Source organism: Beta vulgaris, chromosome 7, assembly GCF_026745355.1.
Source record: "Beta vulgaris subsp. vulgaris cultivar EL10 chromosome 7, EL10.2, whole genome shotgun sequence".
Lineage (NCBI taxonomy): Eukaryota > Viridiplantae > Streptophyta > Magnoliopsida > Caryophyllales > Amaranthaceae > Beta > Beta vulgaris.
The window spans coordinates 8,026,348-8,086,347 of record NC_079208.1 but is presented as its reverse complement, the minus strand read 5'-3'; the positions used below and the strand labels follow the sequence as shown (position 1 = coordinate 8,086,347).

Below are 60,000 nucleotides of genomic sequence, written 5' to 3'. Positions count from 1 at the left end.
GCGTTACTCACATGTCGTTTAGACGCCATTCATATGTTGTCCGGACGTTACTTTCCAAGTGTCACAATGTTACTAATTTGTCATCGGGATATCGTTTGTCTAACATCACCAGGCCCGTCCTTGGGGTTGGACAGGAGAGGAGCTTGCTCAGGGCCCAAGGAAAGCAAGCCCAAATTCTTTAATAGGTTTTATTTTTTTAAAAAAAGATGAAAACTTCCAGTTGTAAAAGACGCTCGTGAGTCGTGTGTCTACAACAGTGATTCCCTATCTTCTTCTTCAACCTTCCTTTATTAATTATTGAATTCCATAGTCCTCAAATCTATCAATAATCGTTCCATTTCCTCCAATTTCCAAATCAAATTGTGGAATATTTTTAAAATTAAATTAGATTCTTGAACTAAATTCCTTCTTTTCAGCTTTTTATATTCTGAAAATATCAACATCTTTAATATTTTCGTTCCCAATTTTCATCCTCAGTCAATCTCTCAATTGTCAAATTGATCTTCACGATTGAATATGATTTCCCCCATAAACAACTATTTAGTATTAAAATTTCTAATGGGCTTAATATTACATATAATTAAAGATCCTTCTATAAACTCTATATCTCATTAATTTCCATTCTTTCTTCTTATTTTTCTCACAATTGTTTGGTTCGAAATTTTGATAATTTGAAAAATTTTGGGTGTTTATCTTTCGAATTTTACTCCCTAGTCCGGCTATCCCCTTGCAAAGTTCTAATTTTTGGTAGATAAAGAATTGGGGGGGGGGGGGGGAACTGGAATTTTAGGTATTTCGTCTTTAGTAATTTGGGGTAAGTTTTTTGTGTTCTTGCTAATGTTCCTATTTTTTAGATTAATTTGTCCTAAAATAAAAGAAAGTTGTTTGTAATTTTTTTTTCCTTTGTGATTTTCATATCTTTAGTTCATTCTTGTTGGTGTTGGAAAACACTGATCTTGATGTAATTATAAATGACTTTGCATCTCAAAACCCTTTTATATGATTTTCAAAATCCTTTTGTATGATTTTCAGGAAGGAGATAATTTTTTTTATATATTTTTAATTTTTTTTATGTATTAAGACATGTTGTGTTGAATAATTTTTTTTTGATCTTTTATTACATTATATTCAAATCATAAAAATGATAAAGGACTTATTCTCATACTTCGCCTAGGGCTCATAAAAAGTCAGGAACGAGGCTGGACATCACGTCTTGCAAAATTAGACCATAAATATTACCACACTCCTCTAAAGGTATATACAATGGAGATAATAATCAACGAATATTGCATGTTGAATACGAGATCTGACATAATAAACAAAAAAGGATAGGTCGTGTTGGTTTGCGTTAAAAATTGACCTTGAGAAGGCTTATGATAGAATGGAGTGGAGCTTTGTAAGAAGATGTCTTGTTTTTCATGGGCTTGATGAGCCCTCGGTTAACTTAATCATGAATTGTGTTTCGAAAGCCTCATCTTGTGTCCTAATTAATGGCCAAAAATCGGAGAGCTTTAACCACTCTAGGGGTCTTAGACAAGGGACCCTATGCCGCTCTATATTTTTAACATTTGCCTTGAGTTTTTAACGTCCCTTATTAACAAGGCTTGTGAGGATAATCTTTGGACTCCCTTTTGGGTGGGTGCTAGGAAGGTCCCAGTTTCCCATTTACTTTTCGCGGATGATCTTCTATTATTTGTGAGAGTGGATGAGACGACTGCATTCAAAGTTAGAGAGGTCCTAGAGTCCTTTTGTAAAGTGTCGGGCCAAAAAATAAATGAGGATAAGAGTCGTCTCATTTTCTCTCCTAACACGCCTAGCGACTTGAGAGAGCTGTTTCAAGAGACTATCAAGGTTGAGGAATCTCCAAACCTTGGTCAATATCTGGGCATGCCAATTTCTCATAAGAGGCCTAGGAGGAGGGACCTCCAATTTGTGGTGGAGAAAGGTAGGAAGAGACTTGCCAATTGGAAGTCTAAGTTTCTTTCGAGAGCGGGGAGATTGATTCTCATTTCATCCACTCTTAACACTATTCCTAATTACTATATGCAAACAAATTTTTTTCCCCATTGCCACGCTTAGGGAGTTGGACAGAATTTGTAATAATTTTCTTTGGGGGGAAAAGAGGTTGCATCTAATTTCCAAGGAAGCTACCTTTCTTCCTAAGTCTAAGGGAGGCCTAGGTGTGAGAAGTCATAGAGTTCTTAATACGTGCTTAAAGGCGTATCTTGCATGGAAACTTTGCCATGGCCCGCATAACCTGGTCAAGGAGTGTGTCGAGTCAAAATATATTTGTCCTAAGAGAGTGACCAAATTTAATAGAGGCTCGCAGGTTTGGCAAAGTATGGGAAGGGGTTGGCACCTTCTGGAGGATAGCTGTGTTTGGATAGTGGGAAAAGGAAATGTGACTTCTCTTTGTGAGGAAAATTGGCTAGGAATTGGGGCGATTAGAAACTTCATGATTGGTCCGCTTAAGCAAGAAGAGATGGGCTGAAGGGTTAAGGATTGTTGGGTCGATGGTAAATGGCAATTGCTTCAATAATTGTCGCTCGAAATTCCGAAGCACATCTTAGAAAGGGTGGAGTGTATCGCGTGGAAGCCGACCATGACTGATGATAGACCTTGCTCCACCCTTATTGAGGAAAACACCTTCTCGTTGCGGAAGGCCTTCGACAAAGAGGTAGAAAATTTTGGGTTTAAGAGTATTTGCACTAGTTGGGAATGTAATCCCCCACATTTTTAAAGGATTTTCATAAATATATTAAGTTATTTATGTAATTATATTTAAATCCAAATGAGTTTGGAAAATGATTTGACTTTTAAATAGGGTTGACTTTTTAAAAGTCAACTAAAAATATTTTTCTTAGCTTAATAAAGTTTGTAATATTTTAATTAAGCGTGTTTAAATAAGAATTTAATTATTAAAAGCACATTTGAAAAGAAAACTTAATGGAATCGAAAGCCCAAAAGTAATAAAAAGGGAAAGGATGATTTGATGACTAAAGTCCTAATAAGCCCATCTTGTTAGTCATCAAAGTTTTAATTATTGAAATTCCTTTTCCTAAGCCCAATAGGATTAGCCTATTTAAATATCTTAAAAACCCAAATATTTTGCCCTACACTTTATTTTCTCTCTCCTCCCTTGCACGTGACTTCCGAGTTTTCTCTCTCTCACTCGACATTTTCTCTCTCCTCTTCCTCTTGAGCGTGAGTTTCATTTTCTCTCTCCTCCCTTGCACGAATAATTTCTTGAAGCCAAAACCTGCTGCCGCCACCTCCTTGCTGCTGTCACAGCCGCGGCGCTGCTCTTCCTCCTCTTATTTTGGTTGTTTTTCTTTACTTCTCCTTTAAGATTCCATTAAAGTTCTAATTTTTATTGTTATTTTATTATTATTTGCATGATTACGATTTGAGTTATTATTTATTATGAAGAATATATTTTCGGATCATATGTATAAAAGAAAAAAAAATTCAGATTTATTGTTTTTAGTTTTAATCATGAAAGATGTGATTTTTAGGGTTTTAAATCACTAGAAATCGTATATTTAAAGTATGAATATGAATTTTGATTGGAATACGATTTTTATATGCATTTAAAATATTTTCAGAAAGTTTAGAAAATTTTATAGATACTGGAAATTCAGAAAGTTAATATTTTAAGGTTTTTAATGGTTTTTAATCACTAGAATAGTTGATCTATACTAGGGATTAAAAATAATGAGAGTTTAAATTATAAAAACGATTTTTAAAAAGTTTAAAAGGGTTTGGGACGTTTTAAAGTTGCTGTATTTTTTTTAGTTCAAGTATTTACTTGATTATTATTGTTGTAGGCGGAGATTTCATTGTAGGGGACTTTTAGAGCTTAAAAGTGGCCTACCGTTGCGTTTATACAAGGTACGTACATAGTCTACGTGCTATATGGTTAGAAACATGCTCTAGGGATGTTTTTAATTTTAGTATCATGTATAGGACCTTGTTGTTCATATATATGATTTACTGAGATGGCTTTACATGTTATTTGCTTGTATGCTACATGTAAACTAAGAATATGTATAAGTAAGATTGTTTGTATGGAAGTTTGATGCAAGCAGCTAAGTTTAGTTTGGTATTAATTCGTGAGTGAATTAATGTAAGTAAGTTGGAATCATGTGTTACATAGATTCTTTGAGATTATCTATTTATCTTATAAGAACCGAGGATCTTATTTGGTAATTTTGAGTTATACCTATATAAAGGTACAGTTTACTGTTGGCTAGGTTCAACAGGCAATTAGTAAAGAATAAAAGAAGTTAAAAGAGTCTTGGATGCTAAGTTGTGAACACTTATTGATTCTAAGATTAAAAAGGAGTTTTGTGATGTTATGTGATCATTAGTTGTGAGTATTGTGTGCTTGGTTGGTGTTAACACAAGTATAAAATGAATGCAACGTAAAGTAAACGAGAATAGGTTATAGACTTTAGACTGGTGCACGTCTAGAGTTGGACACTAAGGTTGGAGTACATGGTGGTAGCCCATGGCTTTCCTGGGATTGGATTGATCACCTTTCCTCTTTAGCTCAAAGGTTCCTCGATATCGCAGGTCAATTTGGTTTACGGAGTCATGACCGTATTTCCTATTTCAGTATAGACAACTCGTCCCATAACTATTCCATTTAAGAAGAAATAAAAGTTAGAGTCTAGTTCAGTAAGAGTCATCGCAGTTGTTTATGTATTATTATTATTCTACAAGTTGTGTTGTAGTATCATGTTTAGGATTATTTTTGTCTGATATGTAGTACTCAGCTTTGCTGATTACGTGCTTGTCTGTGTTTGTGATCATGGCTTTGCCTATTGATCCTGTGGTGATCCTTCGGGGGAGCAGAGTCAAGAAAGCATTGACATTACAGGTTCGAAGATGCATACCATTGGGGAATCTGGAATGGAGAGGCTTTTGTGACATTAGTATTATTTAAGTTGTTTTCGTAGGAACATCTACATTTTAAGTTTGAGGTTTATTTAGTTGGTGTGTTAAGTTTGACATTGTCATTCGGTTTCATAAGTTTAATAAAGTTGATTTTTGTTTTAATAGTTTTCCGCTGCAAAATTCTGAGTAAGCCGAAACGTTATCACACGGGCGATAATGCCTGGGTAATTCTCTAGATTTATTATAAAAGTATTTTCTAGAAAGAGAGAATTATCGGGGTGTTAGAAAGTGGTATCAGAGAGCTTTAGGTTAGTTTAAGACTTATAGGCGCCTAACTAACTAGCTTATTAAGTACTTTAGCTTCTTAAGTTACCTAGCTTATGGGTTATTTGAAGGAAACCTTAGTAGTGCTCCTACGTTTCATTTCGAAAAGTTAGACAAATATTTTGAGGATTAAATTTTTTTTTAGAAACCGAAATTTTCGGAAATGCGAGTCGAGTTCGAAATTTTTTCGAAAAAGTCGAATCCGAAAAAAAAAAAATTTTTTTTCGAAAACGTGCAGTCGGAAAAAAAAAAAATATTTCGAGTAACATTTTTTTTTCGAGTAACCTAGGTGTCCAAATTTCTTTTTGAAAATTTTTGTAGGCACAAAGTAATGTTATTTATAAAAAGTGTCTGCATTAGTTCATGCCTTTAAGGTACAGTATTGCATTGTGAGAATGGGTAGTATAGGAAGGGCATATAGGATAGAAATATTATATGCCTGCATTGAAAATTAGTTCAGCATCATCATAAATTTTCTTCCCTGCAAATAAGTGCATTATTATTTTTCTTCCCTACTAACGATGCATGAATGTTTTCTTTCCTGCTAATTGTTATATCCTTCTTGCCTATTAAGGTGTTATATTTTACATGCCTTTGTTTTCTTACCCTTTGATTCTTGGTGGGAATACGTTAAGGAAGAGTGCTAAACCTTTTGGGTTATTGTGATGTAGCTCTACTATTATGGCTGCAAATTTAGGAAACTACTTTAACCCTATCGTCCTGACTGACGATGAAGACGACGACCATCATCCACCCATTGACCATAGGGAATATGAAGAACTGCATTGGATAATGCGTCGCATCTTGAGAAGACACTATGCTAGGGATGATGAAGTCATCATAGAAATGGATCATGCTAGAGGACTACCAGGGAAGACATATATGATGCATGTATGAGGGTGGAATCTGAACCTGAGGAAGACTTGGACACCATACCTACTAGGCAGTCTAAGATCAAGAGAAAATTCGTTGACTACTATGAGACTGACGAAGAGGACGAAGTTAGTGATGAAGACTTTGTACCTCAACAATATAAGGAAGATAAGGATAAGGATGGCAGTGTAGTGCCATAGTTTATAAACTATAGATATTTTTTTTTATATATTATATAGAGTACATAAGGTTTTAGTTAAAAGAATAATGTTGGTATTGCCAACAGACAAAAGTGTTTTATAGGATTAGCATTTTAGGAAATATATATATATATATATATATATATACTAGTGTGTTATTTTATTTCACATTTTTTTTTCTTTCTTTTTCCCTTCTATGGAAGAATAATTAGTTTGTTTATTCAAGGAGTAAGAATTTATTTTGGACACGTAATGGGGAATATTTTTTTTTATTTTCATTATGTGATTTCAATTTTCTTGCTTAAATTCATATGACTATGAATTTATTTACGTGAATAACGTATGAATATTAGTGAACATTCCATGTTGAAACTTAGTGAAATTGTATGTTGAGCGATCTTTAGTGATCAAATCAAGTATTGTCTTGCTTAGATACTATAAAGTTTTCTGGAACCTGAGTAGAGTTATATTACTTTCAGGTCCCGAAGTAGAATGGCTAACAACACTGAACTAGCTGACGCTATTCGCCTCTTGGCGGAGAAACTGAACAGGACAAGGTTGAACGTCCAGAGACTGCTGGAGAGATGTTGAAAGACTGTCCAAAGTGAAACCACCTTACTTTAAGGGACAAGCTGACCCTACTTTCCTAGAAAACTGGATTAGGGAATTTGAAAAGTTGTTTGAGGTAGTAAATTGCCCTGCTGAATGAGAGTAGGACAAGCTGTTTTATACCTAAAGGATGAGGCTGACTTGTGGTGGAGAGAAAATGGGGCTAGATTGAGTGCTGCTGAGGGATTCAATTGGGAAGCCTTTGTGATTGTGCTGAGAGGAAAGTTTTACCCTGCCTTCATGAGGAAGCAGAAAGCCCAAGAGTTCATCAACCTTAGAATGGGTAGTATGACATTTCTGAATACTATAGTAAGTTTATAACCTTGTCTAGGTTTGCACCTGAGGTGGTAGCTACTGAGAGCTTAAGGCTCAGAGGTTCGAACAGGGGTTGACTGATGAGAATCCAGCTGGGATTAGGGGGTGAGACCTTTACATCCTTAGATGTAGTGTATGGGAGAGCTTCTCATATTTATGGTTGCAATCGAGAAGAGATAAGAAGGCTGGAATAGTTGGTGAAAGAGAAAGGAGGTTAGTACTGGGGAAACCAAGGTAACTTTAAGAAAAACCGGAATGGGAATGGGAACTTTCAAGGAAGGAAACCAGGATAACGTAGTCAGGGTAGACCTGAGAGGTTCACAATTGCAAGTTTGTGACAAAAACCATCCTGGGAAGACTGTAAGGGAGCAGTGTTGCATTATGTCAGAAGAAGGGTCACAGAGAGTATGAGTGCTACGCTAAACACGGAAAGGGTTTGAGATTCAGGGAAACGGTAATCAGGCTAGACCAGGGTCTAATCAAATAGGGAACCAGGGTCCTAAGCCTGGAGGTCAGAATAACCAAGGGAACCATAGTAGGCCTGCTGCTAATGATAATCCTACCCAGAACAAACCTGCAGGAAAAGTGTTCGTGATGAGTCATAACGAGGCAGAGAGATCTGCGGATGTGGTAACTGGTAATTTCTCTATCAACTCAGTTTTCGTTAAAACGTTATTCGATTCGGGGGCTACTTATTCTTTTATTTCGCCTTCTGTTTTAAAGAGTCTGGGATTGGTGGAGTATGAGTCAATTGACTTGTCTGTTAGTATTCCTACTGGGGAAGTCGTTAAGTGTACTAAGTTTTTAAGAACTTACCTTTGAAGATAGGAGGGAGTGTCTTTCCATCCGATTTGATCGAGTTTAACTTAGGAGATTTAGATGTGATTCTTGGGATGAACTGGTTGAGTCATTACAAGGCCAGGATCGATTGTGAAGTCCAGAAAGTAGTGTTGAGAAACCCTTCGGGAAAATTTACCTCATATAGACGATTTGGGAAACCTAAAAACTTTGGAGTGATCTCTGCTCTGCAAGTGCAGAAGTTGATGAGAAAGGGGTGTGAGCTGTTTTTCTGTAGTGTGCAAGATGTGAGTAAAGAAGCTGAGTTAAAACTTGAGGATGTTCCAATAGTGAATGAGTTTATGGACGTATTTCCGAGTGAAATTTCAGGTATGCCGCCTGCAAGAGCTGTTGAGTTTACCATAGACTTAGTTCCTGGAACTGCACCTATATCTAAGGCACCTTATAGAATGGCACCTCCTGAGATGAGTGAGTTAAAGACGCAATTGCAAGAACTTTTGGATAAGGGTTATATCAGACCTAGTGCATCGCCTTGGGGAGCTCCTGTTTTGTTCGTGAAGAAAAAGGATGGGAGTATGAGATTATGTATAGACTATAGGGAGTTGAATAATGTTACCATCAAAACAAGTACCCTTTGCCTAGAATAGATGACCTATTCGATCAACTAATGGAGCGAGTGTGTTCTCGAAGATTGACTTACGTTCAGGATATCATCAATTGAGGGTAGCTGATAAGGATGTACCTAAGACTGCCTTTAGAACGCGTTATGGTCACTACGAGTTCACTGTAATGCCATTTGGGTTAACCAATGCTCCTGCTATATTTATGGATTTGATGAATAGAATCTTTCATGAGTTTTTAGATAAGTTCGTAGTGGTTTTCATTGATGACATTTTGATTTATTCGAGGAATGAAACCGAACATGATGAACATTTGAGGATATCTTGGAAACCTTGAGGAAGAACCAATTATATGCCAAGTTCTCTAAGTGTGAGTTTCGTTTGGAGAAAGTAGCATTCTTGGGCCATTTTGTGTCTAAGGAAGGAGTATCTGTAGATCCTGCTAAGATTCAAGCTGTGAGTGAGTGGCCAACTCCAAAGAGTGTGAGACATTAGAAGTTTCTTGGGTTTAGCTGGCTATTATAGGAGATTTGTGAGGGATTTCTCGAAGATAGCGAGACCTATGACAATTTATGAAAAAGGAGTCCAAGTTTGAGTGGAATGAGAAGTGTGAGGAAGCTTTCCAGATCTTGAAGATCGTTTAACCACTGCACCTGTCTTAACCCTACCTGATGGGAATGAGGGATTTGAGGTCTATAGTGATGCTTCGAAGAATGGTTTGGGTTGTGTTTGCAACAGAATGGAAGGTAATAGCTTATGCATCGCGTCAACTGAAACCTTATGAGGCTAATTACCCTACCCATGATCTAGAGTTAGCTGCCATAGTATTTGCATTGAAGATTTGGAGACATTATCTTTATGGGGCAACTTGCAAGATATTCACAGACCATAAGAGCTTGAAATACATTTACCCAAAAAGACTTGAATATGAGACAAAGGAGATGGCTAGAGTTGATTAAGGATTACGATCTAGACATCCAGTATCATGAAGGGAAAGCAAATGTGGTTGCTGACGCCTTGAGTCGGAAATCGAGTCATAGCTTGAGTGCTTTGATAGTCCCTGAGGAGTTGTGTAGAGATATGCAAAGGTTGAACCTAGAAATTTTAAATCCTGGGGAAAGTGAGGCTAGACTCAGTAATCTTTCTTTGGGAGTGTCAGTTTTCGATGAGATCATTGAGGGTCAAGTTGGGGATGAGCATCTAGATAAGATAAAAGAGAAAATGAAGCAAGGTAAGGAAATAGACTTCAAGATTCATGACGATGGGAGTCTAAGGTTTAAAGGAAGGTGGTGTGTACCACAGAAGTGTGACGACCTAAAGAGACGTCTTATGGATGAGGGGCATAACACTCCATATTCTGTGCACCCTGGGGGTGACAAGCTGTATAAGGATCTTAAGGTGATATATTGGTGGCCGAACATGAAGCGAGAGGTAGCTGAGTATGTGTCTAAGTGTCTAACCTGTCAGAAAGTGAAGATAGACCATAAGAGGCCCATGGGGAAAGTCCAACCACTAGAGGTTCCTGGATGGAAGTGGGATTCGATTTCTATGGACTTTGTGACTGCCTTACCCAAGTCGAGGAGTGGAAATGATACCATTTGGGTTATAGTGGATAGACTGACCAAGTCCGCTGTTTTCATACCTATTAAGGAGACATGGAAGAAGAAGCAACTCGCTACAACCTATATCAAGCATGTAGTGAGATTGCACGGAGTCCAAAGGACATTATTTCAGACCGTGACTCTAGATTTCTATCTAAGTTTTGGAAAAGGTCCAATCAAACCTTGGGACAACATTAAAGATGAGTACCGCCTTTCACCCTGCGACCGATGGTCAGACTGAGAGGACTAACCAAACTATGGAAGATATGTTGCGAGCTTGTGCTATAGATTTTCAAGGAAGTTGGGAGGACCAATTAGATTTGATTGAGTTCTCTTACAATAATAGTTACCATGCGAGTATAAGATGGCACCTTTTGAGGCGTTATATGGACGGAAGTGTAGAAGTCCCATTTGCTGGAATGACTATAGTGAGAATGTATTTTGGGGACGAAATTCATTGAGGAGACCGTCAAGAACGTTAGATTGATTCAGGCTCGAATTCAAGCTGCGCAAGATAGGCAGAAGAGTTATGCAGACTTAAAACGGCGCGAAGATGAGTTCGCTGTAGGTGATAAAGTATTCCTGAAAGTATCACCCACCAAAGGCGTTATGAGATTTGGGAAAAAGGGCAAGCTGAGTGCTAAATATGTAGGCCCATATGAGATTTTGGAGCGCATTGGGAAAGTAGCTTATAGATTGGCATTGCCAATGGATTTGAAAAGATGCATGATGTGTTTCATATATCCCAATTGAAGCGCTATATCCCTGATGAGCGCCATGTTTAGAGCCTGAACGAGTTCAGATAGATAGTAGCCTCACTTATGAGGAAAGACCTGTCAAGATTCTCGACAGGAAAGTGCGTAGTACGCGTAACAAGGATGTTCATATTGTCAAAGTTCTTTGGTCTAACCACGAGTCAGAAGAGGCAACGTGGGAAGCCGAAGAGGATATGAAGAAAAAGTATCCAGACCTATTCCTTGAGGTGAGTTACGAGGGCGTAACTCGTTTTCTTTAAGGGGGGTAGAATGCGATAAATTTCGCGCTTTTTGTCTATTTTTATGAGTTTTCATGTATATGTATGCCTATGTTGGGCAATTTGCACATGTTAGTGCAAAAGAAGTAGAGTCTCCGCATAAGAAAAGTGTTCATAAGTAACACAAGTGTTTTAAAAATGGGAAAGTGCACGAGAGGCACTACCTTCTTTCAAAGATTTTCGAAATGATGAGTTCAAACTTTCGAAATAACGAGGGTTTTGTGTTAAGTTTCGGGACGAAACTTCTTTTAAGGGGGGTAGACTGTAATCCCCCACATTTTTAAAGGATTTTCATAAATATATTAAGTATTTATGTATTATATTTAAATCCAAATGAGTTTGGAAAATGATTTGACTTTTAAAAAGGGTTGACTATTTTAAAAGTCAACTAAAAATATTTTCTTAGCTTAATAAATTTGTAATATTTTAATTAAGCGTGTTTTAAATAAGATTTAATTATTAAAACTATTTGAAAAGAAAACTTAATGGAATCGAAAGCCCAAAAGTAATAAAAAGGGAAAGGATATTTGATGACTAAAGTCCTAATAAGCCCATCTTGTTAGTCATCAAAGTTTTAATTATTGAAATTCCTTTTCCTAAGCCCAATAGGATTAGCCTATTTAAATATCCTAAAACCCAAATATTTTGCCCTACACTTTATTTTCTCTCTCCTCCTTGCACGTGATTCCGATTTCTTCTCTCACTCGACATTTTCTCTCTCTCTTCCTCTTGAGCGTGATTTCATTTTTCTCTCAAAAATCGTTTCTTCTTCGCTAAGTAACGTTTCTTGTTGAACAAGAAACGTCACAATAATTTCTTGAAGCCAAAACCTGCTGCCGCCACCTCCTTGCTGCTGTCACAGCCGCAGCGCTGCTCTTCCTCCTCTTATTTTGGTTGTTTTCTTTACTTCTCCTTTAAGATTCCATTAAAGTCTAATTTTTATTGTTATTTTATTATTATTTGCATGATTACGATTTGAGTTATTATTTATTATGAAGAATATATTTTCGGTCATATGTATAAAAGAAAAAAATTTCAGATTTATTTTTTTATTTTAATCATGAAAGATGTGATTTTTAGGGTTTTAAATCACTAGAAATCGTATATTTAAAGTATGAATATGAATTTTGATTGGAATACGATTTTTATATGCATTTAAAATATTTTCAGAAGTTTAGAAAATTTTATAGATGCAGGAAATTCAGAAAAAAGGTTTTTAATGGTTTTTAATCACTAGAATAGTTGATCTATACTAGGGATTAAAAATAATGAGAGTTTAAATTATAAAAACGATTTTTAAAGAAGTTTAAAAGGGTTTGGGACGTTTTAAAGTTGCTGTATTTTTTTTAGTTCAAGTATTTACTTGATTATTTATTGTTTCTAGGCGGAGATTCATTGTAGGGGACTTTTAGAGCTAAAAGTGGCCTACCGTTGCGTTTATACAAGGTACGTACATAGTCTACGTGCTATATGGTTAGAAACATGCTTAGGGATGTTTTTATTTTAGTATCATGTATAGGACCTTGTTGTTCATATATATGATTTACTGAATTGCTTTACATGTTATTTGCCTTGTTGCTACATGTAAACTAGAATATGTATAGTAGATTGTTTGTATGGAAGTTTGATGCAAGCAGTAAGTTCAGTTTGGTATTAATTCGTGAGTGAATTAATGTAAGTAAGTTGAATCATGTGTTACATAGATTCTTTGAGATTATTATTTATCTTATAAGAACCGTGGATCTTATTTGGTAATTGATTATACCTATATAAAGGTACAGTTTACTGTTGGCTAGGTTCAACAGGCAAGTTAGTAAAGAATAAAAGAAGTTAAAAGAGTCTTGATGTAAGTTGTGAACACTTTTGATTCTAAGATAAAAAGGAGTTTTGTGATGTTATGTGATATTAGTTTGTGATATTGTGTGCTTGTTGGTGTAACACAAGTATAAAATAATGCAAACGTAAAGTGAAACGAGAATAGGTTATAGACTTTAGACTGGTGCACGTCTAGAGTTGGACACTAAGGGTTGGAGTACATGGTGGTAGCCCATGGCTTTCCTGGGATTGGATTGATCACCTTTCCTCTTTAGCTCAAAGGTTCCTCGATATCGCAGGTCAATTTGGTTTACGGAGTCATGACCGTATTTCCTATTTCAGTATAGACAACTCGTCCCATAACTATTCCATTTAAAGAAGAAATAAAAGTTAGAGTCTAGTTCAGTAAGAGTCATCTGCAGTTGTTATGTTATTATTATTTTATTCTACAAGTTGTGTTGTAGTATCATATTTAGGATTATTTTTGTCTGATATGTAGTACTCAGCTTTGCTGATAACGTGCTTGTCTGTGTTTGTGATCATGGCTTTGCCTATTGATCCTGTGGTGATCCTTCGGGGGAGCAGAGTCAAGAAAGCATTGACATTACAGGTTCGAAGATGCATACCATTGGGGAATCTGGAATGGAGAGGCTTTTGTGACATTAGTATTATTTAAGTTGTTTTCGTAGGAACATCTACATTTTAAGTTTGAGGTTTATTTAGTTGGTGTGTTAAGTTTGACATTGTCATTCGGTTTCATAAGTTTAATAAAGTTGATTTTTGTTTTAATGAGTTTTCCGCTGCAAAATTCTGAGTAAGCCGAAACGTTATCACACGGGCGATAATGCCTGGGTAATTCTCTAGATTTATTATAAAAGTATTTTCTAGAAAGAGAGAATTATCGGGGTGTTACAGGGAATGGGAGGGAAATTACCCCCATAAGATACTGTAATATCCTAAAATCTTAAATAAGGTTAAGTTAAATAATTAATTTTAATAATGTAGTTAAAATATATTATATTTTATCATTTCACTAATTAAGCAACGTATAGTAAAACGAATATAGAATTTCAACATACAAATTTCTGACTTAAAATTTGTTAATAACGAACGACGATAATTTTTATTTTATAAGTTCATGAGTTAAACAAGAGGGTTAGTTTTGTTGTTAATTCACTAAGACACAAAATATCCAAGTTTTACCAAAATTTTACTAAGCCACGTTTAGAGTGATAGTGTGGGAATAAATTCTGATTTTTGGTTTGCAAAACAAAAAGGAAAAAGAGAAAATAAAGCCATGGTCAACACTCCATTAATGTTGCCTTCTTCTTCACCCTTCCATGGCCATTTGGCACACATGCCATCACCCTTCACCCTTCTTTCTCTGCCAAAAATCTGTCACCAATCCCTCACCATAGCTTCTTCAAGCTAAAATTCAGAATATTTGCTTCAATTATCTCCCCCATCCACTGATTTTAGGTTCCCAATTTCACTATAAAGAGCCATGGAGATTCATCACCAAGAACACCATCAACAACAATCTTCATCCTCTCTTCTCATACTAATCAGAATTTTTCAGTCAATAATTCGCCGGAAAATGTGACTAAAGGAACCCAAAAAGAAAACCCCATATTCTCTCTTTCATCTGTTTCGCCCCTTCAACCCACCACCGGTGGCACGACACCGGTCTCACGCCACGCTCAGTCGCGCCCCCACCTTGCAGTCGCTCGTCGGCCACCTGCGCGACTCGCCGGAGATCCGCCAACCAGCGCGCACTCACGTTCTCTCTCCGCCTTGCACTCTTCTCTTCTCTCCCGCGCTCTTCTTCTTCGCGCGTCACTGCTGCACGCGCAGCACCACCGAGACCCCAGCCACCGCGTCACGCTGCCGTCGTTGCTAGTTGCCGCCGGTCGTTGCCGTCAACCCCCCCGTTCGCCGGAGCCTCGCAGGTTTGTCCTCCCTGCTCTTAGTAGCAGAGGTAATGAGCACCCTCTTCTTTTAATTTCTGATTTCCTTAGTTTATAATCCAAGCCCAAGTTATATTCCCTTGTTAGTATATACTAGTTTGGGCCTACGAGACTACACTAGAACTTAAAGTTAAACATTATAATATGATTTTATTGTTGTTGTTGGGCTAAATAATGAACTGGACTTGTTATGTTTATATTCATGGACTGAAGTAGTTTGTTTAAATTAATCCACTTAGCTTATTTCCTAAAACTATGTTTGGGCTATTATTCCTAATGACTAAGTTGTTTCCAATTTTCTCTCTCGGCTTCCTGTTTTGTGTCCGGTTTTCCTGTCTTAAGCCTGGTCATCAGAGATTTTTCTTTGTGCCTTGGGGTACAGGAGCTCTGGAACTGGGTTTGAGATTGAATTCCTTTGGGACCTGAGAGGTCAGAGAGATGGAAATAGATGTAGAGGCCGGGAAGGAGACAGATAGGAGTGAAGAAGCTAACCCCCTCTCAACAAAAGGGGATTTTCAGATGAATATGAGTCAATTTCATCTGGGAGATTTAGAAATGATTGATCGACCGAAGGAAGATGAAGGTGATGAAACTAGAGAAGCTTTCAAGTGGCAGCCTAGGACAAATTTCCAATTAAGTTCCTTCAGAGATGCGGTCGCTGGGTCGACGCAGTGGTTTCCGGAAGCTAAACAGATAATGGAGACATCCCTGGAGTGGGATGACGAGGAGGTGGTGATCCCTGATTCCTCATTGGCGGTAAGTTTCTCAAAAGAAACGCTCCAGAAACTGAGAGAACCGTGGAGGAACACCCTAATGGGAAAGGTGCTGGGGATGTCCATAAATAGAAGATTCCTGGTGGAGAGGATAAACCGAATATGGAAATCGAAGGATAAGGTGGAAGTAATTGACTTGGGACAGGATGTTTTTCTTTTCAAATTCAATGACCGAAATGATATGGAAAAAGCTCTCTATGGAGGACCTTGGTTTATCCTAAACCATTATTTAATGCTCACCAGATGGAAACCAGACTTCCGTCCTTCTCTATCAGCCTTTGATAAAATCATGGTGTGGATTAGGTTCCCGGAGTTACCTTTGGAGTATTATGATAAAGACGCGTTATTCGCTATTGCAGAAAAAGTTGGTAAACCGATTAAGGTTGACTATGCAACTGATAATGTGGCACGAGGACGATATGCTAGAGTGTGCATAGAGCTGGATCTGTCAAAAGCCCTGGTGTCGAAGGTCTGGGTTGCAAAGGCATGGCAGAATGTGGAGTATGAGAATTTAAGTTTGGTTTGCTTCCACTGCGGAAAGATTGGTCATAGGCGAGATCAGTGTGCACAAGTAACAGAATGGCAGAATGAAGGGAGGCAAAAGACTCAACATAGTCAGGTGACCAAGGAAAGGATGGTGGTGGAGGATAACAATGAAACCCAGAAGGAGAATGGGGTAACCATGGAGGACAATAGCTCAACTAAGGAGGAGAATGTCTTGGGAAAGAAAGTAATGATTGATACAGATACAGGGGCAAGGGAGGAAAGAAAAAACCAAGAGGAAAAGACAAAAGCCAATGATGAGGAGGCCTGGAATGATGGGCCATGGATAGTAGTTTCGAATATACGGAAAAGAGGAGGGAGAGGAAAGGAAGGAAATATAGTGGGCCAGCAAAGACAAGGGGAAGGTACAAGTAGGACAAAAGGGAAATATGGAAGGGAGTTTAGAGGAGGGACCCAGGGGAAGAATAAAGAAGGGAGTTTAAATAATAGATGGCAGTGGTTGGTAGGAAATGAACAGGAGAGAGAAAAAACTAGTTTTGAAAAACGAGGTAATGATTCAGTTTCTGACAAAGGAAAGGAAGTGATAAAAAATATATATAAAAATGGGGAGAAGATTGGGGGAAACAAAAAAACGGCGATGTCTATTGGTGGAGGAAAAAGTACTTTTCCTTCGGTCGAGGAAGGGTTATTGCATGGGAGATCAACGTCCGTTCAGTTACAGCAGCCTATTAATACTCCAGTTTATCTGGAGGAAGACATAAACCAAAGTGAGAAGTTAGAGCCTGATAAGAGAGAGGAAAATGGAGAAAGCCAAAGATCAGCAACCTTACTTGAAAAACCCTCTCTTACCTCTAAAGAGAGCCCCCCTGACCCCGTCTCTCTCTCTATCCCCAATTCTACCTCAAAAGACCCTAAACATGTTCCCAACTTTCCCAACCCCGCTGCTGTGGAAGGCAATGGCAAAGCCACTGTCAATAGAACAGGCCTTCGAACTTCATTATCAGTTGTCTCATTTAATGATGTTTCAACATCACAGGGTCCCGGAACCTTGGGTATTCGACTTCGGTCCGGATCAAAAGACTCAAGCTCCTCGCAAAAATCCTCCAGTTTTCAACTTAAAATCAGAAAACCTAGAGGTGGAAATTTCAAAACCTCGAAATCTGATGTCAGTATTCATCATAGAAGAAATGACCGGAAAGCTCCAGATGGAGGTCGAGTATTACAGGGTACCAGGGGTCCCACCGGAAATATGGACTTTGATGGTACCACAAAAGGAGAACTTGACCCCCAAAAAGAACGTGATGGGAGACTTGCCCCCGAGAAATAGGTCAAAGATGGAAAATTTTGTGTTGGAACTGATGGATCCAACAGTGACACAAATGAAGCCTGTTAGAATGAAGGCCATAGTTTGGAATGTGACAGGAGCCAACAGCAAGGCTTTTCTGTGGCATGCATTGGACATTGTGAAGATGCATCAATCGGATATTTTGATTATTTGAGAAACAAAGTGTTCTACTTTACGTGCTGACCAAGCTACAAGAAGATTAGGGTATGGTAATCTCAGAATTATCCCCTCATTTGGAAGGAGAGGAGGCATTTGGTTGATGTGGAAGCCAGAGATTTCGTTGGTGCAGTATGCGGATGAGAAGCCAAATTATTTTCATGCCTTGTTTAAGCTTCGTGCTAATACACCGGAAGTTCTTTTTATGGGGATGCATGCTCCCAGTGTGGCTTTGGATAGGAACCAGTATTGGGTGGACCTTACAAAGGACTCCCCACCTAGGGGTACTCCTTGGTTGGTGGCGGGAGACCTAAACGAGGTTTTAAGCAGCAACGAAAAGATGGGAGGTAAAAGGCTGTGTCAAGACCAGGGTCAGAAATGCAAGGATTGGATGGCAGCCAATGCCTTTATGGATTTGGGTTTCCAAGGTCCGAGATTCACCTGGACTAATGGTAGAGATGGTGCGGCCCTGATTAAAGAAAGGTTGGATAGAGCCTTGGCAAATGCTGAATGGTTGGACATCTTCCCGGATACAAAGGTAATTCACTTGCCTCGTACCTTTTCTGATCATTGTCCTCTTCTGGTTATTTTGGAAGACCAACCTAGGCAAGTTTCCTTTCCCTTTAGATGTAAGGAGGCCTGGATTCATCATTCGGACTTTATAAATGTTGTAGAAAGTTCCTGGGGGATTAATAGGGATAATTTTCTTGAAGCTAGGGAGTCGTTTCTAGGTCAGGTAAAGAACTGGAATAAATTTGTTTTTGGTAATATTGCCCAAAAGAAAAAAAGAGTTTTGGCGAGATTAGGAGGAATTCAAAGATCGTTGTCCTTTAAACAGTCCTCTTTCCTTGAAAAATTGGAGGTGGATCTGCTGGTGGAGCTAAATGACCTTTTGAAGCAAGAAAGATTGATCTGGGCTCAGAAGGCTGGGATTAATAAAGCTAAGTTAGGGGACATGAATACGAGGTACTTCCATTCATTAGCAAAGATTAAAAGTTGTAGGAGGAAGGTTTCGTGTCTGAAAAATGAGAATGATGAGTGGGTGGTGGAGGATGAGGTTTTAAAAAAGATGATGACGGATCATTTTAGGCAGATGTTTACCACCTCTCATTACAGTCATCCTAGGAGAGTCAATTTTCAGAGTTCTTTGGTGATTTGTGCTGATTGGAAAGACCGCCTAAGTAGGAAAGTGGAAGAGATGGAAGTGAGGACTGCCCTTAGTCATATGGCCCCTCTCAAAAGCCCGAGGCCGGATGGGATACAAGCTGTTTTCTTTAAAACCTTTTGGGACCAAATGGGCCCAAGTGTGTTTAATCTTATTTCTGATGCCTTTAACACTAGCCACCTCCCTAGTGGGCTTAATGACTCCTTCTTGGCCCTTATTCCGAAGATGGACCCTCCAGTTGGTTGTAAAGACTTTAGACCTATTGGCCTGTGCAATACGGTTTACAAGCTGCTTACCAAGGTTATCGCAAATAGAATTAAACCAGTGCTTGGGGATCTTATTCATCCTTCACAAACCAGTTTCGTCCCTGGGCGAAATATTCAAGAAAATATAGTTATTGCGAAGGAGATGGCTTTTTTCTTTAAAAAAAGTCCCCCAAACAGAAACATCATGGCTATAAAGATAGACCTTTCTAAAGCCTATGATAGTTTGGAGTGGGGGTTCATTAGGGATACCCTTCATGGTTTTAACTTCCCTAAGACCCTTATTGATTTAATTATGGACTGCATTTGCTCCCCTGCTATTTCCTTGCTTTGGAATGGGGAAGTTTCTGAAGCCTTTTTGCCTTCCAGAGGTATTAGACAAGGAGATCCCCTTTCACCTTATATTTTTGTCTTATGCATGGAGAGACTTTCCATTATGATTAATGAGAGAATAAATGATGGGAGTTGGAAGCCAATCAAACTTAGTAAGGACTTAGGAGTGTCCCACATTTTTTATGCTGATGATGTCTTATTGTTTGGTCAAGCTTCGAATAGGAATGGGAAGGTTATTCTTGATGTTTTGGAAGATTTTGGAAATATGTCGAGCCTTCGGATCAATGTGTCGAAATCTATAGTGATTTTTCCGCCTAAAATGAAACATCAAAAGAGGCGAATCCTGGCTGATTTTCTGTCCATAAAAGGGGCGACTAGTTTTGGGAAATATTTGGGATGTAATATTCTTCCTAATAAGCTTCGTAGAACTGACTTTGTGGGTATTTTGGACAAAGTTAAGAACTCTATTAGAGGCTGGCAGGCGAAGTTTCTTAACATGGCGGGGAGATGTACGCTTATCAAAGCGGTGGTCACCTCTTTTCCAGTTTATGGTATGCAGACCTCCATTCTGCCAATGTCAGTGATTAAGGAGATAGAGAGGGACTGCCGAAAATTTTTATGGAACAAGGTGGATAAAACTCACTACTTGGCAAGAGTTAGCTGGGATAAAGTGTGTAGACCTATGACTCAGGGTGGCCTGGGCTTTCGGAAACTGGAGGACTGGAACATGGCTTTTATGGCTAAGTTAGGGTGGCAGATTCTGAAGGATGAGTCGAAACTGTGGGTTAGAATTCTTAGAGCCAGGTACTGGAAGAAGGGGTCGTTTCTTAATGCTTGTGCAAGAGGGAACCACTCCCCAATTTGGCGAGATATTGTGAAAGGGAGGGGGGTGCTATAAAAGGGTTTGCTTAGAAGAATTGGGGATGGTAGAAATACTTCCTTGTGGTATCACTGGTGGGTTGGTAAGGAACCTCTTGTGAAGGTTGTGACGCGTGATATCCCAGAGTATATGTCGCATTGGCAGGTGAAAGAGATCATAGTGGGAGGCAGATGGGACACTAGGCAAATTTCACATATGATTCCTTCGAACATTTTGAGGCAAATTAGGGAGATTCCTCTTGCTTCTGTGGGGGTGGGGGAAGATGACTATATTTGGAAGTTTGATAAGAGGGGGGTTTTCAGTGTAAAGTCTGCCTACTATCTAGCTGCTAGCATTAATATGGAAAATAGCGAGGCTGCCTATTGGAAGGAGATCTGGAGAAAAAATATTCCTTTTAAATATAAAATGCTTCTTTGGAATGGTCTCCGTGAGATCCTTCCTTCTTCTTTTTTTCTTTCCTGTCGTATCCCTAATTTTGATCCCAAGTGTGCTGTCTGCGAGCAAGCTGGGGAAACGCTCATTCATCTTTTTCGGGACTGTTGTGGGGCTAAGAGGGTGTGGTTGGAGATTTTGAAAAATCACAAACCAAACAATTATAACCTGTTTTTTACCTTTGAGTGGATGGATTGGGTTACTTCTAATCTGAAGCAGAATGAAAGCTGGGTTACAAAGTTCACCACGGTGTTTTGGCACTTGTGGTGTTCGAGAAACAAAGCGGTTTTCGAAAAAGCCGTCACTCACCCTAGATTCCTTTTCAATAGGGTGATGGCGGATTTTTTTACTAATTTCAAAGCTTTTCAGGTGGAAGGGCCTAAAGTGATGGGTGGTGCTCCGGTGATTCGGTGGAAACCACCTCGAAGTGGTTTTCTGAAACTTAACACGGATGGAGCGTGGAAGACTGAATGGAACAATGCTAGCATTGGCGGTGTCTTTAGAACTGCAGGTGGTGACTGGGAGTTTGGTTTTGCGAAAAAGGTGGAAGCTGGGTCGGCAGAGGCGGCAGAATTAATGGCAATTAGGGAGGGCCTTCAGATTGCTTGGGATTGCAACTACCGGAAAATGGAGGTGGAATGTGATGCTAAAGGGGTGGTCAGTTTGTTGTCGCAACCTCTGGAGGCTGAAAACCACCCGCTGGGGGTGATTATTATGGACATCTATATTCTCCTCACGAGGGACTGGATGGTGGAGTTCATGCACACTAAGAGAGATGGTAACAAGGTGGCGCACATCCTGGCGGCTGGAGCAGTGGATCAGAGGGAGGAAAGAGTGGTGTTTATCACGGCACCAATTCATGTTATGGACGTCTACCTGAAAGATAAGGAGTTCGTGGCGAGCTCTTCTGGGACAGTGGAAAAGTGATATGTTTCTATGTTTCTATGTTTCTGTTTCCTATTTCTTCTTGACATTGTATGTTTGATTGGGGATGTATGTTTTTTTTTAATGACTTCTTTAGGACCAGTTTCTTTTGGGTTGAGGAAATGATGTTAGTACATCTAGGTAAGCGTAGACTTGGTTTGGAGGTTGTAATGAACTTTGATGTTTTAATTTAATCTGGTCTCCTTTTCAGTTAAAAAAAAAGACTAAGTTGTTTGAGTTAACTAAAACTAATTTGTTAAGCTTATTGTTTATAATTTGAGTTTAAGTTATGATTACTCCACTAGTTCTTAAGTTCACTTATAATGACTAGTTACTTGACTTAATAATTTAAGTGATTAAATAATATTATAATAATGTGAATGGCTCTATTATAGCTTTAAACTTAATTAATTTATTAATGGACGACCAATTAATGATTAACTATGAACTAGAATAATGGTATGTTTTTTGAAAGGTTATATAACATGTAATAATATAACTTTAATGTTTCGATAATTCTAAAAGTATAACTAAACGAGTTATTTCTAGTTAGTTGTTAAAGAGTCACCTTAAGAAGTTATTAACGATTAAGAAATAACGACCTTTGATGAGACCTTTATGACGTTGTAACGAACGCTATGACCTTAATAAGCGCTAACTAATATTTAGGCTTAGAGCTAAATAACGAAACGTTCATTAATAAAGTATTCTTGATTAGATTAAAGAAGATAAAGGATATTACAAGCCTCCCCCAGGCTACCATGGTTGTTAAGCAGGAATTCAGGTAATGTCTACTGCTAACACCCGCATTCCCCTTCGAAATATGTTATATGATCATGATTAACATTATGTTTTATATATGGATTGCGGGAAATGAAATGTTTTATGATGGTTATGATGATACGATGTTATGAAATGATGATGATGATGTTATGATGAAATGAAAGAATATAATTATTCGCGATGATGATGATATGCTTAAAAGAAATGAAACATGATAAATTCAAGTGAAAGACGGTTCTTGGCAAGTATCCCGTTATAGTTAGTCGTGCACGTACCTCCCGGTCGGTTAACCACCTCCCGTTTAGCAAGGGCTATTGTCCTCGGGTGGCCCGAACATTCTATATTCTGGGTATTAACGCCACCTCCCGTTTAGTGAGGGCTTTTTACCTCGGGTGGCTGGCTCCCGTTTACGATGTTACTATGTTCTGGGGAGATGTCCCTTATGTTGTACGAGCCAAGTTACCAAAGTAAAAGATATATGATGATGAACATGATAAAAGAAGATAATGTAACATGATATATTATGTTTGTGAAATGGTTTTACTTATTCTCTCCTCCTTGTTTATAAATAAATGTGAAATGAATTTACGTTGTTAGAGTAGTATGTTACTGAGCCTCGGCTCACGACGTTTTGTTTTATGTTTTAGGTACCGATGGTGCTAACGGGATGGCGTAGCAGTGAGGATTATTTAATATCTAGATTATATAGACTCTCGTGGTTTTAATTTAAGTTAATATCAAAACTCTGATTAGTAACTAAGTTTCAATTAATCAAGACTAATGTTAAATCCTTGTTATATTTTACTCTATAATATGTTTAACTTTATGAATTTATGTTGCCTTGTATTTTCCTTATGGAAAGTACGGCGGTAACGCGCCGACTATCTAGGTTCCGCTGCTATTAATCGATTAATTACGTAACAACTTGATTAGAGGTCGGGGTGCTACAGATACAATTCTTTCTTTGGCTCATTTGGCATCGTAAAATCCCAACCCAAGCATCCCTTTACCATATATATATCATTAATAACCCGACGTGCTCTTTGTGTAATTAAGAGGATGAAGATATTCTACATGTGCTTCGTGACTGTGTGGAGGCTAGAAAAATCTGGGATGAATTCGGCCCTAAGCAAAACCTAAATAGGGGGGACAGGATGAGTGGATTAGAGATAACCTTCTATGTAAGGACACACTTTTAAATCTCCCATGATGGGAGGTTTTTCCCTTTATTTGCTATAAGTTATGGTTGTCTCGAAATAGGAAAATTTTCCAAAGTGTAGATCACCCAAGCCCTGAAGTGTTTGTTCGAAAAGTGTCCTTTAGCGTGTAGGAGTTCATCTCGTCCAGACCTCTCAACCCGAAAAACTTTAACGTGCTTGTCTCCCATCTCCTTTCCTTTCTCCCGATCTGGATTATGTTGTACATGTTGACGCCTCAGTGACTGACCCTCTCAAGCCGTCTTGTGTGGCGGCGTGCCTTTTTAATAGTGTAGGTGAATGGATTATGGGTTGCCAAAGGTCATTATGGTTGCTGATGTTCTTATGGCTGAGCTTCATGCGATCTACGAGGGTCTCCACCTTGCTAGGACGGAACATGTTTCTAATCTAGACCTTGTGTCTGACTGCCAGAAAGCTAATAATCGCATCAATCAAGAAGAGAAACTGCATGATTCATATGGTTAGAGAGTGCAGGGAAACTTTGCAGGGATTCACGCAGGTGAAGTGCATGCTCATGAAGCGTGATTGAAACAAGGTTGCGGATGCTATGGCGCGGGAGGGCAGAATTTTGGGTATAAATCAAAATGTTGTTAGGGAAATGCCCCACCCCCTAATTATTGTATTAACCTTATCTCGGTTGATTTAAACTATTTAGGTAGTCGTTGTTTTTGCTATGCCATTTTAACCAAAAAAAAAAAAAAAAAAGGATTTTGAAGTCAGAAAAGTCATATAGCTGGTCGTACCAAAATTTGAAGCCAGGAAAAAAGTTTTGTTCTTAATTAGAAATTCGGAATCTGATAGAAGAAAAGAAGCAACATCAATATGGAATTAGAACCAAAGGAGATCAAACCTTATTTATTTTCGGAAACAATGAAGACGAGTTTTACTCCGATTTTTACTTAATGGTTACTTTTTCATTTTTTCGGTCGTTTTTATTTAATTGTTACACTTTCACTTTTTCCTTATATAATAACCTATCACATCAATTTTTTACACTTTGATATCTCACATCTTTTAAATTCACCAAAAGTACCAAGTAAATAAAAATGGATGGAGTATTATTTTCGAAGATATAATAGTGTTGGTGGATTTTGATGGGGTCCCTAATATTCGGGAAGTTGACGATGGTAGCAACTATAACAGTGGTGGTCGAGAACGGAGAACCTTGTATGTTGAGGCTGTCTCAATCACATATGATTGAGATGGTCTCGGTAAAGTTCTTGAAGTTCTTATTATTTGATAGGATATTCAATCATTCTATGGATATAAAGTATTTTGGAAATCTATCTATAATAGGGAGTTTCACTTAATCTAGCATTGTTCATATAAATAGTTCATTTCGTGTTATTTAGCGCATATCTAAAAAAAATTAGCAGGTGAACTTCCGTCAAAGGGCATACTCAAATATTGAAAGAGGTACAAGTACAACTGGTGGCGGATCTAGGATTTTTATATAGGGTGGGCCGAATTTATTGATTAATTTCTCTAAAAACCACATGCTCCACCATACCAATTTGCATTACTATCCCAGATAGGTTACTTATAATTATTTTGGATCATGAGGTGGGTCGAGGCCTGGGTAAGCCACCCCCTAAATCCGCCCCTGAGTACAACAATGAAAAAGTACACTCGAATTATTGAAATTTAAAGAAGGCAATCAAATATCAGTTTGTGGGGTTGATCCACAGTAAATAACGCAGTAGCATTTTCTTAGATTACTTTGAGGATCGTCATCACAAATCCCAGAGTGTATAGAAGCAGAAATTGCCTTGCACCCTTTTGTACAGTCTATCCAGTCTTGATCACCTCCGCAATGACCCGACTGATCAAAGCCCTCAAAGAGGCACCATTTTGCCAGTCTAAGAGCATCTGCATTTTTTTTCTAGGATTATTTTGTTGGATATAATAAGCTAGCAATTTAAGTCAATAAGTTGTTCTCATGATACAATATACATAAAGAACATAGCCCAACATGAAAAAAGAATATGACTGTATGAAAATGATTCAAATTCGTTGGTGAGATTATTCTTTCCATTTTAAATTGAAAAATATGTCTTTACAGTATCTTTCTGATGCAATTTTGCTAGTTACTCCCTACATTATATTCTTAATAAACTTTCTATTTGGTTTTTTTTTAGGTCACCTACATTTTATAAGTTAAAACAGTAAATGGATAAACGATAAAAGATATTTCCTCCGTTTCGAATTAAATGCAACAAATTCACTTTTATGCATACCGATGCATTATTTTGACCACAAACATCTATAACTACATAAAAGTAAAAATTATAAAAAATTATATTTTATGAAAGTACATTACGAGACAAATTTAACAAGATCCCACTTCACTATGTTTTTCATTATGTATAAGTCACAAACCTTAGTCAAAGTGAAAAGTGTGAAATAGTGAAAAAATGAAATTGTTGCATTTAATCCGGAACGGAGGAAGTATAGTAATTTGAGCAAAGATATAGTAAGTTAGATTCTCTCATGTAATTTCACAATTTCGACTTTTAGTTTTTTATTTATGTATGCATATTTAAAAATATTAAATACTTAAATGTGTGTGTCGGAGAATCGCACAGAAGTATATTAAGAAACGGAGTGAACATGTTGATGATAATTAAGATTTTCTTTTGGTTACTTATTTTATAGCTGAAAATAGTATGATTGGACTTATAAAAAAGCAAATATGGAACTATAATTTACAAGATATGATATGTAGAAAGTTATTACCGGGATTGTTTTGCGCCAGAGTAGCATGCATAACAAAGCTCGCAATCAAGGCAAGTACGAAAGGGGCCGCTACGGCAAGGCCTAGGGTGGTGCTACGGATTAGCTTAGCCATTTGGGTATATTATGCTTTGTGCCTTTGTGACTCTGTGTGAATAAATTTAGTAAGTATTTTTTCCAAAGAAGTAATTAATTGTTTTTGAATCTAACATCCTTATCTGTCTACTTATAAACTCCTATCAAGATGTATACTTCCTCTCTAAGCAACCTAAAATGTCCAATTCTAAGTGGGATAATGCCATGTTAACTTTTAAAATGGAGTACTGGCCCCTTTATTTAGAGGTTCAACCACTCTAGCCAGCTATTGGAAATAGGATGTAATTTCATTTTGAGTGGAGAGAATTTAAAAATTCAAAAGGGATATTGTAATTGGATGTATGCATGTGTAGTTCCTTTGTTTCTTTATGGTTGTGTATCATATTCACTTTTGATATTATTTATATACTCTATTTTAATCATTAAGTATGAGAAAATTAAAAACATAGTCATGTAAAATTGTGTTAGTTTTGTCCAAAATATGAAACTTCATAAAACTTTATTCACATAATTCAAATAATTAATTATATTCAAAGTTATACACATATTTATGCCAGTCTAAAAAAGAAGACCAATCGAGAAAGCTACACTTTTTCGCTCTCTTTATCTCTCCTAGTCAAGGCAAAAGCCAACAAAAAACAAGGCTCGCCAGTGACCTAAGTAGGCCTTTGCTCACCATAGGTTGTAAAATTGTGTTAATTTTGGCTCAAAATTTTTTAGGGGAATATAACTCTAATGAACAAGTTTTGTAACTTTAATCCAATCGTGTGGTTGAAATTTATTCTCATTTCTCATGTGATATTGCCCCTATATATAAACCCACAAACAAATGTCACGCTGCCACATGTCCTCCTCACGCTTCCAAACAAATGATACAAAGTAATCAACAAAAATGTATATGTGAAGACTCGAACACGCCAACCTTCCATTTGAAATACGAACACACTAACCAACTATATATATATATAACCTACATCTAAGAAAAGCATTTAAAGATATAATTACTGACATCCAACAATATTCCCAAAATCATTAAGGAGACCCATTATTTACATCCAATTATCTCAAAATTTATGGCCCACATACTTGGTAACTCATGTGGCCACCAACATTGCTCGAGCAAAAGTGCAATACTGCTACTGTTAATAGTCCCTCAATTTGCTTGCTCCATACCCATCAAAGATCCAGACCATGCAACCATCTAATACACACTTGAGTGACCCATAAGATCTAACATTCTTATAGAAGTAAGAAGTACAACTACTACTCTTCCCTTCATAGAGGGTAAGGATATATTATTTTACGTTTTTTTTCTTTCTTACCGCCTATATAGACAACTTAAATTTCTTTTGAACTTTCCGCCTACATGGACTTTGTATGAAACAAAATTATTTAAATACAACATAATAGTTCTCATTTTAAAACAATTAAGTAAATATGTATATATTAATACTCATTAATATAATGGTAATAATAACTTGTTCTACTTTTCAATACTATTATATTATATATAAAAAGAACTCTTAAAATTTTTATAACCTCCCTAATTAGCACCATTATACTATTTAATTGCATCCGATTATATTCTTATACATTAAAGTAAATTTCAAAACTAAGATTGTATTATAGTCTTTGTAATTAATTATATATTAATATATATGTACTCTCTTGAAGTCGAGGGTTATACTCATCAATAATTCATATTATAATTTACTATGTGGAAATTTAAAAGGAACTGGAAGATTATATCAAGAGCACAATTATCCAATGCCTATAACTTTTTTGTCAATTCTCTTGAGTGTTTAATTTAACACTTCAAATTTACATTGATAAATAATCTAAGGTATCGTCCGGATCAACAACTAATTATTTTATAAAAAATTGATATCAATCATCGTATTCCAAATAAGTCTACTAATCTTTTAAAGGTCCCAACTATTTATTAACTAGTGACTAACTTACTTTAGTGGGAAACTAGAATTTTTTGCACGCGATGCGTGCTTGAATTTTTTTCGAAACAGAAACTCGATTTTCTTCGGCATAAGAGTCAAAATTTGAACATTAGACATATGAAGTATAATTGTTTTTAATTGCAAAATTTGATTGGTTTAGTTTCTGTCACTTAAGTCTCTCACCGTTATTTTTGTCTTTTTTTTTACTTTTCAAAGTTAAATTCTATGAACAAAATAGAAATTTTATTGAATTTATTTATGATTTCTAATATTATAATTTTTTAGTTGATTTTTGAATTAAGTATAGTACTAACTTCTAAATTCAAAACACTATGAAAAAGTAAATAATTTTTTTTTTCCTTATCTAACTTCTAAATTCTGATTTCACTACTATACAAATACACCTCTATTTTTATCATGACCCACCATTAATTGTGAATGGTTTTTGAGAATAGTGATTTGTAAGTAAATTTTTGTACATGTTTTTGTATGTATTGACGTTCTAGGTTATTAGTTTTAGTTTGTATGTTAATTTTAAGTTTTAATAAAGTTTCTCGATTATTTGAGTGATTTGCGTGATTTTTTATAACGTGATTTTCTCAATTGTATGAGTGATTGGTAAAGTTTCTTCATTTAAGTGATTTGTGAGTGAGTGTTGTAAATTAATTTTCGGTAGTTTTATTTGAGTGCCGATTTTGATTTTGACATTCCTTTTGTAATTTAGAAATGGAAGGGGAGCAAAATAGGCATTTCAAAAGAGGACACTATTACTCCCCCTTTCCCTTATATAATAGAGATATTTTCCTTTGGGCCACGTGGCTTGCGACTGGTTAGACATATATTCAAAATGTTTATCAAAAGCCCATTGCTTATTACTAGCAATTATGGAGATAATGGCCTCTTCTCAAGTTTTTATTTCTCCTTTTTGTCTCCCTTGGCTATGAAAAAGCATAAGACTTGTGGACTTATTTTGGTAAACTAATGAGTTTAGATGTTTTAACAGAAAACAGGGTTCTTATAAAGTCATAATTTTTGCTTACTCTAATCGAACTTTTTTGGATCTACAAGTATTGTGAGAGATTGCTATATCTACCTACTAGGTAGAATATCCATTAGAAATAGAAAATTAAAATATAATTAATTTTGTTGAGATGGACTCTACTAATTAATTATTGATGCGTAATCCCCCGTAATTTTATAGATTTTATAAATATATTTTAATCTTTTTTTATATTTATATTTAAACATAATTTGGTTTGAAATGATTTATTTATTTAAAGAAGGTTGACCATTTTGAAAGTCAAAGAAATTATTTTAAGGATTTAAGGAAGTTAAAATATTTTGTTAAGGCATGTATTGAAAAAAGTTTGAAATACTAATTGGATTTGGAAAAGAAGTTTAAATGGACTTGAGGAACCCAAATTCTAAGAGGATTAGGGAAATGATTTCTATTGATGTTAGGAAATCTAATTTATCAATCCTATTCATCATCAAACTTTATTTAAATCCAATCTCCTTTTTCTAAGCCCAAAAGGAAAAACCTCTTTATAAATACTTAAACCCAATTATTTGACCACACAAAAAAATTATTCTCTCTCCTCACAAATCAAAGCAGCCGGCCTTCCTCATTCTCTCTCTTTCACGTGTTTTGTTTTTCTTCCAATTTTTCTTTCTTCTTCTTCTTCAAGTAACGCTTTCTTCTTCGTCAAGACGTCACAAACACCAAAACCTCTCCTTTGCTGCCGCCTACTTGTTGTCGTCGGTACTGCAACCCTGTTTCCGGCGCCTTGTCCTTCTTTTATCCTTTATTCGTTGGTTTAATTCTTTTCTTCCTCCTCAAGTTTTAATTAAAGATCATGTTTTTATGTTTTATCTTAGTACTAATTAATCATGATTAATAACTTTAATTTACTGTTTAAATGATTAATCTTGGATTATATATATTATGTATCAAAAGAATAAAATTTCAGATTTGAGTATTATTTTTAGATTGAGTTTTTAATTATCAAAGCATATATTTTTAGGGTGTTAAATATTGAAAAATCATAGTAGCATGTTATAAACTATGAGATTGATTTAAATTATGAATTTAAGCATGTTTAAGTATGTTTAAAGAGAGTTTTAAAATTTTATAAGTTGCTGAAATTTTAGAAAAAGCTTTAATAATGGAGTTTTATGGATTTTAATTACTAGTATAGTAGTACTATGCTAGATAAAATAAGTAATTGAAGTTTTGATGGTAAAAACAACTTTTAGATATTTTTAAAGAGGATCTAAAGTATTTTAAAATTGCTGGATTTTATTTAGAGTATTGATTTTGAGTTATATTGGTTGTTTTAAGCGGAGATTATTCAGTAGGTGATTTTTAAAGTGATTAAAGGTGGCCTATCAGTTTATATCAGTATGTGTGTGTCATTCTGAAAAACGGAGTCGCGCCCGTATTTTGTCTTCCTAGGTGAAGGCAAATTTAGTTAGACAACTTAGTCCAGTAACTATTCCAGTAAAGTAATAAAAAGGTGATTAAAGTTTAGTTCAGTAGAAATTATCTGCATAATGTCATATTGTTATATTATTATTTATCCCTGCATATTATTTATTAGTATCATGTTAGGAATGTTTATGTAATACTATGTAGTACTCAGCTTTGCTGATTATGTGCTTTGTTTGTGTATGTTGATCATGTATTTGCCTTATTGATATTGTGATGAGCCATTTTGGTGAACAAATTCTTTAGAGCATTAACATCTACAAGTTTGCAGATGTTGCATTATGGATATTTGGGGATGGAGAGCTTGTATAACAAATTGATATATCTATTACTTTAGTAGGAACATATTATATTAAGTTTGGTTTTGAAGTAGACATTTATAGTGTGTTTTGTTTTAAGTACTTATTTATCTATCATATAAAAGTATGAAGTTTAGTTATATGTTTTTCGCTGCAAATTTTTGAATAAGCCGATACGTTATCACACGGGCGATAATGCTTTGGTAATTCTCTATGTTTTATATTGAAAAGGTATTTTTGAAAAGAGAGAATTGTCGGGGTATTACATGATGTCTATCTCTAGTGGGTAGATTATCCGATGGATAGATAAAGTTTTCCCAGTATTCTGTAGTATCCATTATTTGGTTATGGTTGATAGTGTGCTCCTTATCTTTAGCTGATTTAGTTGCCTCTTACAGTTTCTTAAAGTAGCTAGTCTAATATTTTGGAAGTTTTGCCCATCTCGTTATTGTCATCTCAATGAAATCCAATTTAGTCTACAAAAGCTATTGGATTGTCTTTTGCTGATTCTCTTGCATAATAATTATCTATTCTGAAAAATTCTACTTAATTTACATAAATTTTTGATTGAAACTCTGTGTAGTCCCCGTCATAATTATTTTAACCAACTTGTGTCTCTATTGCGCCAAGTGAAGGCCTATTAGATAAAGGGTCAGAATGATGACGATTCAACCTCTTTAGCTTTTATGAGGGGTAGAACTTGGCCTACTAATTCTGTTTATCATCCAATCAGTTAATTTTAATCAGATTTTGAAATGTTAGGGGATGTAGAAGAAATAATATTTTGAAGAAATTAAGGAATAATGTTATTTTAATAGTGTTTAACTGATGATGTTGTATTGTGTGATTTTAGGAACCACTTAGACGTGTCTCAAGGCCTATATGTACATGACCAAATGATCGAAATTGCATGCATAAGCTACCTTACAAATCTCCTAAGTACTTACGAGCAATAGAGATTAGAAACTTTGATTATGATTCATTATTGATCATTAATATTACATTCTTTTATATTTGACAGCTCACATTGTACTTAGAGGAATTGCTTAGGCTGTATTGATCGTTATGATTTACTAACAACAGTTGCATCTAGTGAATTAGCGGGCTCAGAGCCACTCGCGATTTGTACACATCTTTATTAGGTTTTTTCGGCGTCAACATTTCCTTACGTCATTCCCCTATTTCACCCCTCATCATTTCATTCATTTCGCCTAATTGTCGACGTCCCAATCAATCCTTGTCCTTGAGCAAAATTTGAACTAAACAATTTGGCACCCACCGTGGGCCGACATCGTATAGACTTAAATCTCATCTCAACAGTCGGGGGGAATGGCCGGACAAATGACTCTCAAAGAATTGATGGCGATGTAAGAGCAAATGAAAGTAGAGATGGCAGTGATAAAAAAAAAGATAACAAATGCATGTCGTCCGAATTCACTACGTCGCAAGAAAGAGTAGTCAAACTCCAAGAAGAACTAGAGTCAACCAAAGCCTTGAAATTCAATTTCTAGCTAACATCGAGAAAATTCGGTCGATGGGTAGTCTCTCCGACGAAGACGTTACTAGTTTTGATGAAGATGAAGAACCTGACTCCGACGAGGTAAGCGATAGATAACAGGGTGATCCTCAACAAGATCCCCATGGAGAGGAAGATCCCATGGCAAAGAGAATGGCGACAATCCAGAAGCATAACTAGAGGATGGTGAAGTTGTTGTCTCTAATCCCCGGAGCTCCTACCCCAAGTGTTGTGGGGTAAAATAGACGACTATGCGGCATCACCATTGGTCGAAAAGATCACAAAGGCTAAGCTCCCAGAAAATCTTAACCTTCCTATACTGACCGCGACATATGATGGATCTACTTACCTAACTGAGCATGTTGCCCAGTACAAGAAGAGAATGTGGCAAACGTTAATCCCTTAAATTCTAGTTAAGGCTTGCATGTCCAAGTCTTTTTGGAGCAACCTTGACTAGAACAACATTGAAATGGTTGCGAATGTCTGAAGCCAAGTTGCATTGGCAACATCTCAACCTTGGTCAACAAGTTCGAAGGAAGTTGTAGTCTCGAAAGTAAACTGATGATTTATATGGTGTTGTGCAGAACCCAAAAGAATCGGCCCGCGAATATGACAACAGTTTCAACAAGGAGATCATAAGGATAAAAGACCTGGATACCAAGAGGGAAATATAGTGCTTTAGAAAGGGTCTCGTCCTACGGTCCCATCTGTACAATTGTTTGAAAAAGTACTTGTGTGCAACCTTTGAAGAAGTGAAGTCCGAAACCCTGGATCAAATGAGGTTAGAAGAAGATGATGCCATCCTAACACCATTTCAATGCGTCACACGTCGAAGGGTCAAGTGATCGGAAAGCATTTTTCCAAAGGCCAAAGCCAAACAACTAGAGATCTCACCCACACATCGCCCAAATCAGGCACATCACGTTCATGATGTATGGGAAAGTACAAGTATGGATGTGAAGATTGACAACAACACCTTTCCCGACATTAAATTATATGGATTTTCGGTCGATGTTGGAGGAGTGGTTAATGCATTGACAAAGATTAAAGCTCTTGTACGTTTGCCACAGAAGAATGATTGTCCATTGCCCAAAAGGACTAGAAAATGTGGTGTGAATTCCTTCATGACCATGGTTACAAGATAAAAGATTGTATCACACTCATACGAGAAGACACGCTCATGCTAAACAAATAACATCTACAAGACTTTCTTAGCGACAAAGGGAAAGCATCCTTGGATAAAAATTCCTCTAAGCAAAATCATCCCTCGTCACCGTCGCATGTTAATGTAAGTAGTGTCATTTTTGGTGGATCAGATGTTTGTGGACTAAAATAACATCTCCGAGACTTTCTTAGCGACAAAGGAAAATTATCCTTCGATAAAAAATCCCCTAAGCAAAATCCTCCCGCGTCACCGTCGCATGCTAATGTAATTAGTGTTATTTTTGGTAGATCGGATGTTTGTGTTCTAAACTATTCCGCAACCAAAAGGCTAGCAAGAGTAAAATCCCTCTTGTCGAGAGTTCCTAAGGATTTCAAGTCAGAAGACGAAAAGAGACAGGAGGCGATGTCTATCACATTTGACGAGATGATATCTGTCAGGAAGAGCATTACGACGGATTGGTAATCTTCTAGCCATCAACATAACGACTGTCTTCTAAAGTGAGTGCTATTCGACAATAGAAGTTAAACATCCTATTCAAAAGTGCACTGGAGGGCATGGGTCTAGATGACAAGGACGTGATCATAAAATCAATTACCCTAGTCGGAATCAGTGGAGAGATGCAACAAACCATTGGAGAAATCATTCTATCTACATAAGAGTCATTCTCCCTAGGGGTGCTTATCGAGCGAGCCGAGCCCGAATAGCACTGGGCTCGGCTCGGGCTCGTTTATAATTTCCCAGGCTCGGCTCGGCTCGTGAGCTCGCCGAGCTTGGGAGAGCCGAGCTCGAGCTCGGCTCGTGATGGAAATTTGGGGCTCGAGCTCGGCTCGCGAGCTCTTAGGCTCGGCTCGCGAGCTCGCTTAGGCTCGGCTCGCGAGCTCGTTTAGGCTCGACTAATGAGCTCGGCTTGGCTCGAAGTAGGTGAGCTTGTTCACTCACCCATCATATGCTTTTATAACTTGATTTCCCTCTTAGCATTGCTAAGATTTCAATGTGGGACTTTATGGTTTGTTAAAGAAAAACAAACTCACTATCCCCATTTCAATGTGGAACTTTATGTTTTGTTTAAGAAAACAAACTCATCTCAATGCTTATATAACTTGGAATCCCTCTTAGCATTGCTAAAATTTCAATGTGGGACTCCATGTTTTGTTAAGAAAACAAACTCAATCCCTCCTAGCATTGTTAAAATTTCAATGTGGGACTCCATGTTTTGCTAAAGAAAAAATTATCAAATATTTTAAGGATTAAATAATCAACTATTTAAAATTATACTTCATTCCCTCTATGAAGAAAATAAAGTATAGTTTTTGTTTCCCAACCAAGGAGATACAAAATTAAACTTTAAGTTGAAGTAAGGAATAGTAGCTATTTATAAAGAAAATAAGGTTGATCCTTGTTTTCTTAACCAATGTGGGACTTTAGTGCCTAGTGGAGTAGAGGTGAAGTTGGATCACAAATTAAATATATAATTTGTAATCTAAATTAAAATATAAATTAGTATTAAATTTTTTTAATATAAAATATTTTTTTAATAAGAATATTTATTTAATATAAAATAATAAACGAGCTGCTCACGAGCTTTACGAGCCGAGCTTTGCCTAGCTCGGCTCGGCTCGTTTAAGTCTCGAGCCGAGCCCGAGCTCGAGCCGAGCTTCAACGAGCCGAGCTTTGACCGAGCTTTGACCGAGCCGAGCCCGAGCTGCTCGCGAGCTTGTCAGGCTCATTATCACCCCTAATTCTCCCAACCAAATTCAACGTCCTCAATTGCCTTTCAGCGTACAACGTCATCTTAGGGACTCCATGGATACATAACATGATGGCGATCCCTTCGATGTATCACCAGACAATTAGATTCTCCTCAAGGCTCGTGATTTATTGAATAAGGGTGTACATTAGTGAGTTGGAAATGAAAATTCAATATGCACTTAAAAGGACTCATAAATAGGGGATAGAGACTCGGAAAGAAATATTACTCCTAATCGGTTATCTTGATGTTAATAGTAAAGTTGCTCTACCTCACCCGTGTATGATACGAGTCACAAGTCTAGTTGATTACTCCATACAAGCGAAATATTGAAACCATTCATTGGTGGACTTCTCTAGTTCTATGGCTACATATACATTGAAGTTGTAAACCCGCCAATTTAATCCAAAACTTCTAAAGGTCCGTTTGGCAAACCTCCACATCCTCATTTCAATTCAATGTCATCCTCTTTCTCCTTCACACCTTTCTCTCTCCTCCCCAAACCCAACCCAACTCGTTCACACTCACACCCCATAAAATTCTCCCTTTCTCAACCACAACCACAACCACCACCCAACCCAAAACCCCCAAAAAACCCAAAATTCAAGTCATGGGTTAGCCCAGATTGGCTGACTTCACTAACTCGGACTCTAACCTTCAACCAAGATGATTCGGGTATACCCATTGCAAGTGCTAAGCTTGAAGATGTGTCAGAGCTTCTTGGTGGGGCCCTTTTTCTTCCCCTTTTTAAATGGATGAATGCATATGGACCCATTTATCGTTTGGCTGCTGGGCCCCGCAATTTTGTGATTGTTAGTGACCCTGCCATTGCTAAGTATGTTTTGAGGAATTATGGTACCAAGTATGCTAAGGGTCTTGTTGCTGAAGTTTCTGAGTTTCTCTTTGGTTCTGGTTTCGCAATTGCTGAAGGCCCTCTGTGGACGGTATAATTTCCATCATTCTTACTCTTTTAGCGTAAACAAAAAGTGACCCCTTATTAAGACGGTCTCATATGACCGTCTCATTTAATAATTTGTTTAGTTGTTGAATAGTGCGTTGATGCACACAAAATATTCTTTTATCCATATGAGCCACGAAGGCAGTATAAAGTACAAAGAAGAGGGAGAGGGAGGATTTGAAGCTGTGATATATTGTTCACAACACCTTAATCTTAACCATTAGGCCAAAACATCCTGGGTTTGATGCACACAAAACATAATTGGTAGGAGAAATAGCTTTAAAAATTAATTTACATGGGATATTTCAAGCATTATGGTAGGACAAATAGCTTTAAAAATTAACTAATTGGTGCGAATTATGTCTAAATTGTTAATTTTGAAACTATGAGTGATGAAACAAGATTCATACTACGTGTGAGTAGTAATGAGCTTCTCATTCATAGTAAACCTTGAGCCTGCTTTGTTAATTTTCCTGGGATGGCTATTAGCTATTGGTTTAAATTATATAAGCTACTTTAATGGTATTGTTTTGATTGTACGTGTCCTTTACTACAAACATGCTCAACTTAGCTTTATTGTCAGGAATGAGAATTAAGATAAACAACGTTTAAATTTCTGCTTGCATTTTAAAGGCTGCTGAATGAGACATTTTAAGGTAAGTAAGAACTAACATGAATTCATGTCATATTGGTAAACTGGTTGAAGAAAATTTCAATATGGGCCCTGTGAGCATAGAAGTCTAATTTTTGATAGGCGAGGCGCAGGGCTGTTGTTCCATCACTCCACAAGAAGTATCTCTCTGTAATAGTTGAAAGGGTATTTTGCAAATGTACTGAAAGGATGGTGGAGAAGCTGAAAGCCAGTGCAGCCAACGGTACTGCTGTGAACATGGAAGCTGTTTTTTCACAACTTACACTTGATGTCATTGGCCTATCATTGTTCAATTACAACTTTGATGCGCTTACCACTGATACTCCTGTAATCGATGCTGTTTACACTGCACTGAAAGAGGCAGAGGCTCGTTCCACTGATATCTTACCTTATTGGAAGGTAAGTACTTGCTTATGCAACTCGTCTTTCTACACCATTGTCCTAGATACTGACCGCCACTGTTCTTTTCTTTTTCCTAACAGATTAACGCCTTGTGTAAAGTTATTCCGAGACAAATAAAAGCCGAGAAAGCAGTTGAGATCATCAGAGAAACTGTTGAACAACTTATTGCAAAATGTAAAGAGATTGTGGAAGCTGAAGGTGAAATGATAGATAATGAAGAATATGTCAATGATGCAGATCCAAGTATACTACGTTTCTTGCTGGCTAGCAGGGAGGAGGTTTGTTGATGTTTACATTACCAAACTTCTAAGGTCCTATTTTCTATATGTCGTTGCCTTTGTATTGTGTACTATTGATATTGAAATTCAAAGAACTTAAGACTGTAGAGGAGCAACGAAACCCATTAACATAAGTTTGTAGGGTGTATAGGTGTCCTTTCTTATTGCACATTAGGTCATCATATCTCAAATGTCACCTTTTGACTTAAATTATGTACTCTGTGACTATAGGATGTTTATAGGAACTTCTAAATCTTACTTCTTTTAGTTAACTACTTCCACAAATTGGCACCCCATGGCCCATGCTAATCAACTTTACAAGTATGGCATCAGTAAGGAAAAATATAACTGCATCTCCTTTAAGGTTTTTTCAAAGTTTTATTGTTGAAATATTATATGCATCAAGAATTATCCACTTAATCTCAGTCAATTGTTGGTGCTTGGAGTCTTTATATATCAGTAAAGTGTCTGAATTTCATTTGTACAGTTTCCATGTGGGGATATCGTTTTAGAGTTCTTATATTATTCAGTTTTTCAGGAGACAAAATCCACTACAAAGTTATACGCCTGTTAAGTGATGCTCTTTCTTTAACGTCTGCAATCTGGATACTTTCTCTGACAAGCCACAAACTAACTACGAAAGATACTTCTTCTATTTCCCCCCTTCTTTTGTTTATAACTTGCCTTTGAGTATCCAAGTTACATTCTTTCATACATGGGTATGTTTTACTTGTTTTTTTTTGAGTCCATATGGTATACCTTGTATGCCAATAATAGATTATTCCTCGCCTCTTTGCTTTGCCTTTTTTCTCCTCTACTGATAAGATTCTTGGATTGTATCTGTTCATGCTGAAGATTATATCCGAGTGTGTGACAGTATGAAGATAATAGGGGAAGATAACTTAAATGCATATGTGGTGTAAACATTAAGTACTTTTTAGTTTCTTGGATGATTCGTTATTGATTCATATCGCATGTGGGTGCTAGATTGCTTCAGTTATTAATTTATTTCTTCCTGTCTTTCTCAAGTTTTATCTATAAAATACATAATTGCAGGTCTCAAGCAAACAATTGCGTGATGACCTCTTGTCAATGCTAGTTGCTGGGCATGAAACTACTGGTTCTGTGTTAACGTGGACAGTGTATCTTCTTAGTAAGGTATTGCATCTGATAATTTTAGGACAGATCTAGGATTGTTTTTCTTATTGGGAGCACTTGGTTAATGGGTCTATTAAGAACATTTTTTTTCCAGAATCCTTCTTCTTTGTCAAAAGCGAAGGACGAAGTTGACAGAATTCTACAGGGAAGGCTTCCTTCATATGAAGACACTAAAGAACTCAAATATGTGACACGTTGCATTGCAGAGTCGATGCGTCTGTATCCCCATCCTCCAGTAGGTCCTCTATATTGTTCATGCATATGAAAACTTTCCTATTACTTGCATGGATCACTTTAAGATTTCTCTACATTGCTGTTGGTTAAGGTTTTACTGAGAAGAGCTCAAATTGCCGACACACTTCCTGGAGATTACAAGGTCAATCCTGGTCAAGATATTATGATATCAGTATATAATATCCATCATTCTTCCCAGGTAATTAGATCATCTAATTTTTGTGGTCAGTGCTTAGTCTTTATTCAAGCAAGCGCTAGATTTATTCATCCTACTTGTTTGATGCTGAGCAGTGACTCTTTCTGTTCGATCCAGAATATACAGACTTGATGTACTGATTTTCTTTGAATTTGTTGCTAATGGTTTCTGTGAGGAAATCTTCTCAAAAATACTGGATTCAGTTGATGCAGAGAATGTAACTTATTGAGTCTTTTTGGTTCCAAGTTTTGGCCAGTTCAATTGGTTTTTGAAGTCTCGAGCTGTGTTGCATGCATGAGAAGCTCTAACTTGTGTGAATTGATACATCTGATGTTTGATTGAGCTAATCTTCGTATTGTTTTTATTTATGCACTTTCACACCCATAAAAAGATGAACTAAGTTGATGCTTCATTTTTTGTTTTATATAATTTTATGAGAGATGCTTGTAAAAGCTTGAATATTTTGATCAGCATTTAGTATGCTGTTTGAATATTGAGTTATTGACTGCTGTTCTTTTGTGGTCATTTATATCCGTTATGCTTCAGAATAATGCAGTGGTAATGTGATAATGTTAAAAATTTAAGTTTCTTTTGTGCTAATTATTTTTTTATGTACCAGGTTGCATGAAGTATTTAGCAACCAATAGTTCTTGCTAATCGGTTTGTTTTGATGTGTTGAATCTGAAAAGGTGTGGGAAAGGGCTGAAGAGTTTATTCCAGAAAGGTTTGATTTGGAGAGTCCAGTTCCTAATGAATCAAATACTGATTACAGGCATGTATCTTGCTAAAATTTTCCTGTGGCTTTAACTTATGCAAATTTTCTTCAACAGAGTATAGCATATTCCATGTAAAGTACCCCTTGGTAGTTACCAATGAGTGACGATATTTGGCAAATCACATATGATCTTCCCCCGTTCCATTTAATACTTTCTTTGCAGGTATATACCATTTAGTGGAGGGCCTCGTAAGTGTGTAGGAGACCAGTTTGCTTTATTGGAAGCAATTGTAGCTCTTGCAATCCTTCTTCAGAATATGGATTTTGAGTTGGTCCCAGATCAGGATATTACTATGACTACTGGAGCAACTATTCATACGACAAATGTAATTCTTTTCTGCCGATACTCTTGCATGCTGGAATCTTTATGCAAGAATGCTTGTTATTTCATCTTAGAAAGTCCCTGAGGAAATTTATGAAGGTGGCACTGGTCATTTTAAAAAGACCTATTTCATGCATGACCTTCTATCTTTATGTTTCCGACGATTTTGCCGTTGTACCCTTGCCTGACTTGGATTGGTGAGCATAAACACAATACAAATTTCAGTTCCTTGGTACATTTCAGTATTATTGAGTTGAAAGGCACTAATATGCATCTATGTCCACCATACTCCTCAGGTTAAAGCATCTGAAACATTGCTAAGTCGGTGTCATCTTATCAATTAAAGCTATTTAAATCCGCTTAGATCTTTCAAACTCCATTAATAATAGTCAATATACTGCTCAAGTATCGTGTCCTGATAAACAGACTAACAGTGCACCTAAAAGCATCATGCTCTTTGTTGTCTGCGAATGCCTGATAGGTGTAATTTATATAACTAACTGTGGAATGCTATTTAATATTCATACGTACCTTAAAACTGGTCTTGTTTGCTTGTGATGAGCAAAAAGCAGAAAAGAAAAAAGCAGTAGTTTGTTGTCCTTTGCCATTTCTGACACATTGAAAGCTGCAGTGTTGTTGTCTTATTGTCTGTTTATTGCCACACTGAATTATTGACGATAAGCCTCATTTACATCTCTAAAAGAGCTCATGACATCTGACCATTTAAGTCAACTTTGTTTTTCGGTAGTTTGAGGCCTCACTTCATCAGACCCATCTATTTTCTGCTTACACTTTTAACACATTTGTATCGGGACTAAACTAAAATATTTGGATTTGTTGCAGGGTTTGTACATGAAACTATCAGAACGTGCAAGAGAACCTCAATTTGCTACATGATTTGTAGGTGCCAGTTTCCTGATTTTCTTCTTAGTTCCTTGCTGGTATTACTCTTGTGTCATCAGATTCGTTTTGATTGCCCGCTTATCCCTAGTCTGGATTCATAAAATGCTCAAGGAAGTTCATATTTTCTTGGCAACTGAGCAGCTGAAAAGCATCAATTCTTAACCCAATTACTATTTTGCTTATATGACTGTTTCCATCCCAGCAAGTTTCACTAAATATATTAAAATCTTATTTCATTTGCACATCTGTAACGATATTTTATTTGCTGGTTAATGTATATTGTCTAGCTAGCTCTACATGCTATTTCATGAATTGCATGGACTGTTGGCACCTCCTCACGTTTTGAAACTATGGTGTGCCACCATGGTTCTCTCCTTCCCCTCTCCCTTCCCTTTTTTCCTTTCCGTTTTCCTGCTTTTGCTAAAATATCCGTACAAGTTGAGCTGCTTCTGTACTAATTTGCTTATTAAACCTGTTGACTTGGATGCTCTTCATCAGATGGGATGTTCGATTCATGTTAAGGGACTAAAGGAGGAGTATAATTGTTCTACAACTCGGGATAGAAGTGATGTTCTGCCTCTGTGTCCACTGTCCAAGCCTCTAGGACAGAGTTAGTAGCTCCAAATTCTCAGTCACTGCTGCAAAGCAGAGTAATTTCAGTACTGGCTGCTGAAGCAGTGATATTACAGCGCACGAACTGGGTAATAAATTGCTAATAGTTATAAGATTCTTGTACGCATTTTGATTGTGTAGTAGTTAAGCCTTAATAATACATTTGTATCCCCAGTTCCAAAGAAGGGGGAGAAAGAAAAGCATGTTTTGAGATTTCTCTGAAGCTTGCTTTACCCTGTAACAAGATGTAAATGATATCTACACGGACACACGGTTACACCTTTTATCACTTATCCTTAGTCAAAAAAGTTTCCAATTGTCTCTACTCACCTTTCCCTTTGATTCACCATTGAGAAACGTTTGCAATGGAAACACTAGCCAGCAATGAATATGTAAAAAAGTCATGCCAAGATCTGTCTAAGTTTTGGACCACTTACCGGTCCCTTATCAGTGGTTTCATTTCTATCAAATATCATTAAAAAATCATTTACCGGTGTGGTGTACAACCACATGCAAGTCGGATAAGAAGTGATGCCATTAATCGAGGGGGTTAAATATTTGTATTGAAATTTGAGATATGTTAAGAGATGATTATAAATATGAATGACTTTCAAGGAAGAGTTTATTAGACTCGCTATTAATTTGAGTCGAGCTTAGACGAGTAATTTTGAGTAGCTTGTAATTTATCTCGTGTCATTTTCACCTCTAAGGTAGATAATATGTTAGCCTTTTTCATTTTGGTTTTGATAATAGTTGATTGCGAGTCGAGTTTTGAGTAGCTCAATTGTATTCGTCAACATTTTAAATGAAACTCGAGTTCGATATGACTTCATTAGTTATCCCAACAACTAACAAACTGTGTCGTCCATTTACAAGACTGCCTTGCCAGACACGCACTAACCCGGGACCAATAACCATGAGGCCATGACATGCTAATTTAATAATCATCACTTTCACAGTTCACTTGTGCAGTTATGCCACTCCCACTAATGAGTAATGACCCAAGTACTCACTAGTCACTATTGTACTCGGTTACTAAAAGAACCCGTGCATCTTATAAAAACAAACTGTGGTGGGAGTATAAAAGGGATCCATTTACCATCATTTTCTCTGTGCCAAAATTTCACTCACTCTATCCTTAATTTCAGAGCCTACACTGAGGACTGAGGAGAGAGAAAATGTCGCCGGAAAAACCCACTTTAGGTACACCACAATCGGTGGAGGTAGACGAAACATCGGAGACGAGAAATAAAGCAAGGCTAGCAATCATGGAACTCGCCAACATGATAAGTGTCCCAATGGCTTTAAACGCCGTCGTCCGCCTTAAAGTCCCCGCCGCAATCTGGTCTTGTGGGGCCAACACACCTCTCACCGCCGCCGCAATCATCTCTCTCATCCTCCCTAACAACCCCGAAGCGGATGCCGATAATCTCGCTCGCCTCCTCCGCCTCCTCTCCACCTACGGTGTCTTCTCCGAACACCCACCTCTCGACGGAGATATTTTCCGGCGGTATTCTCTCACGGAGGTCGGCCGGACTTTGGTTGCCGGAGGCGGTGGCGGCGGCGGTGGCGACGACGGCGGAGGGTCGTCGCACGGGGAGTATGTGCTGCAACACCACCAGGAGGCGCTGGTGCGGGCGTGGCTGCAGGTGGACCGTGCGGTGGTGGGGCCAACGTCGAAGACACCGTTTGAGGTGGCTAATGGGGAGCCGGCGTATGATTACTATGGGAAGAATGAAGAGATGAATGGGCTGATGCAACGGGCGATGGCCGGGGTGTCGGTGCCATTTATGAAGGCGGTGGTGGAAGGTGGTTATGATGGGTTTGATGGGGTGGTGAAGTTGGTGGATGTGGGTGGTAGTGCTGGTGATTGTTTGAAGATGATTATGAGTAAATATGGGGGGATTAAAGAAGGGATTAATTTTGATCTTCCTGAAGTTGTTGCTCAAGCTCCTCAAATCCCAGGTATCAAATCATTTGATTTTTAAGAATGATAGTGTGCAGTTTTGGATAATTGAGATTCGATTTGATTGAAATTAGTTATGAGTCAAAACTAGGTAACTAACTGTTCAGTTTAATTTTAGTCATGTCAGTGATGTGAGTATGTGGACAATTTAATTGGGATGCAGTAGTATAAAAGTTCTACATACCGTTACATGAAAAAAAAAAAAACATAAAGGTGAATATCTTAACTGATTTTACATTTTTGTTATGTTTGATAACATACCTTAGGAACCTTAAATAATTAGGCGCTAATTTATTTCACGATCGTAATTAAATGAGTATATTTGGAAAGAAACTGAAATGAGATGAAAAGTTAAAATAAAGCAAAATGAATTGAAATTCAAAAGTTATTAAGAAAAAATCCTTTGCGATTTGTCCTTGCATAGTTGCATACTTGCATAGGACTTCCACCCAGAGGTCCATTACAACCATATTCTCCGACCCCCTAAATCTCAAATAAATGGTTGAGGTAATTGAATCATAGACTTTACTGGAGAAGATGAGAAAGTTCACCACCCAACCTCAATTCCTAAAATTCAAAAATTATAAAATGCTTAAATTATATGATTTCGGGTAGGTACATAGAGCTATGTATTCCCAACTCATTTAATCACAAAATAAAGGTGTATATATTAACGGTGATCAACATGGGTTCGGCCCGAAAATAGGTGGATTTTTGGACAAGATATTTTCGCCCATGTTTTAGGTCCGACTCGAATTCTGATCAAAATAACAGAAAAATTAGGCTAAATTTTGGCCCTACCTAAAAATCCCTCTTGATACGGCCCAAAATAGCGTGCCCAAGACTTGCCCTGCCCTGGCCGGAGGCCTTGGCCAAATGGACGACTTTTTTTTGCCAAAATCCAGTCGGGCCCATGATCACCTCCAGTGTATATAAACTGGATTTTTTCTAGGTTTTTCTAGACTTTTTTGAAAATAACTTGAAGATAACAAATTTCTAATGTATGATAATTTCTAACGAATGTCCCAAAGTAGAAAATGGTAAAAAAGAAAATGGAGTATATGTCAATATACTATAAAGCTATACTCTCCGTTGTGCAAGGATCATCAAGTATTATTGAAGACCAATATTGAAATAGTAGTTATTGGACCCTCCTACTCTTGTGTTGAGGGTTTAATCATCAACCCTAACTCCTACTCTTGTGTTGAGGGTTTAATTATCAACCCTAATAAGCTATAAGAAGTCCAGAATATCCCTAATCCCCTTTTTTTGCAATAGAATTCTCCTTACGAGCAAAAAAAGAACAAAAAATTATTAACAAATTGTTGAGAATTATTTGGTCTAATGATAAAAATCTGTATCTCACAACTTTTTTAGTTCCGGCCACTCTTAGTGGCACTTGTCTATGTAACTGGATGACCAAGTTAATTTATATAAGGTTCCGGTCTTATATGCATACCATCTTTCATTTTTGTACTTAATTGGAAGTGTACTTAATTGGAAGTAATCTTTTATAAATTAAGGTACTTGTATCTAGAAATTACGTTTAGTACAAAAGGTATGAGGTACACCGTATACCTTGAATTACTTGAAATACTATGTAGGTAAGATAAAAAGCACTATTAAATTGAAACCTGTCGCAAATCTATCCAACCAAGATTAATGGGCTAGATTTTTTGGGAGTGGGAGGTACGAAGGTTAGAGGAATCTCGTCTTCCAAAGTGCCCTTATCAGAAATTGAATCCCCAATCTTCAAGTTGAAAGTACAATTCGTGTTGCTAGGCTAAGCTTAGCTTGATACATACTAGGATGCATAGCTCTAAACACTAAAGAAACAATCACTATATTTTATTACGAGAGTTCACTATTTTACTCTTATATTCACCTCACTTTGTCGTGTCAATTTTTTTTCTTTTATCAACTCTATCCAACTAAACATTTCAAAAAAGTAAGTTCTCCTTAATACGGCAAATAATAGGAAATAGAGGAAGTAATCAATGAAAAGAGTAACGACTTTGGCATTAAATTATGAAAATGGAAATAGCTAATTATTTAATGACTAAAATTTAGAGTATAAGTTTGTGAGACATAGAGCTACAAAAGTGTTTGCGAACATGTTCAATCAAAACTCATTTAATAAGTAAAAATGAACCAGCCTAGCCAAACTCGAACACATTTGTGTTTGATTCTCTAACGTTTGCTGAGACAATTATGTGGATGTAGAATACATTCCATGTGGTTAAGTATGCCTGCAGGTTACAGCAAAATATACCTTTTTGCTATGGGTGATTGAATATCCTTGTCGGTACCAATAAAGAAAGGTACTATAATAGAAGAGGTCGCAATTCTGATTTAGACTATGTTCAGTTCACTTTATTTTTGCTTATTTCAGATCTAATCAGTTCAGATCAGAAAAAATAAGTTCAGACCATGCTTATATTTAAAAATCATTATTACTATTAATTATCTTTCAATACATATTAGTAAAAATTATAATAATTGAATATTAATAAAGTACTCATTGAGACGAATCAAACAAAACCCCACATGACTATATTTTTTCTTATATATTGAGAAAAATCTAAAAGATAAGATCTTGTAATCAGATCAGTTCAGATCAGATCAGATCAGAAAAAATAAGTTCAGATCAAATCAAATAAGTTCAGATCAAAAAATTTCAAGTGAACTAAACATAGCCTTAGACAAGGGGTAAAAAGACAAATATAGTCTATTTCGTTTCATCAGAAAAGACAAAAGAAAAGAAGTGATAGTCTATTGTTCTTTCTTCATTTTTCTTTTTCATCATTATTATTGCTATGTGAGGTGATATTTACTTTTTTGGAATGAAAGAAGTGATTACTATTGCTTTTAGGTGTGACCCATGTGGGCGGTGACATGTTCAAATCCATTCCTTGTGGTGATGCAATCTTCATGAAGGTACTAATAATCGCCTCCATTTGCTATTTGTGCTCCGATTCTCTCGAAAATAATATGATCTTTGAATTATTTTTTAATAATATAAACTTTATATCACCTTCTCTTAGAATAGAACAAAATCGAATGTAACATGATAAACAAGTATACCAAGATATGTCACTTTTTAATTAGTTGTTTTTGAACTAAAAAAAAAAACAAAAAACACTTTTTTTCTCTCTTCCTTCCCCTCTGGTGTTTACGTGCGTTTCTCCCTCACCCTACAACAGTCGCATTACTGTCATTAGGGCCAAGCTCAGACTCGCCTCCATAGTCGAGAACAACTCAAATATCCTTAGCTCTACAGATAGACTCAGTGAATTTCTAAGGGGTGGCTTCCTGAACTTTAAGGTTTTTCTCGTACTTTAAGTGAGTCTTAAAATACTCGATCTCTTGTTCTTTAAATTGTCGTACATAGTTGATCTTGATCAGTTTTGATTTTGATTTTGATTTTGATTTTGATGGAGATTGAGAGCACCCTTATCAATGATCAAGAAATAAGATCAAGCATGTAATCTTAAAAAAATCTCTTTAACAATGAATGAAAATAAGATCATCATGAGTTGATTGGGATGAAAATTTTGTATGGGGTGAGTGAAATGATGAATAAGATTGTGGGATGAATGATGCCAAGTGTCACTTTCTGACTGGGTTTTAAAATATAGTAATTGTTGTAAAATTTCCAATGATTTTATTTTAAAAAATACAAAGTGAAAAAAAAAAAACAATGGCTCTATTTTACCTTTCTTTGTAAATAGAGACCCATTTTGCTATATTTTGGACAATTTTTTTCAACTATTTACTGTTTTTTTCTAATTTTGCTTATATTATATGAAATATTTTTCATTTTTACACTTCAAATAAATAGAAAGTAAAGAGTAAGAGAAAGAAAAGTAGTTGAGTGGGCTCAAAAACTAAGAGAAAGAGGAAAAATTAGTTGGGATGATGTTTTTTGTTGTTCATGATTAAGAAGATATGTGTGAAAAGATTGTGGGATGTCATTTTTAGAAACAGAAAGTTAAAAAGAAAGTTGGATGATCTTTGTTTAAAATAATGAATAATGGTGGTCTGAGTGATTTAGGATTAGGGTTGCATACTTCCATCGGACATTGTTGTCATTGTGATAGTTGAGGTGATCAAGGGGATTATTGTGAGGGTGACTAGGTTTCCAAGGTAAGGCAGGGAAGGAGGGTTGTTTTTTTTTTTTTGGGGGGGGGGAGATTGAGAGGAGGGTGGTTTTCGAGGTTGGGGAGTATTGGATGGTGGGTAGGGGAGGACAGAGAAAGAGATTTTATTTTTTAGTTTTTTTTTATCTGTTTTGCAGGTTTTGAGTCAGGTTCACGTAATTTAGGAAAAAGTAGTGTAAAGTTTGGAGTATTAAAAAATTATCCAAAGGTCGTATTGTATTAATTGCGGGGAAGCAATTAAAGTTTGTTTTATTTTGTCAAATAACTACATTGTATAGTAACCTCTATTATTTAAGAGTTGTTTGGTTTACCATAGGAATGTAAAAAAGGAAAAATTGTCAATCACTATCTTTTAAAGATACTTTTTTTTTCAAAAAACTATCTTATATCACGTTTATTTTTATAAAACTGCCTTATAAACGGAAAAACTTTAAAAAGCACTACCAAATTTAGAATTTTATAACCATGATTAACTATTCCTTCCAATGTGAGATCATGAAAGTAACCTCCCTTAAATTGTCCAACCACCCTCTCTCCTCTGTGATCTCATCTAGCAAATTCATTTTTCACTTGCATTCACTCATCTCTCCTCTGTCATGGAAACTCAGTGAAAAAAATTTCATCAAATAATTATTTACTTGAAATTTAGGTCAGAAGTCATTAGGGACCATTATGAAAAGATATCAGCATAAGGTTGGATTATTCAAAAATAACTTGACTATATTAAAAAGATCGCTTAAAAGTTGGATTATTAAATTTTCCAAATAATTATTGCCAATTTTCAGAAGTGATAATTTTTTTTAGCATTGTATATTTGTATTTGCAATTAAAAATTACGAAACTTAATCTTGATAAATTTAGACATTAGTCACGCAACAACAATTTGGCTCACAATGTTTGTGACGCCACATATTTTACGATCATAATTTTCATGATCACCTAAGAGTTTTCGTTAAAAAAATGGGAGGTTTTACCCCTTTCGCAGGTTTAGTTTTATTGACCATACACCCTTAGCACCTTGGTACAATCATAGTTTGAGCAAAACCCCCTAGGCTGTAAAATAACGTAAATGAAAGCCCATTTTGTCTAGCAAAATCAATTATATTAACTAATTGGTTTAATTTGAGAGTTTTGAAGGTCACTTGATAAAATTGAGGAAGCCAAGATTTAAACAATTATAACGACTAATATAGAAGTAATCCTTCCGTTTTTCTTTTGTTGTTCATATCTGAAATCTTCTAATAAGAGGAAATTGGTCAAAATAGGAAGAACTTTCGGACACGGAGGGATTATTATTTTGGTATCCTTGAAAATCTTTCCTTTACTCCCCATTATCTTACAAGCTAGAGTTAACAATGGAATGAAAATAAACCCACATGGGATGAATCACATGGTATCAGATTTGGTTGAAACTTGAATTAGTCCTTTTTAATATCTTATCCTTGTTGCTTGTTTTGATGGTCGAAGTAGTGACTTCTTGAGATGACAAAATCTGTATAGAAGAAAAGGTGGAAATGTGAGCGATGATTCACATGTTTGACTGTTCTTTATTGAAAAATTCTCACATCCAATGCTTCATCAAATACATTCCTGTTATCTGAAAAGCCATCAATATATTTTTCTTCAACTTGCTTGGTAATTACCTGTTTGACAAATAAAGTTTAGAGTTTAGTTATTAGAGTTTAGAGTTTGTTGTTAGAGTTTTATCTTTTTGTTCAGCAGATTTGACAACTTTGTTATATAAATGTATTTGGTAACAATTAACTGATTGCTAAAATCTTATTGTCATTTGTTTGAATAAAAACATTTATAGACATTCTTTTTTTTTATAGGAATTTATAGACATTCTAATACAATGTGGAGCAGTATTATTAGAAGCAAAAAAAGTCATTGAACATATTTGTACCTAATCCTCTAAAGAAAAAGCTCATATTAGAAGCTTTTTCATTTTGAAAGTTTTCATTCCAAAACTCTCTCTAAAACTCTACTTACCAAACACCTCTTTTAGAGTTTTTGACTAGTCAAAACTCTAAAAATGGTCCAACACTCTTTTTGCTCCAAGAATCTAATTGCCACACACCCCATATGCAAGGCCGTAGCTGCGGGTGTGCAAAGAGCCCCTCCCCACAGGGGGCCCAGTAAAAAAAAATTGGTTTTGTTTGAAAGGGCCCAATTTGAATAATATCATGCTTTGTATAAACGACAAACACTCCACATATTCATCTCCGAACTCCACAATTCACGTTATCCCCATCATATTCCTCAATCTCTTTCACCAAAAATTCAACCTTCCATATCTTTAGCTTTAGTATTGTCATCAATACTTTTCATAATTATCAATAATAAATCAATCCATCAATTAATATTGATTCTCTCTATTCTTTATGAAAAATTGTGATCCTTTTCTCTCATTAAGGAGAAAGAAAATGTCCAATTTCCATCATAGAGCAGCACCCCATAAATATCCAAGACGGCCTAGCCAATATGGCTGGGAACTAGAGTTTTAATCTCTATTGAAACAAAATCCCATTTTGAGCATGCTTGGAAATTGGAATAATGCATTTGCAATGGTTCAGGGATATGTAGATTTAGTTCGCAATCTCTGAATGTATACGATAATACGATCCTTGTTTTTGGTGTTAGCACAACCTCTTTTCAGGAGATGATGCACCAGAAATCGGAATGCACTTCATAATCCTAATTCCACTACAAGATGATATCATAAGTTGAGTCTCGAATTATTGTAATAATAACAAAAACTTCCTCTTTATATATTCCAGTGCCTGGAAATTATGAAACTTTAAGTTTTGAAATTTGTACTATGTTTGAGTGTTTCATAATCTTATAAAGTGATCGTGTCGGGCACTTGAACACTCAACAAGGATATGAAATTCATACTGAACACTTCGATTTTCTCCCCAACACCTCAGTTATGTAAAATTATAGAAATAATGGAAGATCAAAGGGACAGTTGTGCAATGTATGCTCGGACATGGGTTTGTTTTGAGAAATTCAACACTAATAACATGTTTCATGAATACAGTGTCACTGCACTCATCCAATTCTAGGACAGGATCTCCATGTCTAAAGTTTTGAACCTTGGCAAGTTTAAGTTTAACGCTTGGATTTGTACCTGTACCTGTGTCTAAGTAACATAGCTCGTCCAGTACTATTTTCTCCTCTTCCTTTCTTCTGCTGTGTGATAACTAGTAAGCTTATTCAATGCAGTGGGTATTAACAACATGGACTGACGATGAAATCAAGCTGATCATGAAAAACTGTTATGATTCCCTTCCAGCAGGAGGGAAGTTGATAGCTTGTGAGCCTGTGTTGCCTGAAACGTCAGATGACAGTCATCGAACACGAGCTCTTCTTTCCGGTGACATCTTCGTCATGACAATCTATGGGGCCAAAGGAAGGCACAGGATGGAGGAAGAGTACCGACAGCTTGGTAACTCTGCTGGTTTTCCACATTTCAGAGCGGTACACATTGACTATTTCTTCACTGTCCTTGAATTCCAAAAGTGATTCTGGTTATATTTCCAGTTAGGTTTGTTTTCATCACACAGCAGTACCTCAAATAATTGGTTCTCTAACAGGCGCTTCATGTGCATTTCTCCTTAATAATTAGTGGTATGTATTGTACTCAGATAAAAATTGGACAAATCAACAACACTTTGGACACTTCAATGTAATATGGTTAGCTGATTCAAGTATTTCCCTGTTCAATGTAATATGGAGTAGCATTTGTTTTTTAACCGGCTCAGGACCATATCCAGATCAAATGTGTGTGCTTGCAGCCAAAGCCAAGTACTAAAGAAGGCATAGGGTTAGGCCAGGCTGATAGGTGATAGCTCACCCAGCTTGTCTCCTTATTTTCGTGTCGGATTCAGGCTCAGGACACCGCCTCGTCTCACTTGGCCGTTCGTCTTTGTCTACCATTTTTGTAGTATTTTGGCTTCTTACAAAATTATACAGAAACGATTCTACTTCTACTTCTATGTGTATTTGGTAATTTGTAGACCATAGTAAGCATAGAAAAAATTGGAATTGTCAATTTACGTCAATTACAAGTACAAAATAGAAGGGACTTGGGGCCCTAGGCCACGGTTTTGGTTTGGTTTAATTCGTCCCGGTACAAGCTGATTGAGTTTGACCAAGTTGCTGAGTCCAAGCTTGGTCCATTGGCATTTTTGTCCATGACAAGTTGATACTTGATACATGGCTTTAGTGCCAAGTGTTGAAAGCCCAATTGCCCCCATTTTGAGTAGCAGGTGATAGCCTAGTGGTATTGGCATCACCTCCGATCCCAGAGGTTAGGGGGTTGGGTCTTACCTCTTGCAAGGAGGGATTCCCAATTTTCTCCCTTCCTTGTAAGGGACTTCATCTTACCTTTTAAAAAAAAAAAATTCCCCCCTTTTGGTGCCTACAACTACAAAGTATAAACAACAATTAAGGATCATGTATTAGGTAACATTTACTCTCACCGTCTTAAGGTATTTGCCACAAGCAATTTCTCTATCAATAAAGACAAATTAATATAGCCACCAAGGTGAGCTTATGAAGCATCATTATTCTTGAACAAAAAGAAAAGGGTTTATGAACCTCTCTTTTCATTTCTATCTTCTACATCATTTTCATAAGCCTTTATATAGTATTTTTATTTGAGCATGAACCTGAAAAATATATAGACTGGTAACTCTCTGTCTTGCTTTTATCCGAGGAAGTATGTTTACATAATGGTTATATGCACCATTTGCCCATAATCAGGACATCTTGGTAATAAAATGCAAACTTCCTTTCTCTTGTTCTCTTTGGGTCCTTTTTCCTCTCTCTCATGGGTCCCTTCTCTCTGTTTCTCTTGCTAATGTACGTCAGTTTTTTTTTTTAAAAAAAAAGTAGCTGATTTTGTTGAACCTATTTTACTTAATTTATTTTTAATAAAATTTTAGAGTAATACCCCCTCCGTTTTTTAAGATGTAACACTTTGACTTTGGGTACTATTCATCTAAATCCTTTTTACCATCAATTGGTATTGTAAGAAAATAAATAGTCACGTGGGAACTTGTTGGATTCATCTTGATATATACTTTCCAATTATGTATTCCTTATAATTTTACATCTATAAAATTAGAGATATTGTGGATCAAAGTTGTGTCTCAACAAGTGTGAAAAGTCAAATGTTACATCTATTAAAAAATGGAGGGAGTATAATATAACATTCACTTGATATGATAAGATTCAACCAAGATATGATATAATAGTCAGTTGATATGATAAGAAGATGTTAAGATATAATATACTAGTCATCTAATATTACAAATAACATTATATAAAAATATATAAAATTAATAATTTGCTTATAATTTATAGTCGTTTTTTAACACTCTAGGTTTCATTAAAAATAATTTAGTAAAATAAGTTCAATAAAATTAGCTTATATCAGCAAGAGAGAGAGAGAGAAGCAGAAGGAATCCATCAAAGAGAGGGGGTGATCATTATGGGCAAATGGTGCCCATAATCATTATGTGTATATCACAACTCGCTTTTACCATACCCCCATATACTAGATAGATACTTCCTTCTTTTCAAAATAGATGCATCACTTTGTAAAACACAGACTCCTAGCAATTACTCCCTCCATTTCATATTAATCTACACACTTTGACATTTTACACTATTCACAAATTGCGCTTTGACCCTCGTTTGTGATATAGTGAATAAAAACATAGTCATGTGGGATCTTGTTAGATCCGTATTAATATGTACTTTTTATAACTTTTACAAATACAAAACTAAAGATATATGTCCTCAAAGTTTTTCATTGGCATGCGTGAAAAGTGTAAGTGTGTAGATTAAAATGAAATAGAGGGAGTATTAGATAGGAGAGAGATAGGGACAAAGAAAAATGGGGACCCATATTATAGGAGAGTGATAGAGAGAATTTATTGCCAACAAAAGGGTGATGCATCTAACTAAAAACACTTCTTTTTAAAAAGTGATGTATGTAAATTGAAATGGAGGAAGTATTTTTATTAGAACAAGTAAAATGAGATTTCATTACCAAAGATCATGTTACATAGTAAGTAGATAAACTTGAAAACTCATCAATGAGCTTGGCCACTCATGATCTGAGAAATATGTTATTCCTTTCTCTTATCAACTTTCTCTGTCATCTTACAGAACTTGATCATACCTCATGACCTATTTTGACAAATGCACCTCATTCATAACTATCATAAATACCATCATCCCAAGAAAAACTCAACTACATAAAATTTAAGGAGAAAACAATTTAGAAGTATGTTAAAATATAGCAAAATGGATGTCTACTTATACATTTCAAAAAACTATGACCGTTGATTTTTTTTTTAACTTTGTAATAGTTCTATTTTAAGATATTTCAATTACAAATTTCGAATTAGTCTTGCTCCATGACTTAAATCATGTGATGATCCAATTTTTGATTTGTCATGAAATGACCCAAAATAAATCACCTAAAAATCATGAGTACAAGGCCATGTATTAGATCACCCCTCATGATATGCTTTATGATCCCAAAAAACATAAAACGTTGACGAGTTGAGTTGAGTAATTCAATACTTGGCCTAAAACTCGTGACAAGGTAAAATACTCAATTATCAATAGCAAAATACCTACATTCATTTTTTACCTTATGGTTGCTTTTAACATGAGGCACTTGCAAGCTACTCGACGAAAACTCAAATCGGTCAAAACTCGGTCAAGACTCGACTTGAGTGAGCTCGACTCAACTCGAGCTCGACTCAAAAAGCTAACAAGTCGAGTCGAGCAAGCTTAATCGAACTCGATTCCCGTCATTTACACCCGTAGTTTAAAGCACCATTTTTATGATTTTAGAAAAAGATCATCTCACTCTCTTTCTAACTTTTTCTCTTTACAAATATTACAATCTTTTGTCAATATATAATATTAATAATGACAATAAAATAATTACCCTTCTCTATAGGGAGAAAATAAAGTTTTTAAAAGATTATAGCTAAATGAGCTTCTATTTATAAAGCTCGAAAAGATAAAATAATTTGTATTTTATTTATACTTTTTGCTTTTTTTTTGAAATATAGTTGTTGCAATATTTGCAACAATTAGTAGTAATTTTCTCTCTTCAAAAGTATATGACACTTGGCACACTTCTATTCCCCTCTATCCAATTCCAGCACACAAAAATGTGAAGTGCTTCAGCTCATTGTTTTGGCCTTTTGGGCTTTAATCACGCGATCAATCGTCCTATACCCACAAACCATAGCTCAAGTGGTAGAGCGCTCTTCCTTGACCCTTAAGTTCAAAGGTTCAATCCTTACTCCTAACATTATGTTGGGGTAATTTCCTTTGCATGCTATGCATGCTTTACCAGCCAATGTGTTGGTGTTTCCTACAGGCTAGTAGCCTTGTATGAGTTAGCCCTTGGGTTGACTTAATTTCCTAATCAAATAAACAAACCACAATCTCTTATTTCTCTACGAGGAAAAAAATAAATTTGCATCCATAATCTTTTTCCTTTTAAGTTATTAAGATGCTCTTAGAACTTTGTTTCGAGCAACAACGAACACTGTATACTCTTAGGGATCTTTTGGTTCAAGATATGAAATGGAAACGGAATGGATACAAATAGAGGAGGGAAATGGTAATAAAAATGATTACCTTTATAGAGAGTTTGGTTCAAGCCAAGGAATGAAAATAAAAGGTAACCATTACCTTCACGAAATGGATTTTGTTACTTGAGAGGAAGGAGAAGGTAACAAATTGGGGCCTGAGAGAATCCATTACCATCAAGTAATGGTAAGAGATTAATGAGGGGTTGAACTAAACAAAAAGAAAGGTAATCGATAATTAATTTCGGTTCTTGAACCCCAAAAATAATGAATCAAATGACCCCTTAGTAGCTTCTATAAACAACAAAACATGAAGCTTTGCTATTGTTGTAGACTTCCTAGCAGCAATGACAAAACTTAGCTCATTGTCTTTTTTTTTTTCTAAAAACTTAGCTCATAGTTATACATTGCTAATTTATGTTAGTAGGATTGGTAAAAGTCGAACCAACTCGAGAATCTGACCCAAACATAATCCAAAATAATTAAGCAGCTTCGGGTTGAAGTTTTTGCCCCGTTTAACTAAATGGGTCGGCCTGAATCCGACCTGAAAACTAAACGGGTTAGGTTCGGGTTGAAACTGGGAAGAAGAAACTCATAAATTAGCCTAATTCATATAATCGAAGATGTAACTTATTATTGCAGTTTCAAGTACTAAAAAAATAGAAGAAGAGACATGAAAACTATACAAAATGACTCAATAAATTAGTGATAAAAGTTATTGGAGCTGAATGCCCCCCAATTAAATTATATATTTTTTTTCTTATATAATTCTAACTAGATAGAACTTGTCCACCTATTTTTGAACCTTGAAAGAAATTTTTGAAAATCTGGTTAAACGGGTCGGGTTCAGATCAACCCGTTTATAATTAAACAATTCGGGTTCAGGTTGCAAGTTCTGACACATTTAGGTAAATGGTTCGAATTTGAGGATGCTGGCCCGTTTATGTAAACATGTCGACCTGAATTTGACCTGACTCAACCTGATTGCCAACCCTATATGCTAGTATTAGAAACGTATGAGGTACATTGGAGCATGACATGTGTCATCAACTCATCAAATCTTCCTTGTTGACATGGCACCATGCATGATACAATATATGTTTTAATTTACAAAATAAACTTTGTTTAGCAAGTTTTAATTCCCTGACTATTCACCAAAAATTGTCATTATTCTACCACCAAACACATCTCTTTATTTGTAGTTCCCGTCTTTGTAGAAAAATATATCCATGACTAGTCGTGGATCCAGCATGGGTTTAGTGGATTCAACTGGACCCACGCAGATCCGGGGAAAAAACTGAAAAATAAAGAAAATAAAAATTTTATGTAATAAATACGCATTATATCTCACTGCATAGCATTGTGCATCAGCGTAAAGTGCGCGTGCTAGTTTGAGATATTGCATTTCAAGGTCGCACGTTCTACTTCTTGGAGAGATTATTTCAGTGTTGTCTTTTGTTTTTTTCTTCTTTCCTTATCTTTTGTTACTAAGGTCTACCTTGTTTCATTTTTCGGTTTTCTATTTCCATTTTTTAATCCTCCCTTTAGTAAATAAGTCTCCTTTATATCTATAGATCTCACCCTCCCACCAATTTAATACATCAAAAGGTAGTGAACTTAGGTTATTTTTCATTTTCTTCCCATTTTTCTTGCTTAAGCAATCAATTAATCATGCACTAAGTGAAACTAGTCATTACAGTTATGTTAATTACTTGATTCACTACTCATATATCTATATGATATACAACGAAAAGTGTGTTGATCAAAGGAGAAGGATTAATGTATATACATTTTAAATTTTTATATGTGCATTTTATAAACTAAATAATGTGCAAATAATAATTTTTGATTGCCATGAAAGAATTTTATACATCACTTCTGAAAAAAAACAAAGCTCATTATCACCCAAACTACAATACAAAGAGCATATTAGTGTTTATTTGTTGTTAGTTAGTTATTTTAGATTTCATATTTTGTGCTATAGTTGCTAATATTTCTTATATTTTTTCATCGTTTCATATCACAACAGATATATAACTTTCAACACTTAATTGATTGTTTGATTTAATGAAAACTGTCTTAATATTTGATACTCGACTCGTAGTTCGTTTTATAACTCTATATTTGTTTTATAACATATTGATAACGGTTTTTTCACCAAATACCCCCGACAAATCAAAAAATTCACAATATATCCTCAATGTTTCAACAATTCACCGTATACCCTTGAGTTTTCGAAAACGTGCACCAGATACCCTTTTCTTAACTTTTGTTAACCCACCGCTAGCTTTATTTACGTGTTTTCCATCATCAAACCCTAACCCTAATCTAACCTAACCCTAATCCTAATTCAACACTAATCCTTCCCTTAACCCTAACCTAACCCTACCTCTTTGGCAGCCCCACCCCTCCCCTCCACCCCACCCCAGCCCCTACCCTTCCCCCTCCGCCACCGCCGGCCTCCCCCACCGTCGGCCTCCCTCACCGTCGGCCTCCCCCACCACCGGCCTCCCCCACCGCCGGCCTTCCCCACTGCCTGCGCGACTGTCACTGCCGGCTTCCCCTCACCCATTCCCGCTGATTTCCCCGCTGATTTCCCCGGCGATTTCCCACCCCTACCCTCACCCGCATTCCCAGCCACCGACTTCCCAACCCCGTCGATTTCCCAGCCCCGATTTTACAACCCTTCGAAAAATCCCACCCCTCCCCTCGAACGCTAAACCCCCACCCCATCGATTTTCCCGCTCGCCGAGCTTTACTTCCTCGCGTTGTGTCGCTGCTTTGCTGCTTCGCCGGTGATTTTACAACCCTTCGAGAAATTGACACCGAGGGAGTAGGGGAGGGGCTGCAAGGCTTGCGACGGTAGAGGCGGTGGAGGGGGAGGGGAGAGGGAGCGTGCTGCGGCGGTGGGGAGGGGGAGGGGGAGGGTGGGGGCTGGGTGGGTGGGGGCTGGTGTGGAGGGGTGGGTTAGGGTTGGATTTAGGGTTAGGGTTTGGATTTTAGGGTTAGGTTTAGATGTTAGGGATTAGGGTTTAAATTAGGGTTAGTGAATAATGATGGCAAAATTGTAAATAAAGCAAACGGCAGCCTAACGTCCGTTAGAAAAAGGGTATATGGTGCACAAAAATGAAAAGTAAGGGGTATATGGTGAATTGTTGAAACATTGAGGGTATATTGTGAATTTTTTGATTTGGCGGGGGTATTTGGTGAAAAAACCGTATTGATAATCTTTTGTTAGTACAAATATTATTTTTTATTATTTTTTTATCAAAATGTAATCAAGTATGAAAATCTGCCAGATATATACAATTATTGAAAGTTTCCCTTTTCACAAAAAGAATCTAACTGTAGATAGTAAAATGTAATTTGGAACTTAAGTTTACACTTAACCCACATGGCTCAATTATTGGATCCACCACCAAATCGGCCCGGCCCTAACCTTGAATTAGATCCTATGAACCGCTCTCGGTCCTGAACCGGAGGTAAACCGTACTCAACCCTGAATCAAACGTTAAAACTGTAATCCCCCATAATTTTAAAGAATTTTATAAATATATTTTAGTATTTATATATTTATATTTAAACATAATTTAGTTTTAAATGATTTGATTATTTAAAGAAGGTTGATTATTTTAAAAGTCAAATGAAATTATTTTAAGGATTTAAGAAAGTTAAAAATATTTTATTTATGCATGCTTTGATAAATGTTTGAAATATCAAGTTGATTTGGAAAATAAGTCTAAGTGGACTTGAGGAACCCAAAATCCTAAATAGATGAGGAAAAAGGAGTTATATTGATGTTAGGAATTCTATTTTATTTATCCTATTCATCATCAAATTTTAAATGAGCCCAATCTCCTTTTTCCTAAACCCAAAAGGAAGCGTCCTTATAAATATTTTAATACCCAATTATTTTATTTCACACAAA

At 36.4% G+C, this 60,000-nt stretch overlaps 2 protein-coding genes and 2 long non-coding RNA genes across 7 annotated transcripts; 3 read left to right on the top strand and 1 right to left on the bottom strand.

Annotated features, from left to right (window-relative positions):
• Positions 1–14,518: 14,518 nt before the first annotated feature.
• LOC125499639 (uncharacterized) lies at positions 14,519–24,430 on the top strand. Its single transcript, XR_007276604.1, has 2 exons — positions 14,519–15,036; positions 23,260–24,430. It is a non-coding gene; the product is annotated as an uncharacterized LOC125499639 (long non-coding RNA).
• Positions 24,431–25,206: 776 nt separating this feature from the next.
• On the bottom strand, positions 25,207–26,787 carry LOC104898584 (uncharacterized). The gene is made up of 2 exons (XR_790812.4): positions 26,566–26,787; positions 25,207–25,698 (listed from the first exon to the last, which is right to left on the bottom strand). It is a non-coding gene; the product is annotated as an uncharacterized LOC104898584 (long non-coding RNA).
• Positions 26,788–36,211: 9,424 nt separating this feature from the next.
• LOC104898583 (carotene epsilon-monooxygenase, chloroplastic) lies at positions 36,212–42,604 on the top strand. Of its 3 annotated transcripts, none has more exons than XM_010685680.4 (10): positions 36,212–36,769; positions 37,538–37,834; positions 37,918–38,115; positions 39,172–39,273; positions 39,368–39,508; positions 39,599–39,706; positions 40,393–40,475; positions 40,642–40,804; positions 41,644–41,704; positions 42,202–42,604. In XM_010685680.4, exons 1-9 carry the CDS (start codon positions 36,284–36,286, stop codon positions 41,695–41,697), a joined length of 1,632 nt encoding a protein of 543 aa, XP_010683982.2. In that variant the 5' UTR covers positions 36,212–36,283; the 3' UTR covers positions 41,698–41,704; positions 42,202–42,604. The 3 variants fall into 3 exon arrangements, with proteins under 3 accessions (XP_010683982.2, XP_010683981.2, XP_010683980.2); XM_010685679.4 differs by having other exon boundaries at positions 41,644–41,741; XM_010685678.4 differs by having other exon boundaries at positions 36,213–36,769; positions 41,644–41,700.
• Positions 42,605–43,324: 720 nt separating this feature from the next.
• LOC104898582 (nicotinate N-methyltransferase 1) lies at positions 43,325–52,199 on the top strand. Of its 2 annotated transcripts, none has more exons than XM_048647717.2 (3): positions 43,325–44,280; positions 47,154–47,218; positions 51,085–51,601. In XM_048647717.2, the coding sequence occupies exons 1-3, from the start codon at positions 43,494–43,496 to the stop codon at positions 51,169–51,171; spliced, it is 939 nt and encodes a 312-aa protein (XP_048503674.1). In that variant the 5' UTR covers positions 43,325–43,493; the 3' UTR covers positions 51,172–51,601. The 2 variants fall into 2 exon arrangements, with proteins under 2 accessions (XP_048503674.1, XP_010683979.2); XM_010685677.4 differs by lacking the exon at positions 51,085–51,601 and adding an exon at positions 51,670–52,199 and having other exon boundaries at positions 43,347–44,280.
• Positions 52,200–60,000: the final 7,801 nt, after the last annotated feature.

What these genes read in the sequence shown, in the direction of transcription:
- LOC104898583 (XM_010685680.4), top strand. Translation starts at nt 36,284, where the DNA reads ATGTCATCCTCTTTCTCCTTCACACCTTTCTCTCTCCTCCCCAAACCC. An exon ending in CTGAAGGCCCTCTGTGGACG is followed by an intron (nt 36,770 to 37,537) that starts GTATAATTTCCA and finishes AATTTTTGATAG; the next exon opens with GCGAGGCGCAGGGCTGTTGT. An exon ending in ATATCTTACCTTATTGGAAG is followed by an intron (nt 37,835 to 37,917) that starts GTAAGTACTTGC and finishes TTTTCCTAACAG; the next exon opens with ATTAACGCCTTGTGTAAAGT.
- LOC104898582 (XM_010685677.4), top strand. Translation starts at nt 43,494, where the DNA reads ATGTCGCCGGAAAAACCCACTTTAGGTACACCACAATCGGTGGAGGTA. An exon ending in TCAAGCTCCTCAAATCCCAG is followed by an intron (nt 44,281 to 47,153) that starts GTATCAAATCAT and finishes TATTGCTTTTAG; the next exon opens with GTGTGACCCATGTGGGCGGT. An exon ending in GTGATGCAATCTTCATGAAG is followed by an intron (nt 47,219 to 51,669) that starts GTACTAATAATC and finishes TATTCAATGCAG; the next exon opens with TGGGTATTAACAACATGGAC.